The 72,089-nt window shown below is 37.2% G+C and overlaps 1 protein-coding gene, 1 long non-coding RNA gene and 1 other non-coding gene across 3 annotated transcripts; 2 read left to right on the forward strand and 1 right to left on the reverse strand.

The window, feature by feature from the left end:
* Positions 1-13,189: 13,189 nt before the first annotated feature.
* Positions 13,190-19,963, reverse strand: LOC118893515. Its single transcript, XR_005019480.1, has 4 exons — positions 19,916-19,963; positions 18,132-18,504; positions 13,916-13,976; positions 13,190-13,242 (listed from the first exon to the last, which is right to left on the reverse strand). It is a non-coding gene; the product is annotated as an uncharacterized LOC118893515 (long non-coding RNA).
* Positions 19,964-20,090: 127 nt separating this feature from the next.
* On the forward strand, positions 20,091-22,198 carry LOC118893513 (cytochrome c oxidase subunit 7C, mitochondrial). Its single transcript, XM_036849168.1, has 3 exons — positions 20,091-20,287; positions 21,080-21,208; positions 22,056-22,198. Exons 1-2 carry the CDS (start codon positions 20,213-20,215, stop codon positions 21,194-21,196), a joined length of 192 nt encoding a protein of 63 aa, XP_036705063.1. The 5' UTR covers positions 20,091-20,212; the 3' UTR covers positions 21,197-21,208; positions 22,056-22,198.
* Positions 21,889-21,951, forward strand: LOC118893717. Its single transcript, XR_005019566.1, has one exon. It is a non-coding gene; the product is annotated as a small nucleolar RNA Z39 (small nucleolar RNA).
* Positions 22,199-72,089: the final 49,891 nt, after the last annotated feature.

Consider the following 72,089-nt stretch of genomic DNA (forward strand, 5'->3'; position numbering starts at 1 on the left):
GGGACATAGCTTAGGCAAGAAGAATATTGAAACATATGAAAACTGCAACCTGAAAATTTTTGGTAAGCCAATAATTCAGTGTATCTAAAGACCAAATGCACTAGGAACTTAGAAAGATCTTGCAGTCTTTGGTGTTGGTGCCCTGGCCAGATCCCCTCAGCTTTTCTGGTGCTCCACTGTTATGGGTTAAATTGTGCCTCCCAAAAAGATATGTTGAAGTCAGAACACCTGGTACCTGTGAATATGACCTTATTTGGAAATAAGGTCTTTGCAGATATAATCAAGTTAAGATGAGGATATTAGGATGGGCCTAATATGACTGGTTTTCTTTCAAAAAGAAGGAAATTTGGGCACAAGACACACAGAATGCCATGTAACAACTGAGACACAAGCCCACTGCCTGATCCCAAAATCAATGGCAGCACCTCATTCTGTTCCAGCTATATATTGACGCATTAAAAACCACCTCAAACTTAGTGGTGTAAATGACCATTTCATTATGCTGATAGAAGTTAGATATACTCTGGAATAAAGTTTCACTGATGAAATCCATGCAGATTCTGATCTTTAAGAACCACATCCATGTGCACCCCCAAGGTGATAGGGTGCCACTATCAAAGACAGACTACTGTGCTGGGAAGACCAGTGGTTTCACAAGCTTGAAAGTTATTTTTGGCTGTAGCTTGTATGTCTGCATCTATATCTCTTTTATCCTTAGAAAATAGAATTTAATGATCAACAAGAAAAACTGAAATCTACATTGCTAGCAGGTAGAACATGTTCCTACTACAATAATTCTGCTTTTTTACTATGGTTAATTTTCTGCTTAATCTCTTTAAAGTATTTTATAGTTCAAAGTTACACACAGTTGTAATTAAAATCCAATAAAAAATCCATCATTCTTTATGATTTCTGGTCCCATTTACGCATATATAGGCAAGAATATTCACAGACATAGCAAACTGGGCATTTTTTAAATGTGCTGGTAAAGAGAAAGAGAAAGCTAAGGAATATTAGCCACTTTCCTTTTTTCATTTACATTTTTTATTAGTTCTAACATATTCTTTGTACTACACAATATAAAATAAGTATGTGAATTCAATTGGTTGAAAGTATTGACAATCATTAGGAAAACTCGGAATCGAGGTAATTAAATGGTGAACATCTTCCAAAACATTCTCTTCTACCCTCTGGTTGCATAAGAGTAAGCTCAAAAGAAGTTCAGCAATTACCTCTCTGTTCTCACTGTGCTGCCTAAAACGAGTGCTCATTTAATAATATAATGGGATTAACTTTTTAAGGTTATATAATTTGGGAGATTTTTCTTCAGTCCCTTCATATTTTAATTACTTAATCCATTTCTTCCTTTTAAAAAAAGCTACCACATACTTAAGGAAATAAATGTTTGTTTTAAATAAACAAAATATTAGGCTGAATAAGATTAATAAAATTTCATACTCTATTCTTTTTTGTGTCAGTACTGAAGCACTTGTTAGCCCATCTTATTTTTAAAACCACATTACAGTTTTTTACCAATGAAATTTGAAAAGGAGCAAAGAAGTTTAAGCAACATTATCCTTTTTTTCTTATCAACGGAAAATTGATGAACTTAGAAACTGTAGCTTTGGTCTCTTATAGGCCAATTGTTAGTCAAAGAAAATCTACGCACTGTTAAATTTTAGATAACACTGGAAACCGTCTATGTACTTCCATCTTAAAGTTAGCTAGTTATTAATAGACACTTAAAATATTGTATCCTATTGAAGAAAAATTAACTGTTGCTTATTGGTTGATCACTTCTCCTTTCAAAATAAATTTTTAGATTTAATTTTTGTTGTTTTTTAAATTTTTTTATTAAAAATTCATAATATGCTTATTCCTACAAGCACCAAAGTGAAGTGAAATGGAGTATTAAGGCTTGTGCTAAAATCTATTTGTTTTTTTAGTTATCTGCATATTTCACAAGGAAAAGATTTGACCTAAATCCTATGTTCCACTTTGGTTACTTTTTTACTTTTAATATTATTGCATTATTCCCTTAAAATCATTTTGTACACTATAACCAAAACATAATATACTACATATTCTTAAAACTATGAGGTAGCATTTTCTGGGGAAAATGATTATAAATTTTCTGTATTTGTTTTCTCCAGCATATCCAAATTTTCCTTACATTATTTACAATCTTAACTGGCTTATTAATAAAATCACATACCCTTAAACTATCATATCTAACATTATGTACTGCATTCACAAATAGAATCATTAGTACAAAAAAAAAGCTAAAATTATAAAGTTTCAGCATGGATGCCTTAAATTTCTCTTTAAAGTTATACTTGCACAGTAATATGTTTGAAAGAGATAAAAATTATTTAATATTGCCAGAAACAATAATATTTTATTAAAACTTAATTAAAATATATCATGTTTTCTTATATTTTCAAGTTGAACATAGCTTTCTAACCAACATAGAAAAATTGAAACTGTTGGGTTGTTTAAAGATTATTATTGAAGATGGTAACTTCAAATACCTAAATAAAAAACATTATAATCTAAAATATGACATGTAGGACTTCCCTGGTGGTGCAGTGGTTAAGAATCCACCTGCCAATGCAGGGGACACGGGTTCGAGCCCTGGTCCAGGAAGATCCCACATGCCGCAGAGCAACTAAGCCTGTGTGCCACAACTACTGAGCCTGTGCTCTAGAGCCCACGTGCCACAACTACTGAAGCCCGTGTGCCTATAGCCCGTGCTCCGCAATAAGAGAAGCTACCGCAATGAGAAGCCCTCACGCCGCAACAAAGAGTAGCCCCCACTTGCTGCAACTAGAGGAAGCCCACGGGCAGCAACAAAGACCCAACGCAGCCAAAAATAAATAAATAAACAAATTAATTAATTAATTTTAAAAATAAAATAAAATATGACATGTAAATTATATAGTTGAACTCATGCCAAGGAAAGAAACTATCTAAAAACTACCATAACTTTATAATACTCACATGGTACAGAAACCACCTGAATATTTTACATTTTGTCCACAACATTCTCTCCTAATTAAACAAAAACAAAGAATTTTCCTCCTCCTCATGTTGTCTGGAATTATCTGTAGAAGCATTATTCCTTTTACTTATGCTTCAATTCCTATTAACTTGGAAAGTCTTCAGAGAACATTAGTGCTCCAATATAATGTCAATGGTTTACATATTAAAAACTTATTAATTTTAGATCTCATAAAAGTCTATTTTTTTTTTCTCAAAAAGAGGGTGTGTTTTCTGGAATCATGGAGAGGAACATGCAGAAAAGAAGAGCCCACAGAGTGGTAGGAGCGTAGCAGCGTTCAGAAGCTGGAAGACTAACAGCAACGTTTTTCTACCTACGAGTTGTGTTTAGTAGGTACTGTTTTCATAAACAACCAGGTGTGACCTTGAAATCAGAAGCTAGAAAATCAGTGTAAAGCTTCTAACTTAGAGCAACGCTGGAGGAATACTTTCCTATCTTCCTTCTACTTGAACTGAGAGAGAAATAACCAGCTATTATCTGCACTAATATACCCACTTAAAATGGTCATCATTGTAACACTGGGTAACTGTGTGCACAGGTGAGGAAAAGAAGACTCAGTCTTGGGTCTAGATCCTCCTATTTCTACTTATTTATAACATTCTATGATTTTTTTCTTCCTCTATCAATCTGGACGTTCTCTCCACCCTACCCCATTAAGTGGTAAGTCCCTTGAAAAGAGAAAAAGGAGTCAAGGACAATTCTCAGATTCTGGGTCTGGATGACCAGGAAAAGGGAATGACACCCATAAAAAGGAAAATTGGGAAGAAGAGTAGCTTTGTCATATAGGATGGAGGTACACTAACGGAACACATTCACTTTTACAAAGACTGAGTCTATGGTGCCATTAGGACTTCATGGGAGAGCTTATCATTAAAACTCTTCAATGATGGCAGCATTGAGAGAAGTCAGGTTAAGTACAAGAGATGGAGGGCGTTGCTTTTACAAAGAAGATGGCCAATTTGGCACCTAAGAGGGAAAGGTATGAGAATTTTTATCCTATTATTCTTTTTATCCTATTATTTTTATCAAATCACCCTGTCAGACTTCTTTGGTCTTTATGACTCAGACTTTCGAATCTATCATTTTATTTTTCTGATATATTTAAACTTGGCATCCTTAATCTTTAACACCTCTTTCTATAATGATTTTTGTGGAATTCCAACTTATTTAAAGCTGTAAAGTTATTTCGATTCTGTATCTGTGTATTTTCCACCAAATTTTCATAGTTTGTATGAGAGAGAAAGAGAGAGAAAGCAAAAAATCTTGTTCTAAACAAAATTATGCAATTTCTGCAAATATTTTTTTTCATCTTGCATGTTGTTCTAATCCCTTGCTGCTTCTAGATGTCAACCCCTCCCCCCCTTCCCTGGTAATCTTGCCTTCTAGAAAGGCCTTAGATTGTGAATTTAAATAAAACTCTTACTTCTCTTAATATGTATCTAAGCCTTTGTGTCAAATATTAGAAACAAAGATTTTACTTTCCTCTTGAGAATGATAGGAAAAGTATTGGAATTTTTTATGTCCCTGAAGTCAGGGTTGTCTACATCCCCAATACATACCCAAGACTGCTCTCGCAGGTAGATATAACTCAAATCAGTCATTTCACTTCAGGTAGTTAAAAACCTGTGTCCTGGGAAAATCACTTTTAATTCATCACCTGTTTTTATTAACCATAAATTGCCTTTATCCCTACCCTCTACCACCATTTCCTCCCTTCAGGATAGGATTTCTACATCAGGAATGAAAAGAGAATGGGAAAAAAAAAAATCATCTTTTGAGTCTCTGAAAAAACTGGAAAATTCCACGTAACACAATAGGATGAGTAATAGGGATTTTGGATCTCACAACCCCAGATACTGAGTGTCAAAAGTCAAATTTGTGGAAGCTTCTTCCAGGGAGATACAGGCAACTGGAATGGGCCAGAGAGAGAATGCAAAGACAGCGCCCGCTGGCCTCCTCTGTCTCCAAGGAGGATAACAGTCCCTAAAAGTGTGCTAACTTAGAAGCCTGACCTTTTAGGCAGCAGCTCTTAAGCCTCCTAGTGATTTGACTTGCCTCCTAAAAATTAGGACACTCTTAGAAGACAAAGGCTGAGGGAGGGGCAAGATGGCGGAAGAGTAAGACGCGGAGATCACCTACCTTCCCACAGATACAGTAGAAATACATCTACACGTGGAACTGCTCTTACAGAACACCCACTGAACGCTGGCAGAAGACGTCAGACCTCCCAAAAGGGAACGGACGCCCTCAGGCGACGTACATGCAGAGGCGGGTCCAAATCCAAAGCTGAACGCTGGGAGCTGTACGAACAAAGAAGAGAAAGGGAAATCTCCCCCAGCAGCCTCAGAAGCAGCGGATTAAAGCTCCACAAACAACTTGATGTGCCTGCAACTGTTGAATACCTGAATAGACAACGAATCATCCCAAATTCAAAAGGTGGACTTTAGGAGCAGGATATATTAATTTCCCCTTTTCCTTTTTTTGTGAGTGTATATGTGTATGCTTCTGGGTGAGATTTTGTCTGTATAGCTTTGCTTTCACCATCAGTCCTAGGGTTAGGTCTGTCCATTTTTTTTTTTTTTTTTTTTTTTTTACTTAAGAAAAAATTTTTTTTTGCTAATATATGTTTTCTTAATAATTTTTTCCGTATTTTCTATTTTTAGAAATTAAAAATTTTTTAATAAGTTTTTTCATATTTTTTATTTTAAAAAATTAAAAATTTTTTCTTAATAAATTTTTTCTTAAAAATTTTTTTCTTATTTTTTACTATAAAAAATTAATAAATCTATTTTTAAAAATTAAAAAAAATTTTTTTCTGAATACATTTACTCTTAATAATTTTTTTTCTTATTTTTTATTATAATAGCTTTATTTTATTTTATCCTCTTTTTTTCTTTCTATTTTTTTCTCCCTTACATTCTGAGCTGTGTGGATGAAAGGCTCTTGGTGCTCCAGCCAGGCATCAGGGCTGTGCCTCTGAGGTGGGAGAGCCAACTTCAGGACACTAGCCCACAAGAGACCTACCAGCTCCATGTAATACCAAACGGCAAAAATCTCTCAGAGATCTCCATCTCAACATCAAGACCCAGCTTCACTCAATGACCAGCAAGCTACAGGGCTGGACACCCTATGCCAAACAACTAGCAAGACAGGAATACAGCCCCATCCATTAGCAGGGAGGCTGCCTAAAATCATAAGGCCACAGACACCCCAAAACACACCACCAGACGTGGACGTGCCCACCAGAAAGACAAGATTCAACCTCATCCACCAGAACACAGGCAATAGTCCCCTCCACCAGGAAGCCTACACAACCCACTGAACCAACCTTACCCACTGGGGACAGATACCAAAAACAACGGGAACTACGAACCTGCAGCCTGTGAAAAGGAGACCCCAAACACAGTAAGATAAGCAAAATGAGATGACAGAAAAACACACAGCAGATGAAGGAGCAGGGTCAAAACACACCAGACCTAACAAATGAAGAGGAAATAGGCAGTCTACCTGAAAAAGAATTCAGAATAATGATAGTAAGGATGATCCAAAATCTTGGAAATAGAAAAGACAAAATGCAAGAAACATTTAACGAGGACGTAGAAGAACTAAAGAGGAACCAAGCAACGATGAAAAACACAATAAATGAAATTAAAAATACTCTAGATGGGATCAATAGCAGAATAACTGAGGCAGAAGAAAGGATAAGTGACCTGGAAGATAAAATGGTGGAAATAACTACTGCAGAGCAGGATAAAGAAAAAAGAATGAAAAGAACTGAGGACAGTCTCAGAGACCTCTGGGACAACATTAAACGCACCAACATTCGAATTATAGGGGTCCCAGAAGAAGAAGAGAAAAAGAAAGGGACTGAGAAAATATTTGAAGATATTATAGTTGAAAACTTCCCTAATATGGGAAAGGAAATAGTTAATCAAGTCCAGGAAGCACAGAGAGTCCCATACAGGATAAACCCAAGGAGAAACACGCCAAGACACATATTAATCAAACTGTCAAAAATTAAATATAAAGAAAACATATTAAAAGCAGCAAGGGAAAAACAACAAATAACACACAAGGGAATCCCCATAAGGTTAACATCTGATCTTTCAGCAGAAACTCTGCAAGCCAGAAGGGAGTGGCAGGATATACTTAAAGTGATGAAGGAGAAAAACCTACAACCAAGATTACTCTACCCAGCAAGGATCTCATTCAGATGTGATGGAGAAATTAAAACCTTTACAGACAAGCAAAAGCTGAGAGAGTTCAGCACCACCAAACCAGCTTTACAACAAATGCTAAAGGAACTTCTCTAGGCAAGAAACACAAGAGAAGGAAAACACCTACAATAACAAACCCAAAACATTTAAGAAAATGGGAATAGGAACATACATATCGATAATTACCTTGAATGTAAATGGATTAAATGCTCCCACCAAAAGACACAGACTGGCTGAATGGATACAAAAACAAGACCCGTATATATGCTGTCTACAAGAGACCACTTCAGACCTAGAGACACATACAGACTGAAAGTGAGGGGATGGAAGAAGATATTCCATGCAAATGGAAATCAAAAGAAAGCTGGAGTAGCAATTCTCATATCAGACAAAATAGACTTTAAAATAAAGAATATTATAAGAGACAAAGAAGGACACTATATAATGATCAAGGGATCGATCCAAGAGGAAGGTATAACAATTGTAAATATTTATGCACCCAACATAGGAGCACCTCAATACATAAGGCAAATACTAACAGCCATAAAAGGGGAAATTGACAGCAACACAATCATAGTAGGGGACTTTAACACCCCACTTTCACCAATGGACAGATCATCCAAAATGAAAATAAATAAGGAAACACAAGCTTGAAATGATACATTAAACAAGATGGACTTAATTGATATTTATAGGACATTCCACCCCAAAACAACAGAAAACACATTTTTCTCAAGTGCGCATGGAACATTCTTCAGGATAGATCATATCTTGGGTCACAAATCAAGCCTTGGTAAATTTAAGAAAATTGAAATCGTATCAAGTATCTTTTCCGACCACAACGCTATGAGACTAGATATCAATTACAGGAAAAGATGTGTAAAAAATACAAACACATGGAGGCTACACAATACACTACTTAATAACGAAGTGATCGCTGAAGAAATCAAAGGGGAAATCAAAAAATACCTAGAAACAAATGACAATGGAGATACGACGACCCAAAACCTATGGGACGCAGCAAAAGCAGTGCTAAGAGGGAAGTTTATAGCAATACAAGCCTACCTCAAGAAACAGGAAACATCTCGAATAAACAACCTAACCTTGCACCTAAAGCAATTAGAGAAAGAAGAACAAAAAAACCCCAAAGCTAGCAGAAGGAAAGAAATCATAAAGATCAGGTCAGAAATAAATGAAAAAGAAATGAAGGAAACAATAGCAAAAATCAATAAAACTAAAAGCTGGTTCTTTGAGAAGATAAACAAAATTGATAAACCATTAGCCAGACTCATCAAGAGAAAAAGGGAGAAGACTCAAATCAATAGAATTAGAAATGAAAAAGGAGAAGTAACCACTGACACTGCAGAAATACAAAAGATCATGAGAGATTACTACAAGCAACTCTACGCCAATAAAATGGACAACCTGGAAGAAATGGACAGATTCTTAGAAATGCACAAACTGCCGAGACTGAACCAGGAAGAAATAGAAAATATGAACAGACCAATCACAAGCACTGAAATTGAAACTGTGATTAAAAACCTTCCAACAAACAAAAGCCCAGGACCAGATGGCTTCACAGGTGAATTCTATCAAACATTTAGAGAAGAGCTAACACCTATCCTTCTCAAACTCTTCCAAAATATTGCAGAGGGAGGAACACTCCCAAACTCATTCTACGAGGCCACCATCACCCTGATACCAAAACCAGACAAAGATGTCACAAAGAAAGAAAACTACAGGCCAATATCACTGATGAACATAGATGCAAAAATCCTCAACAAAATACTAGCAAACAGAATCCAACAGCACATTAAAAGGATCATACACCATGATCAAGTGGGGTTTATCCCAGGAATGCAAGGATTCTTCAATATACGCAAATCAATCAATGTGATACACCATATTAACAAATTGAAGGAGAAAAACCATATGATCATCTCAATAGATGCAGAGAAAGCTTTTGACAAAATTCAACACCCATTTATGATAAAAGCCCTGCAGAAAGTAGGCATAGAGGGAAATTTCCTCAACATAATAAAGGCCATATATGACAAACCCACAGCCAACATTGTCCTCAATGGTGAAAAACTGAAACCATTTCCACTAAGATCAGGAACAAGACAAGGTTGCCTACTCTCACCACTATTATTCAACATAGTTTTGGAAGTGTTAGCCACAGCAATCAGAGAAGACAAAGAAATAAAAGGAATCCAAATCGGAAAAGAAGAAGTAAAGCTGTCACTGTTTGCAGATGACATGATACTATACATAGAGAATCCTAAAGATGCTACCAGAAAACTCCTAGAGCTAATTAATGAATTTGGTAAAGTAGCAGGCTACAAAATTAATGCACAGAAATCGCTTGCATTTCTATACACTAATGATGAAAAATCTGAAAGTGAAATTAAGAAAACACTCCCGTTTACCATTGCAACAAAAAGAATAAAATATCTAGGAATAAACCTACCTAAGGAGACAAAAGACCTGTATGCAGAAAATTATAAGACACTGATGAAAGAAATTAAAGATGATACAAATAGATGGAAAGATATACCATGTTCCTGGATTGGAAGAATCAACATTGTGAAAATGACTCTACTACCCAAAGCAATCTACAGATTCAATGCAATCCCTATCAAACTACCTCTGGCATTTTTCACAGAACTAGAACAAAAAATTTCACAATTTGTATGGAAACACAAAAGACCCCGAATAGCCAACGCAATCTTGAGAACGAAAAATGGAGCTGGGGGAATCAGGCTCCCTGACTTCAGACTATATTACAAAGCTACAGTAATCAAGACAGTTTGGTACTGGCACAAAAACAGAAATATTGATCAATGGAACAGGATAGAAAGCCCAGAGATAAACCCACGCACATATGGTCACCTTATCTTTGATAAAGGAGGCAAGCATATACAGTGGAGAAAAGACAGCCTCTTCAATAAGTGGTGCTGGGAAAATTGGACAGATACATGTAAAAGTATGAAATTAGCACACTCCCTGACACCATGCACAAAAATAAACTCAAAATGGATTAAAGACCTAAGTGTAAGACCAGACACTATCAAACTCTTAGAGGAAAACATAGGCAGAACACTCTATGACATACATCACAGCAAGATTCTTTTTGACCCAGCTCCCAGAGAAATGGAAATAAGAATACAAATCAACAAATGGGACCTAATGAAACTTAAAAGCTTTTGCACAGCAAAGGAAACCATAAACAAGACCAAAAGACAACCATCAGAATGGGAGAAAATATTTGCAAATGAAGCAACTGACAAAGGATTAATCTCCAAGATTTACAAGCAGCTCATGCAGCTCAATGACAAAAAAACAAACAACCCAATCCAAAAATGGGCAGAAGACCTAAATAGACATTTCTCCAAAGAAGATATACAGATGGCCTACAGACACATGAAAGAATGCTCAACACCATTAATCATTAGAGAAATGCAAATCAAAACTACAATGAGATATCATCTCACACCGGTCAGAATGGCCATCATCAAAAAATCTAGAAACAATAAATGCTGGAGAGGGTGTGGAGGAAAGGGAACTCTCTTGCACTGTTGGTGGGAATGTAAATTGATACAGCCACTATGGAGAACAGTATGGAGGTTCCTTAAAAAACTACAAATAGAACTACCATACGATCCAGCAATCCCACTACTGGGCATATACCCTGAGAAAACCATAGTTCAAAAAGAGTCATGTACCAAAATGTTCATTGCAGCTCTATTTACAATAGCCAGGACATGGAAGCAACCTAAATGTCCATCGACAGATGAATGGATAAAGAAGTTGTGGCACATATATACAATGGAATATTACTCAGCCATAAAAAGAAATGAAATGGAGGTATTTGTAATGAGGTGGATGGAGTTAGAGTCTGTCATACAGAGTGAAGTAAGTCAGAAAGAGAAAAACAAATACAGTATGCTAACACATATATACGGAATCTAAGGAAAAAAAAAAGCCATGAAGAACCTAGTGGCAAGACGGGAATAAAGACACAGACCTACTAGAGAATGGACTTGAGGATATGGGGAGGGGGTGGGGTGAGGTGTGACAGGGTGAGAGAGTGTCATGGACATATATACACTACCAAATGTAAAATAGATAGCTAGTGGGAAGCAGCTGCATAGCACAGGGAGATCAGCTCGGTGCTTTGTGACCACCTAGAGGGGTGGGATGGGGAGGGTGGGAGGGAGGGAGATGCAAGAGGGAAGAGATATGGGAACATATTGTATATGTATAACTGATTAACTTTGTTATAAAGCAGAAGCTAACACACCATTGTAAGGCAATTATACTTCAATAAAGATGTTTAAAAAAAAAAAAAAAAGTCAAATTTGTGGGACTTCCCTGGTGGCACAGTGGTTAAGAATCCCCCTGCCAATGCAGGGGACACAGGTTCAGGCCCTGGTCCCGGAGGATCCCACATGCCACAGAGCAACTAAGCCCATGCACCACAACTACTGAGCCCACGTGCCACAACTACTGAAGCCCGCGTGCCTAGAGCCCATGCTCTGCAACAAGTGAAGCCACCACAAGGAGAAGCCCGTGCACTGCAACAAAGACTAGCCCCCACTCGCCACAACTAGAGAAAGCCCACGTACAGCAACGAAGACCAAATTCAGCCAAAAATAAATAAATAAATTTTAAAAAAACAGCCAAATTTGTGCTGACAGTTATGCTACAAGAACACAGAATCAAGCCTTCTTTGACAACCACTTCCACAAATTTTTCCCAGTTCATAATAATCTACACTTCTGTTAATAATACAGTATATAATAGTAATAACCTACACTTCTTTAATAATCCTCTAACTCGAGGCTTCCTGCATGATCTGGGTTCCCCTCCTCCTATTAAATGAACAATGTTCTGGTTTCCTCATCTGGTGAGTAGAGAGGTGTTCTGTCACACCTTAAGTTTATATTCTTCTTTAAAAAATTATTTTATTTACCTTTAATGAACTGCAGTAGATATTTACAATCAAATGCTGTGTTCACCTTTGTTATTCAAAAAGTGCACAAGGTCTAAGTATGGAGTTTCATAGCTCTTCTAGGGAAGGATAGTGAGAAAATTAGGAAACTAGAAGAGACAGAATGTCTGGTTTTTTTCCTTCAGAGGATGGTCTTCCTTGTGGCTCTAGTCAGGAAAGCCATTCCTTTCCAATCAAATGATGATGGGATTTCCTAAGGAGCTGATTTTTTTCTCTTAATTTTACATCAAAAGCTGAGGAACATGTGATCAGGCCAGGAGGGTAGGCATGCCTTGGTGGCCTGGGTGTCTTGAGAGCTAAGTATCTTTGGGACATGTGAACATAGACTGCATAGTCTTAATACGAAAGCTGAATACAAACAGAGAAAGTGTGGTAAGTATGATGAAAGTAGGAGTGATCTTAGTATAAGGAAACAAGGGGAATATAGCAGCAGCACAGAAAAACAGTGGTAGGGAAGTAATAATAAGAGTTGTTATGTATTGAGCATTACTACTTGCCAGATACAGTGCTAAGCACATGTGTTCATTTAATTAAAAACTAATTGTCTATTTCTAAAGGTAGAACTAAAGATAGGTTCATTACCTTCTAAATGAGTGGGTCTCAGAGAACACAGATTCACAAGGCAAGAATAAAACAAAAGCAAGCTTTAATACCACTTCCCATCTGCCCTGGATTCAGTGTGGAACAGAGGGGAGGATCAACAGAAGCTTATAAATCTTCAACACTACAGGCAGTGGATGGCACACAATGATGGCAGAGAAGGGAGTGGGCAAAGTGCCAGTGGAATGCAGAATCTTAAGGTAGTTGAGCCTTACCTTACTGAAAAGGGTGAAGCGTAACAGTTCTGCCAATGGATCTCAGCAAGTGCAAAAGCATTGGCTCAGATCAAGTGTACGTTCTGTTGACTCACCTTGCCCTGAAGAGATGGCCGTAGAGCAGTGGTTTTCAACCTAGAATGATTTTGCCAGTAGAGGGGACTTTTGATGATGTTTGGAAACAGATTTGGTTGCCATAGCTTGGGAGGGGTAGTGCTACTGGCATCTAGTGGGTAGATGCCAGAAATGTAGCTAAGCATCCTGTATAATGCACAAGACATCACCCTCAACAAATAATAATCTGGTCTGTAATGTAAATACTCTCCTGCTGAGAAAATCTGCATTAAGGCCTACTTTTATAGGACTGAGTGCAGTTTTGGCTTTAATTGAGAATATCTGAGCATCAAGGGTTAGCGTGCTCAGAGGTAATTAACAAATCAATCCTTTTAAAGTATATTGCTACAAGTAAATCATGGGTGATTGTTGCTCTATATCTTAATTGTGATGCTGCTTAATGAGTGTATACAGTTGTCAAACTCATTGAACAGGACACTCAAAACAGACGTTTTATTGCATGTAACATATGCCTCAATAAAGTGGATTTTAAAAACTACACTCACATACACATACACATAATCTACACTCAAAACATAGTATTTGCATTTAAATTCAAACTACTACACTATTCATTAATTGTTTTCAGCATTCATTCATTGAGTGTCTTTATAGAGGATACTTAGGATGATACATAAGTGATCAGAAAAAAACAACAACAAAAAAAACCACTCTCTGCCCTCAGAGAGCTTACCTTATAGTAGTGCATCCGTTTTTTTTTTAATATTTCAGATCTACATATTCCAGTGGCCAAACTGTTGAGAAAAGACAGAAAGTTAATTAAAAAGTGGCACGTGGAGGGGGATCCCCCAAAGGGGGTTGTCACTGGCCCATTTGCTAATAGAACACTCTGAAGCAGCAAATATCTCAATTGACCCTTTGTATGGTCAGGCCACTCAAGATGGCTGTTCTCTTGCTCTCTGTACATCCCCTACTCGACCAGTCCTTGCTTCACTCACATGACTATCCAATCCTCTTATTTGTAGGGCTTAATCAGTAAACTGCCTACATGCTTGTCCCCTGCCCCAGCTGCTGGTTTCCCTGGTAACTGATGAGCCTACCTGAAGTCAGTTCCCCCTATAAATGGTAGCCTCCTTCTCCCCCAGTATTGAGAGTAGTGAGATTGCTGTTGTGTCCTTCCTGCCATATGCCCTCTGAGGTCTGCGTCTGTGGGGTGTCACTCCAGGACATTTTGCTGCAAACTCAGTAAGCTCCCCTATCCACTAAACTGTTGACGTTTCTGTCTCTATCTCTGGGTGCTTACTTTGGTTTGGAGGTTGGGTAGTTACAAGGCTTGCAGGCCTGAGGGGTGCAGCCAAACACCCTTCTAACAACCCTGTAAAGTACGTAAGATTACTGTCCCCATTTGAAAGATGAGGAAAGGTCATGCAACTTGCCCAAAGCTAAACAGTTAAGGTAGATCTTGGATTTGAACCCATGTCATTCTGATTCCAGGTACAGTATATTGCCTGGAGTGTGCAACTCTGGGGAAATGTGCAGGAACAGGAAATTACAGAAGAATTATGAGGATTTGCAGTCACTGTAGCAAAGTGCCAAGATAACATATAACCACTGAATATTGAATTCTTGCAGAAGTATTCCATAAGATTCCAACAAGAAACTAGAAGGTCTCTGTAGAGGACATGCTATGTGTTCAACCAAACCATTTCCAATTTCCTCTCAGACACACAGAAATCTGTGTAGCATGTGATAGATTATAAGCACAAATAGCGCATGCCACCTACTAACCTGACCCTTGTGTGAGCCTCTACCTTCTTCTTAGCATGGTGGCAGGCAGGGTCAATCCAGAGGATTGGGTGGAGGCCCAAGAAGATGACAGCAATAGAACTACCAAGTGGAAGACTGCATGCTGAACATCTGATTCAGATTGAGACATAAGTGAGAAATAAATCTTTATTGTGTTAAGCCATTAAAATTCGGGGATCATTTGTTCCATTAGCTAGTTTTAATTACATTACCTAGCCCAGGCTCCATAAAGCAAAGAGAAAAATCAATAAAGTAACACTACAACAACTTTCTATGTGAGGAGAATTTATAATTTATTAGCTTATTTACATGCTAATATTGTTTCAGAAAACATTTGAGGTATAGAACAAAGACACATACTATATAACAAGATAAAATAAAATTGGGTAGAAAAGTGAAGCAAAGCTAAGTAAAGAAGAGAAGGGCTTCCCTGGTGGCGCAGTGGTTGAGAATCTGCCTGCTAATGCAGGGGACCCGGGTTCGAGGCCTGGTCTGGGAAGATCCCACATGCCGCGGAGCAACTAGGCCCGTGAGCCACAACTACTGAGCCTGCACGTCTGGAGCCTGTGCTCCACAACAAGAGAGGCCGCGATAGTGAGAGGCCCGCGCACCGCGATGAAGAGTGGCCCCCACTTGCCACAACTAGAGAAAGCCCTCGCACAGAACCGAAGACCCAACACAGCCAAAAATAAAAATAAATAAATTAATTAATTAATTAATTTAAAAAAAAAAAAAAAAGAAGAGAAGATGGAGCTAGGAGTAAAGTACACAAAATACATTCACAGTCTCCACTGAAGGTAGGTCACACATTTGGCTCTAAGCTTTCTAGGAATCAGTATAAGGAAGAAATCGCAATAAAGTTTGTTATTCACAGCACTCATAAGGCAAAAGCAAATCAGCTACTCAGGAGAAGCATGTTTATTTTAGACCAGAGAGAAATTTCTCCTATGGATCCTCATAAAAATGACACCATGAAATATATTGAAACACATCCTCAAAGAAAAAAAAAAATCATCCGCATAGTAAACCCAGCAAGAGTTTCGTAAGTCTGTTGCTTATAATATCCCTTAGTTCAAAGTGGTAAGGAGATGCTGAACACAATTCAGGGACAATGACACAGTTTTAAATGCTGTTAGTGAGGGTATAGCTTAATTGAGGGATGTGAAGAGAACTGGAAATTAAACCTAACCCACTTTGTGTAATTTTATAATTAGTTGAAATGTTTAAAAGAACTGTTTGGTGAATTCACTAATAATTTACTCAAAGTGCATAAATGTTATTCTCAAGAAAACCCATTTTTCTTAATTATAAGCCCAAACCGAAAAGCCAAATACAAAAGCTGTTATAGCATAAACAAACATCTTTCTGGACTGTAAAGAGGAACATTGTCTAGAGGAACAAAGTGCCTTTGATCAGATTCCTGCAATCTCACCTGAATCTGGTAGAAATATAGCAGCACTTTATATGCATTGATCAGCAAAAAAAGGGCCTAGTTATAAACCAAGACTTCCAGATAGTCCTTATTTGCACAATTCTTTACAAAACAACATAAGTAATGCAAGAAAGTTGGTTTACTTTCAAGTATCTCCTATGTTTCTCTTACTTCTAACAAAAAAGGATTTCTTTTTAGAATGATGCATTAAATTCATTTTCAGAATCCCCTTCCTCATTTAAATTATGTTTCCTTAAAATAAATGAATGAAACTATTTGATTATTTAGTATTCCAGTTATAGACACAAGCAGGAAATGCCATAGTGAATTTAAAGAAAACTAGTCAAAGCAATACCAAGTATCATTGCAAACTAAGTCAAGAAGGAGATGGAACATAAATATAAATACAATCATTGATTTTCAAATTGAGAAATGTTATTTTCTGTGCTCACCTTGTAAAAATGTACCTACCTATACTTGGCAATACTCAATAACAAATAATTAAACTATAAATTAATCTTTAAAAAGTGAATCATCCTTGAAGCTTCATTGAGATTAAGCAATAAAGTTGGAATAAAAAACATGAAAGGCTTTTAAGGAAAAAATGGTGTTCAAAAGTAATAAAGCAAGATGAAGAGTAAAATATACAGCTTGATCACATAAGCATTTTTTTTTTCTTTTTTGCAGAAATTTTTCTTCCAGTTGGTCATCACTAAATCATTTGGAAGGCTGGCAGCATATTTTCCAACCCTAACTGCCTCAGTGGAATCACATTTTCTCCTTTCCTAAAACCAGGTATTTTTTCCCTCTACAAATGTAAATTTCAAAAAAAAAAAAGTTAACACAGCATTCTGACTTTAATGCTACAGTAGCAGGAAATTCTAAAAACTTGAGACCAAAAGAAACTTTTTAACTTGAGTTTTTCAATGTAGGACAGAAACACATAATTTCTGCAGTAAACAATTTAAGTAAACTCTAACCTAGTTCCTAAAAATCTAATATAGTAGCTGTTGAGACACATGACAAATATTGTACTTTAATTTTTAGATATATTGTTCTATATAATGTAATTTCAGTTTCCAAAGATTCATGTGGGTCCAAAAAGCACATTGCTTACTCTATGATATACATCCTATTCACTATTAAAATAATTGGATTTTATTTTTAAAGTACAACTTGGGAGTAAACCTCATGTCCCTAAAGATCTTTTCTGTTTTGTTCCAATCCATGAAATGTCTCATTTCTCTTAAAATTCATTTTATAGCAGAAAGAGTATCATACTGAATCAAAAGGTTCTCAAGGGTGATTTGCATTTTCCTTGCCAGCCATTATGACTGAATTTAGATTGTTAGGCTATATGTATAAGAAACTGTGCATGATACGTGTTCCAGGTTTCTACCCCTTTATAACAAACTACCCTAAAATTTAGCAGCTTAAAACAATTTATTATTTTCTCTTATAGTTTTGGAGGCTGGTGGGTTCAGCTGAGCGTTCTTATTCCAGTTATTTACTATTGCATAACAAACTACCCCAAACTTAATGGCTTGAAAGAACAACCATTTAATTATGCCTCACAAATCTGTAGATCAGCATTTTGGGCAGGGCTAAACTTGGCAACTCTTCTCTACACAGTATTGACTGGGGTCCCTCAGTGATACTCAGCTGGCACCTGGACTGGACTGGAGAATCCGAGATAGCTTCACTCACATACCTGACACCTGAGCCGATCCCCTACTTTTTTTTGGTGCATTCTTGAGTACTCTTCAGGAGGCCTCTCCAGCAGAGTAGTCAGACTTCTTACATGAAGCTCAGGGTTGCAAGGGCAAATGTTCCAAAAGACAGGAAAGGAAGCTGCCAATATCGTAAGGCCTGGGCAGGATACTGGCACAGCATCACTTACAGCAAATTCTCTTGCTCAAAATAGTCACACAGAGTCCATCCAGATTCAGGGAGAAAAGGCATAGACCCTATCTCTTGATGAAAAGAATTTGCCACGGTCTTTAATTGGTCACAGAGCCCATGAGGAGGCAGACAATTTCAAAGCCATATGCTAGAATCTCTCTTGGAGTTCCCTTTGGAGTTAGCTGAAAGCCAGATACACAGACGAGCATCAAATAATGTGAATTAGAAGTAACAATAAACCAAATATACAGGAGATATTACTTACATTAGACTGAAAAAGAGAATTCAGAAAACATTAACTATTAACTGTGAAAACATTTCTCAATTATAGTTAAATCATAATCCTTTTAATACATAAAGACACTGATGCGGACTTTTAAAAAAACTGAATATCATGCATCCTCTATCAATTAGGAGGAGAACACCAATTATGCATTACATGCATCTCTACTCAATTACAAGTTACTTGTAGAAATAAAACGTCTTCACTTTTGTTCATGTTTTTTGTTTTCTGTCGAGGTGAAACATGGCTTTTCTCTTTCAAAAGCTAAAGAAAGATTAAAGCATACACTTTATAACCAGTTTTCAAAGCAAGACTTAAATCCTACTCGACTTTATTTACTGCTGCTGTATAAATGAGTCATCTGAAGCAATGTACACTCTGCCACAGATGAAAACTTAGGTTAGCAGGGCCTTTCACAATCTAACCTAATACTTTCCCAGCCTCATTTATGACCAGTTTCTTCCAATACCCACTAGTCAAAGACTACCAGGAATACATCTGTAAATGAAGAAGCTGGGTTTATTACTCACTGCAGTAAGGGAGACCGAATACCCAGAGAAACCCTGGGGATCTCAGTAAGGTGTTGGGACTTAACAGGCTTTGGGCTTCTTTCCGGTGACTTTTGCTATCTTACTAAATTCTACGTAGGAGGAAGGAAGACTAGCCTACGGTTAAGGTAATTGATAAAGAAGCAGAAGTCATCGTATTGACTGGGTATGGTGATGTTTGGTCATTTTTGTGACTTGAACAATGTTCATGTTTTGTCTATGTTCATATATAATAGAGTGATCTTATTTCCTTGAGCCATCACTGACAGGAGAAACTTTGATGTGCATGTCCTCTTAAATTGTTTAGGTTCAGCAGGAGAACACCAATTCCTGGTCCAGGCTGGCTCCGGATCAGAGGCTGCTTTCTCTTCCACACTCCCAACATGCCATACTCATACTGGCCTTGAGTTTTCTCTTCCCTCTCTTCCTACTTCTGTTCTACTTAGTTCTCTATATCTCCAGGAATCCTTCCCTTCGCACTTCAACTCAGTTTTCTCTCTGAAATCCTTTGTACTGCATATTATTTGGTTACTCGTGTTTACGGTTCCTTTCCTTCCGGTGAGATCAGAGCACATACATCTCTCGCAGAGCTGGCAGAGTAGTACTGCAAATCACAGACACTTAGCATATAGTCACAAAAAAAGAAAAGGGAGAGGTTTATTTTCCTTTTCCATAAACTAGAACACACATGGTGAAACTGCTTCGCTAACTTCAGTAAAATCGTTCTAGAAACAGGCCCCAAGAACCCGGACAAGAACTCACATTCGGAAGAAACGCTGCTGGTAAGTATGTTCTGATCCTACCAGAACTGGGCGAGACTACATTTCCCACAATCCTTCAGGGCCTACAAGGCGCCACGATGTTCTGAACTACAATTCCCACAATCCTCGGGGGGCGCCGCTTTGTCGCATGCTCCGAGAGCTCTGCCCCATTTCCCATCTTCCCTTTCGGTCCTTGCCCACAGGGGAACAAGGTCGTGGAGAAAGCAGTGCTGAGTGTGCTGCCGCCATTTCTTCCGCCTTAAGTTTCTGCGCCTTTCGCAGGGCTTCCAACAGCGCTATGTTGGGACAAAGCATCCGGAGGTTCACAACCTCTGTGGTCCGTAGGAGCCACTATGAGGAGGGTCCAGGGAAGGTTAGTATGGAAGGGGCCTGGCTCCGTTGGGTAGGGGGCACTTGGCTGCGACTGGCTGAACTCCAAGGCCGCCTATGGGCCGTGGAGAGAGAGGTGGGAAGCTGGGGTTTTTATCTGGGACGTCGACTAGCATTCCAGTTCCTCCAGGGACCAGGGAGAAAGTTCAGGACCCTGGCTGCGCGCCGTAGTCGCGAAAAGGAATGAGTAGGTAAAGCCAGAGGCCTTACCTCACACTAGTGCTCCCCCATTTCCCCCTCGCGCTCCACCCCGCCCTTCAACATATGGAGGGCCCTGAAGCGCCTGGCTGCAGGTATTGCGGCTTAAAGCCCAGCTAGAGGTCACCGGACTCAAAGTCAAAGTCATTGAAACGTTGAGGCTATGAGGGCCTGTGGTGTGGGGCTCGTCTCCAATTAGTTGACGAAATTAGGAGTATTAACCGTCCTTGATTGAAGTTGGTTTGAGCCTCAAGTATAAATAGTTTAAATCGGGTAGTTAGCAGTAACACCCTCCGAGGGTTACCTGAAGCCTAGTATTAATGGGCCGAGAAAGGGTGTAGAGGGGTAGAGTTGATGAGTAAAGCCAGGTATTTTTTTACCTTATAGTGTTTTGTGTGATGGAGGTCATAGGATTTGAAAGAGAGTGTTGAAAAAAGTGTTAATGGTATATGGCATATATATATAACCTGATTATGGAAAAATTAACGTTTCCTGTATACTTATTTTTGATTTATAAAATCAGATGATTCGAAGTTCAGTTTCTGTTCTCTTTTTTTCCTCTTTTTTTTCCCAACAGAATATACCATTTTCAGTGGAAAACAAGTGGCGGTTACTAGCTATGATGACTTTGTACTTTGGGTCTGGATTTGCTGCACCTTTCTATATAGTAAGACACCAACTGCTTAAAAAATAATCCATGAGACAGGTAAATAATTAATGCATTTCTAATCTTCGCAGAGGTTTCCCCTTTTTTCCTTTCTTCCCTTACCACGCCCCCCAAAACCACAAATACACTATTGTGTGTTGTTGTAATTCCTGAAGTTAAGTGTGGGTGTAGCATTGAGGGAGACAGGTTAAACCTATAAACAGATGTATCTTTGCCTGAAAGCCAGTGTTTATTGAGTGCTGCTGTTTGTCAGGCAAACTTTACATTAACAAGCTCAGGTTGGCTACCAGGCAAGACTGAGGTGGATGATGTTAACCTGATCTGAGACCAAAAAAAAAAAAAAATGTTAAGTTGCCCAGTATTCCATAGCTAGTGATGGTGGACCAGGATTTTTACCCAGGCAGTCTCGTTCCAGAGCTCAGGTACTTGACCAGGTAAGTTCTAGTAAACTGATTAATGCTAATCTATCTTGAGGGCAGTGTATGTTAGTATATACCTGAAGGAATCTTGTGTGCAGCAAGATTAGCAGATTCCCTGAGTGAGAAGAAAGGATTTATTTAGTTAAATTACAATCAGAATTTTCAGCAAAAGTAACACTAAAGGAAGCTCTGTGGGATGATTGGAATAAATTCCAAAATATACTTTGGAAAAGAAAGACTTTACTTGTCTTAGTTTAGAAGGGAAATGATTTATCCAAGCCATTACTTGGGAAGACTCTGGTGCGTGTGATGAAGAAAATCAGTATGAATAAAGTCATGATACTGTAAACGCTTTCTGATGTACCAGTCATAAATTGAAGGACAAACAGTATATTAATGAAACTACATATTTCTGTTAAATGAATGGGTTCTTTAATATTGTTAATTTTTTATGTTTTTATCCACAGATACGAAGAGGAACATTTTAAGATGTGCAGTCTCTTTGAAAAAAGGATCAAACTCTTGAACTCAGCATCCTAGATATGTTTGTAAATAAACATAGCATAAATCCTTAATGCCTCTTCTCTGAAATATGGAACATGATAATTGAGCATGTGCTTGTTTTTTTGTTTTTTGTTTTTTTTTTACATGCTCCAATTTGCCTCATCCACCAACCTAATACTGTTTGAATTAAGAGTCTCTTCCATAGCTTTCAACAATGGAGACTTTGCTTTCTCCGACCAAATTATTCATAAGGACCGCTCACAGGTATGCTGGAAAGGGGGCAAGACTCTGCAGACATGGACAGTACAAATTTACTAGTCCATCCAGAAGATGAGGTTGCTTGGCTGTTGAACTTGTCACTACATGACATATTGAGATGGAAGAGAACATATATAGATTCACACTGTTATCTTGGATGAATAGACTGTGTTAGATTAGGATTTTTTTTTTTATTTTAGCTGCATTGGGTCTTTGTTGCTGCACTCTGGCTTTCTCCAGTTGCGGTGAGCAGGGCCTACTCTTTGTTGCAGCACGCGGGCTTTTCATTGCGATGGCTTCTCTTGTTGTGGAGCACGGGCTCTAGGTGCATGGGCTCAGTAGTTGTGGCTCGCAGGCTCTATAGCACAGGCTCAGTAGTTGTGGCGCACGGACTTAGTTGCTCCGTGGCATGTGGCTTGCATTGGCAAGCAACTTCTTAACCACTGCGCCACCAGGGAAGTCCCTGCTTACTTGTTATTTGGGTAATATTGCATCATTAGTTTCTTAATTAAATATGTACATGATTTAGCTTGTTTCTTGGTTTTAAATTCTGAATTTTAATTTTTGATTCCTGGGTCAGGCATTTGTTGGTAATTCATTATAAAAGAAATGCAAACTTTGTCCTGTAATTTTTTTTTTAATTTAAAGGCAGAAAAAAGGTACACTTTTAGTCTTTTTTTACTTTGAAGGAGTAAATTCATTTTTCTCCATGAGTGATAATTAGTTGATCATTAGGAAAACCGGTAGTGTTAGCAGATTTAAGTTCAAGAGCTTCCTTTTTTTTCCTCTAGACCTGTACCCTAAAACTGAAATTTTTGCCATGATAAATGTGCTACTGACCAATGTTAATCTTGTTTAGACTGAATGAAAACTATTTGAGGGACTTCCCTGGTGGCGCAGTGGTTAAGAATCCGCCTGCCAATGCAGGGGGCATGGGTTAGAGCCCTGGTCCAGGAAGATCCCACATGCCAGGGAGCAACTAAGCCATTGTGCCACAAATACTGAAACCCACATGCCTAGAGCCCGAACTCCGCAACAAGAGAAGCCCCCGCTCGCGGCAACTAGAGAAAGCCCGCGCACAGCAACGAAGTCCTAATGCAGCCATAAATAAATTAATAATTAATTTTAAAACAAAAAACTGAAATGGAATGTAATAGCATGTGAGACAATATAGGAAATATTCCCATTTTATTCTGGAGCTTGACTAGTAGAAATGGGTTACGAGATGGCTCTGATTAGTAGCTGTATCAGTGAATCACAATTATGAATAGTGAAATGCTGCTTACCACTTAAAATATGATGACTTAGTTCCAAGGGCTTTATATTAGGGCAGGGGGAAAGTAATAAGCTACTGAATATTTTAATCCCAGTTTGGTCACTAGAATACCTATCTTTAGGCTCTTCAGTAACTGCCTGGCAATTACTTAGATATGGATGCAGTTTAGTCTAAATGACCTTGTCCAGCTATTCTATGTATTTGTGTGTTGTTTTTTGATTATCCATTGATGAGTCAGATGTTCAGTGCTTGGAGAGTTTTTCTGTATAACATTAATGATTTCTACCGTTTGGAACAGTAGAAGCGAGAGTAAGAGTTTAGAGTTCATATAATGATTTTGAATTCTTGGTTCAAATCTTTGCTAAATTACAAATTTAGCCTTCAGGGTTTTCTTGGAGGAAATGGGAATAGAGCCTTCTTCCTATTTTGAAATTCATTGAGCTATATAAAAACATTTTAAGTCCTGGCAAGTCCTAAATGAATAATTTTTTTTTCCCTGATATAAAATATATCAAGAGCCGAAAGTAACTTAGTATTTTACAGCAGGGTCTAGGTAGAAAATGTCATTTATTAAATTTCTTTCTGAATTGAGTTAAAGTATTTGAGTGGTGTACACGAATGAGATAAAAACCTCCCTTTCCTGGGATAAGAATACGGTTTACCCCATCCCCATAAAAGGCCTTCAACAGGCAGGCTCTTAGTGTGTAAGTATATTGAGTGATAAGAGGCTAGACAACTTTTTAGTTTTCGTATTGGGGTTCTCCAGAGAAACAACCAACAGCATGTGTCTACAGAGAGATTTATTTTAAGGAATTGGTTCTTGCAGTTGTGGGGGTCTGTCAGGTCAACAATCTGGGGGGTAAACTGAAGGTTGTAGACCCAGGGAAGAGTTGATATTCCAGTTGGAAGCCATCTGCTAACAATTCCCTCTTTCGGAGAAGTCTGTCTTTTTCTGTTAATGCCTTCAACTAATTGGATGTGGCTCACCCACATTATGGAGAGTAGGTTTTACTGAAACTGTTTAAGTAGTAATCTCGGGAATTCCCTAACAGTCCAGTGGTTAGGATTTGACAATTTCACTGCCATGGCCCAGGTTCAACTCCTGGTTGGGGAACTAAGATCCTGCAAGCCATGCAGTGTGGCCAAAAAAAAAAAAAAAAAATGGTAATCTTATCCCAAAAAATATCTTAACAGAAATATCCAGAGTAATATTTGGCCAAATATCTGGACACCATGGCCCAGTCAACTTGATAATGTAAAATTAACCATCACAATTTCATATAAGCCTGTGACTCCAGTTTAATTTTTTTTTTAAGTGTTGGCTTGAGTTTTTAAAAGCATCACAGAATACTGATTTTTTTTCAATTTTATGTATATATTTTTCCCCTGCACTGGTTTTTAAAAGTTCAAGCCAACACCTAAAACCACAAGATTCCCATAAAAATCGAGATTCTCTTATAAAAGGTTACACTGGGTGAACCCATACACACTTAATGAAACTCTGCTAGGCCAAGTGTACCTCATGCAGAGGCTTCCCTGACTCCAGAATACCTGATTAGGGATTTTGGTTGGGGGCTGAAACCCGGGAATCATTTTAAGGAAACCAGAATTATTACTTACGTAATTAAGCTTTGGCCACCCTAACGGGAAGAATCAGTGTCCTACATTTTGCCAGAGAAGCAGTACAAAAGGGGTTAAGAATATGGACTCAGGACTAAGATTTGACTGGATTCAAAGCCAGGCTTGACCATGTTTCAGCTCAACTAGAGACTATCTCTGCCTCAGTTTCCTTGTGTATCAGAGTATCTATCTTAGGATATTGTGAAAATTAAAATAGAGTGCTTAACTCAAAAACAAGTGAGGTAGAGGAACTAAAATGGACATTGTGTAAATTGTTCAAGTTAATCCCAAGGCCATTTGGCAGTTATAGATTGGTATTTTCAATTACTAAGTCTAGCTACAGTTCTAACCAGTTGTCCAGCAAATAACTTCAACCTTAACCATGTCCAAAAATGCCTGGAATCATGGTAGTTAATGCAAGCTGATCATGTAATAAGCTGTCACCATCAGTAAAATTAAAACTCTTTAACATGGCATTTAGTCATTTCTGTATGGTTTCAGCCTCACCCTGGCCCTGGCCACAGCTCCAGTTTTGTGAACTGCCTCCACATACTAACTTAGCTCAGGTGCCACCTTTTTCTGTAGTTTTCCTTTGCCAATTCCTCCCAAACATAATATACTTGTCTCCAACACCCTGTAAACAGCTTTATAGTTAACCTTGGCAAGTACTGTAATCACTGATTTCCCTTCCTATCTCCCAGACCAGGGCAGCTTTTACTTATTCATTTATACTACATGTATAATTTAAGTGATCAGTGAACATTTATTGAATGAATTACTGAATTGAAACCAAGAATAGCAAAATTACCTAAAAGCAAACCCCAGACTTTCTAGTCTGTACACCAAAATGGTGTATGTGTTAGTGTTTTCTGAAGAAAAATGAATTTTTCCCAGGTAACTTTATTAGTTGAGTTCTCCAACCAAATAATAACAGTTGTTGCAGACTCAATGAGATTAAGATTTTCTGCCAAAGTGTAACTTAACTATGTCACTGACCACACTGTTTAGTCCATCTGATGTTCTTTGTAGATAACCTTCCTTGAAAGAAAATGTGTATTGATTTACATTCTGACAGTAGCTGTTGGTCCTGTTTGAGACCAACATTTTGAGAAGCACTGGCTTAAGGGTTAGGGAATATGTCCTACATAACAAAAGATAGAGCTCAGAGAATTTAAGGGCATTCTATGGAAACTCGGCCTATTGTCTGTAAACTATTTCTTTGTCATGAGATGGCTGCTACAGTTCCAGGCATCCCATGCAGACTTGACAATATCCAGCAAGAAAAAAATCTGTTCCAAGTTATTTTTAAGAATGAAGAAAGATTTCCTAGAAGCCCGCTAGCAAACTCCTTCATCGTTCATTGGACACAAGGGTTATAATATATCCATTTCTAAATACAACACCAGCAAGGGAAATGACAGTCACTGCAGTGATTACATTTGAGCAATTAACATTTTCTTCCAAGTCTTAATGTGAAAAAAGTGGAAACTGGAACAAACCAGCATTCTAATAGAAAGGGAGAAGAAAGTGGCTATGGGGTGTGTAAAAGACAATGCTTGCTGCAACTATTCTGTAAAGTATACTGAGAAGATGGACCCCAATGTCAAAATGTAATAAGCCTTTATTTTAGTATAGCCAATAAATAAAGTCCATAGCATAGGTCTTTAGAGTGTAATTTAAGATTAAGCTGATTTTAGAAAAGAGGAGAAATAGTGTTAATTCTTTTTTTGTCTCTTTTCAATAGAAAATAATTTATAGTAAATAAAGCTTTTACATGATTTATACTCTGTCACATCAAACAATTAAAAAATTTTCATCCATTACGAAATGAAACTTTGTTCTCATAGCTGTTAAAATTTTGTAGACCAGAAGGAAGATAGCCATTTTCTTTGTATTACGTTAATACAGTGAAGATTTTTTTAGTATATAATTATAATTTACAGTTAATTTTGGAGAGACTTCTTGAACTCATATTTGAATATGGGTACAAGCTATCTGGGTCTTTCTCTAACCTGGTATTGTAGTCATTAGGGCTTTTCAAGAATATGCCAGTTCTATTTCTGTATGCATGGCAGGATTGAACTCTGTCTCCTTTGCTTTGACATGAAAATATGAGAATGATATGTTGACACTTCATGGAAGCTTTAGAAGACAGTGTACAATTCACCAAGTTCCCTTACTCCTGCTGCTGGGGTATAGCCTTCATTAGCCTGGGTTCCTGAGGGACTAGTAGTACAGCCCTTTGTCAAATGTATAGAATGAGCAAGAAACTTTCTCATTGTTTTCAGCCCCTGGGGTTTGAGGGTTGTGACTGCAGCAAAGCTTGGCCTACTCTCACTGAAATACTTGGGTACCCCATAAGACCTTGAAAAGGATTACTTCTCTATATCTCTGAATTTTTAATTGCAGACATCTTTGTCAACTCGATCTTCTAAGGACTCTTCAAAATTTAAAATGAATTGTATCTACAGTTACAGATTGGTACCACACAAAAGCATGACTTGGTAGTAAGGAAAGATCTCTTTTCAGCACTCCCATGTGTGGACGAAGGGCCAGATTGATGGAGGTAAATAGCTTTCTACTTTCAAAGTGGTCTTTTAGAGCTGCAGTTTTGAGTAGCTACCTACTGTGCATTTACACCTTGTCTCATTTTGATGGATCCCACTTAACCTGATGGGCAGGTTTGTAAAAATTAGAAAAATGTGGGCCTTCTTCCAGGTGTGCACAGCATGCCAGAGCACACTCACTCCCTTGTCCAGTCACCTTCATTGTGTATTGTACGTTGGAAAACAGTACTACTCAATGTAGCATTCCTGTAGAAAGTCATCTCAAATTTAAGTTTGTCAGCTAAAATTCACCATCCCCTCCCAATTTTCAGAGATCTGACAAAAGGCAGGTACCACAATAATTGATATTGAATAATTATTCAAGATTTTAATGGGCCCTATATCCTTTAGAATAAGCTTTGTCTTTTTTCTTTGCTGGATTCCAAAACTTACTACAATGCCAGGTAAATATTAGGCTTTCAACAGTTATATTTAGATAGATGGAGGTAGGATGACTATCAGTTGGGTTTAATAGCATTTCCTAGTATATGAGAAGCCAGTCTAGGATCTCTTTTGATGCCTAGTAACAGGAGATGATCAGTTAAATATCTATATATTGATAAATTTATCAGACTTACACCTTTAATTTGTTCAAATTAATAATATCAACAAATATTGACTAATATCTTCATCTTTATGTTCTGAGAACTTTGCTCAATGCAGTTGTATCTATAAACTATGTAGTGTGAAATCTCTTCATGCTCACTACCAAAATCAATCACACTTTCCTCAGACGGGGTACATAAGTTGAACCATATGAAACTACCAGTACTATAGATGGCAATTTTTGATGGTTCAATGGTCATAGTTTCCCTTCTCAGCTACTGAACCATGCATAGAGGTCCTTTTCTTCATATACGTACCTATTTGGGAAGCTGTGGATTTTCCCACCATCAGAAATTGATTAAATAACTTGTATACACTCTGTGTAGCAGAGTTGAAACTGTTTTACCTGGGTATCATTATTACTAATTAAAGAAAAAGATAATTTAAAATCCTGAACTTCTGCCTTTTCCATAATAGTCAAAGCTTTGGGGGACACTGCTGTCAATTACAGTACCAACAATACTTTTTGATGCACATAATAGGATGAGTTGACAACAAGATTCTGGCTTGCAGTGTTTACCAGTATGGAAATTAATATGAATTACCTGGGGAAAAAAATTGTTGGAATTTTAGAAAGGAAATTCTAGATATCTCCAAGTTATCACAGAAAAAAAGGGAGCTTCCTGCTGTAGACAATGTTTGTGTCCCCCTCAAAATTCATATGTTGAAACCTGATCCCCAAAGTGACAGTATTTGCAGGTAGGGCATTTGGGATGTGATTAGATCATGATATTGGAGTCCTCATGAATGGAATTGGTGCTCTTAAAAAAGAGACCCCTATAAAAAATTAATAAAATCCAAAATTAAATAGAGTCGAGAGACCAGAAGGAGGAGCTCTCTCACCCTATGATAATAGCTGTGCCCAACTGGAAGAAGAAAGACCTTTTTCTTCCTCCTTCCTCCTGGCAAGGGCTCTTTGTTTACTATAGCCCTCCCAACTTTTTCTTCCTTCCTTCCTCCTGGCAAGGGCTCTTTGTTTACTATAGCCCTCCCAACTTCCTTTTCCTCTCTATAAAAGCACTCTTCTTTCCTTGCCTTGTGGAGACTTGCACGTGGCTCACCATGGTTGTAGACCTTGAATTGCAATTCTTTGCTGATCCTGAATAAACCCATATTTGCTGGAGAAATATCTGGCAGTCTATTTGTTTCAGGTCAGCACCCCTGAGAGTTCCCTAACCCCCTTCTGTCATTTGAGAACACAGCAAGAAGACATATCTATTAGCCAGGAAGCAGGCCCTCACCAGACACCAAATCTGCCAGCACCTTGATCTTGGACTTCCCAGCCTCCAAAACTGTGAGAAATTTTTTGTTGCTTATAAGCCACACAATCTGTGATATTCTGTTAAAGCAACTCAAACTAAGACACGTCCTAAGTCTAAATTTCCCACATGCCCTCCAGAGAAATTTACTGATCAGTAGGAAATGCAAATTCACCCATAACCTATGCCTTTAATGTAACTAAGTGTGATACTGTGATTTATAATTTCTAGTTATAAATATATATATGGTCATTCAAAGGACCAAAATATATTTGTCATGTATCTTTGGTCTTTATCCACAGTTCCTGGCTCACATCTCCCAAAACCTTGGCAATTTCCTGAGCCATAAGAGCAATGGGAGCATTTTTGTTATAAAATTTGCTCTCTTGTCCTCAGTTCCTGAAAATACCTCAGAGCCATGAAGGTCACATGGGTGTCTTGTTATTCATAACAGCCCCTTTCCACCACAGCTGGGTTTATGTTAATGAGTGTGACTTTTGGAAAACACCTAAGGATGATGACTAGTTGCCAGAGGCAACCAACCTTGAATAGGAGGTTGGAACTTTCAGTCCTACTCCCTGATTTCTGGGGAGGGGAGAGGGGGCTAGAGGGTGAGTCAATCACCAACAGTTGATGAGTTAATGAATCATGCCTGTGTAATGAATCCTCCATAAAAACCCCAAAAGGGGCACGGTTCAGAGAGCTTCCAGGCTGAGGAACCAGAACGCTTCCACGTGCCCCAATGCTGGGCTCCAAGATCCAGGAGGACAGAAGCTCCTTTGTTCCGGACTGAACCCTAGGTACCTCTTCATCTGGCTGTTGATTGGTATCCTTTAATATCCTTTGTAATAAATCTGTAATCTAGTGATAAATGGGTTCCCTGAATTCTGTGAGCTGCTCTAGCAAATTAATCAAACCCAAGCAGGGGTTTGTGGGAACCTCTGATTTACAGCCAGTTGGTCAGAAGCACAGGTAACAGCCTGAGGTTGCGATTGGCACCTGAAGGGGAGGATGGTCTAATGGGACTGAGCCCTTTACCTTTGGAATCTGATGCTATCTCTGGGTAGATAATGTCAGAATTGAGTTGAATTCTCAGACACCCTGCTGGTGTTCGAGAAGTGTTTGGGGAAGCCTACACATACACAGACACACACACAGACACACAGACACACACACACACACACACACACACACACACTCAGGAACCCAAAATACTGAGAGACAGATTTTAAGTTACCTGTAAGTAGAAAAATAAGCATTCAGACTAGCAAAATCACATGTAGAGCCCATACCCAAGGGGAGACTTATGCAGAGATATGGGTAGGGTCAACAGAGTATGAATGAGGGTGGAGGTAGGGAGACAGGGGATGTTGGGATACAGATAAAATCACTCTCAAAAACCAATTGCACTCAGAGTGGGAAAATACTGAGAATCTGCAGATTGGAGCACTGGCTACTGTGACAATGAAAGGAAGGGACTTGAAAATGAGCAGAACCCAAGGCAGAAGTTTCAGAATGGCATCACTTCTAGTAAATGAGTGTCAAGGAGATGCACCCTTGGAGGCTGGCTGGTAAATGAAGAAAAGGAAGCAGGAGGGTGAAATTGTTTCCTGTAAAAATGGAGTACAAACTCAGAACACCAAGCCCTCTCCCAACAAAACAAGTGCAAATTTAAAAAAAAAAAACAATATTTCACCACATGAAAGAAAAGAATGCCTTTGAACAAAAAACCTAGTTAGACTCCTTAAACTCTCACTCTGGCTACATATAATTGTATTACTAGTACAGGAAAATCCTACTTCAAAGTGAATAGCCTATGCCAGATAGAATTCATACAGAGTTACTATAAGAAGAAATCAGAAATTTAGATTCATAGCATTTCATTTCAGCTAATGAAAAGTCTGCTGCCAATAAACCATCCTCGAAGCAGAAACAATCTTAACACAATCTAATCTGAATTAAATATTCTTAAACATTTGCAAATAGTGAAGGAAAAAAAGACACCTTGAATTTAAAAATTCAAAAACTTAGAAGTTCTGGCTGGGAGGTATGAAACAATGACTGACCAAACAGGAAAAAAATAAGAAAAAAGACACAATGATCTTTGAAATTATAAGATGTCTAAGGAAGGATAGATTTCCCTGAAATTTAGTAAAGAAACTGAAGGAAAGGCATAAAACAGCTAAGAAATAAACACAAAACAAAGACAAAAGAAGGTAAAATTTACATACAGTGAAATGGGCACAATCTTAATAGCTATTTGGGGAGTTTAGATAAATACATACACCTACATAATGCAAATCTTAACTGTAGAAAGCTCTCTGATACCCCTTCCCAGTCAATCCCTGTTCCTATCTCCCAGAAGCAACAACTCTTTTTACTATTTACCAGATTAGCCTCTTCTAGAACTTCACAGGGTGTATAATTTCTATATATGAAAGTTCCAGAGCATAAAGATGCTATAGATGTATCTATTAAATGCTGTTATTTTAGGGAACACGAATATATTACTATCAGTTCTAGCAGTTTCAAAGCATTTTCCAGAGAAAATCTGACCTAAGAAGTTACAGATGAGGGACTTCCCTGGTGGCACAGCGGTTAAGAATCTGCCTGCCAATGCAGGGGACATGGGTTCGATCCCTGGTCCTGGAAGATCCCACATGCTGCGGAGCAACTAAGCCCACGTGCCACAACTACAGAGCCTGTGCTCTAGAGCCCGCGAGCCACAACTACTGAGCCCACGTGCCACAACTACTGAAGCCCGCCCACCTAGAGCCCGTGCTCCACAACAAGAGAAGCCACTGCAATGAGAAGCCTGCACACCACAACAGAAGAGGAACCCCTGCTCACCACAACTAGAGAAAGCCCGCGCGCAGCAACGAAGACCTAACACAGCCAAAAATAAAATAAATAAATAAATGAATAAATAAATAAATAAGAATTTACAGATGACATAATACAATTGAAGAACTATGGAATATGGAGTCAGAGCCATCAAGATACTGCTCTCCTACTCTCAGTACATCCCCTGCTCAATCTGTGCCTGCTTCAACTTCACCCTCCTCACAAGACTGAACTTCCTACATATTTGCCCCCTGCTCCAGCTGCCGATTGTCCTTATCAAAGGGGTGGTGAGGGGCGTGCTTCTCTGCTGGTTTCCCTGGTAACTAATGAGCCAACCTGATGTCATTCCCCCTATATCTAGCAATCTCCCATTTCCCCCAGGAGCAAAGATGGCCACCATGTCCTGCCTGCTATCTGCCACACACAGTGGGGTGTCACTCCAGGACCTTGCTTCGGACGTGTAAGCTCCCCCACCAATTAAGCCACTGATGTCTCCATCGCTGACTCTGGGCTCTTTCTTCCAACTTAAAGCTCAGCAAGTGCAGGCCTTGTAAGCCTGCGGGGTGCAGCCCAACAGAATATGTATATGAAGTATAAGAATGAGTAGCATCAGGTGAGGTGAATCAGAAAAATTTTTCCTCAGAAGTAGCTTAAGTAGCATGTAAAGACAAGAAAGAATTGGCAAAGATTAAAAGAATGATGTATCCTTAAAAGGCATCGGCTGCATCTTTACATTTTTGTGTTCCTAGTACCTAACGTAGTCTTTGGTAAACCGTAAGTACTCAATTAATGTTTGTGGAAGTGAATCAAACTGAAGAGCATTTCAAGTATACAGAAGAGTGTGAACGTAATTAAGGATTTCAGGAAGTATGAAGAGGGCTTTGGCTTAATTGAGTACTGTAAAATGAGACTAGATAATATGTGTGGCAAAGAGGAAAGGTCTTGGTGGGGTGGGGATGGGGGTTAGGGATGTGGCTGATTTGGCAACTTAAGATCTAGGACTGATGGTGGGTCTCAGCTCTTTACAATTCTAAGCATGTGTGTTACAAGAGTAATATTAATTTGCAACTACCTGCCTGATGGCCTAGTAAGAAGAGACACTGGGAAAGAAGAATAACCAGGAAGAAGTAATCTTAGAATGGGAATATGAGGGTTCAATTAGGGTTAGAACATGAAAAGTGGAGGGGTAGAGTATTCAATATGAGATACTTTATAATAAAATACAGGAACATAATGCTTCCTGTTGTTCCTAATTGTCTTGTTTCCATAATGAACTTATATCTGTGCACTTTATTAAATTTTTTAGCAATTCTATTATACTGTGTACATGTGCAAAACGCAAAAACTGAGTCTTTACATTGTAAATTGGAAAAGAAATGAGAATAGAAAATTCTTCAAAAGGCCAGCCAATGTGAAAAGTATTTTGGCTCCTCTATCTCTATAGTTAATTAATCCTGGTCTTAAAATCTTAAGGTCTCAACATTGTAAGACCTGTGGTAAAGTCTTTTGATGTCTTGAATCAAAAGACATCACTAGCACTTTCTCTGGCATTATAAAATAACTTTATAGTACAGTTAATCAAGTGACAGTAAGGGGCAGTACTCTACAGAGAGCTCATTTTGATGTGAGCTTTGATATGAGCTCTAAGATGAATATTGATCTATAAAGTTGAAGGTAGCTTCATTTGCATATGAACATAGGATGTCAGTATTCCATCAAAGCAGAACTCTAGTGCCCTGCCCAAGGAGTTGCTTGACAAAGACATATATTCATTCACTCAATATCTACTTAAGTCCTATGTTTTAAGGTATAAGTAGTGGTCTTTAAGAAAAGCACTGAGAAGTAAGATGATATTTCCCATCTTTCAGGAAAGATAGATGCTTACACATATGAATACAAATTAGGATACGATAAGTACTGGAAACAGGCTGAAAAAGGGCTGTGAAAGCATAGGGGAGATGGGAACACAGTGTATCTGAGACAGTTTTGTGGAGTTTGGTTGGGCCTTGAAGGATGGGCAGAATTTGAGGTCATAGAGATGTGGAGAAGAGGATGGGTCATACAGATATAGAGCATGTAATATTTACATATATTATAGATAAACACACATACACATATATTTATGTATAGAGAGATATACATATACAAATTACACAGATATGTTTGTTTATAGGAAATTCCTTAAGCATTCCTCTTCAATGCTCAAGGTAAACATTTCATTTATTTTACAAGAGGTTTAAAGCAATGCAGAAAGATATTACTTAGGTATAAAGATTAAATCTGAAAATCTGGAATACTAAGCCACTAAGTTCTGGTTGTTATGACACGTCTTTTGTATAGTTTGTAAGCAGTGATGATAGACTCCAAAAATATCACATTGTTAGAAGGAGTCTTTATTAAGAAAAAACTCTGGACCTCTGCGCCCTGGAGTCAAATAATCCTCAATTTGCAAATGTGAAAAACTTCCCAAACGACAAACTAAAAAACATGTTAAGAGAGTTTTAAAAGGCTAAAATTCAGCTGTTAAAATGTAACCTATGAGAAATGAAAATGGTTGTTAATAAAGAATGGAAGAAAGAGTTGGCAGATTTAGAAACAATTTTTGGCCACATTTTATTTTTTTTTAATATTTATTGAAAGCCTGTTGTGTGTGTGTGTGTGTGTGGTTTTTTTTTAAGAAAGGAAGTCATTTAATTAATTAATTTATTTATTTATGGCTGCGTTGGGTCTTCGTTGCTGCGTGGGCTTTCTTTAGTTGTGTTGAGCGGGAGCTACTCTTCATTGCGGTGCACGGGCTACTCATTGCAGTGGCTTCTCTTGTTGAGGAGCACTGGCTGTAGGCGCACGGGCTTCAGTAATCGTCGCTTGTGGGCTCAGTAGTTGCTCCGCGGCATGTGGGATCTTCCCGGAGCAGGGCTCGAACCCGTGTCCCCTGCATTGGCAGGAGGATTCTTAACCACTGAGCCACTAGGGAAGCCCTGCCACATTTGTTTTTATTTAATGTCATAATGGTCATAGAAATATATATCTTTCAGTTGCTCTCAAGGATAATTTAGGCAGATACTTCAGTCTTTTTAACCTTTTAATCTCTGCGTGTATGTGTGCAAATACACATATATATCTCACAATTATTTCAAAAGAGTGAATAAGAAAATTGATGGGTCTTTGGTCTTATGAGTACATTGAGAATCTCCTAGAGAAGGGAGACTATGGTCTGAAACTTAATGAAAGATTGTAATTACACCTAGGATGTGGTAGAGACAGAGTAGTGGGTCATTTCAGGCTGTGTTTCATGAGGGATCTATAGCAATATGATGACTGCATGGGTCCAGAAACTAGACATTACGTTTAATCATTCAATTTTGTCATTTTACTTGTGTGGGGTAACCAAAATCACAGAAGACTGAGTTATAAAATGAGAAGGACAATTTATTGGTGCAGACGTAATATTCTGCACATACCCTTTCAGGAGGAAAATTTACTGGAGAGATTAAGTTATTATAAAAGTGTGCTTTGCTGGTTAGAGAAAATAAACTTTAAAAACACAGAATAATTTTGCTATCAAATTATAAAGTACAGTATACCTGGTTTTAATATTCAAAATCAACTGATGTTTATTGAGAAATAAGTACTGAATTTTGGGATCTTCACACATTATCTGTTGTATGCTTTACCACAGGGCAAGGAGGAATTAATATTTCTTTCTTTTTTTTTTTCTACTACATATCATGTGGTAAACTAAGCTGTTAATGTTAATTGAGATGCAAACATTATTTAGATCTCAGTATATTTTTTCACCTCTTTATGCTATTGCTGATCCTCGTTCACTCACTTGATCTTAAAACTGGCCATTGTTTCTGATTATGTGTGTGTGTACGTGTGTGTGTGTGTGTGCGTGTACTTAGTGTTTCCACAGAGCCTTAATCTCTTCAGGATGTTCTCTTAGCAGTAGACTGAGCAAAGGATTTACTAAAATGCATCTAATAAGGCTATGAATGTCGGTGGCCCAGGGTTTTATTTCTCAAAGAAAGCAAGCATATTTATGAAGCTAAAAATATAATTCATTGTAATCTTTTATGTGCATAGTGATTTTATGTTTATTTCTTTTATCATTGAGAATGTGGGGAGAACTGATGACATTTTATAAATAGGAAAGTTTAGAAATATCTAGGCAAGAATATAGTAGCAGTATTAAACAGCTGAACTTAATCTTCAAAATAACATTATAGCATAGGTACTTATTCATTCATTCATTCATTTAACAAATATTTATTGAGGACCTACTAGATTCAATGTACCGCTCCAGGAGCTTGATATACATCAGTGAACAAAACAGAGTAAAATCCCTGCCTCTGTTAAGTTTACATATTAAAGGGGTAAAGAGAGATAATAAATATGAAGCCTAATAAGCAAATTACATAGTATCTTAGAAGCTGGAGGGCCATGGAAAAAAATAGAACTGGGGCAAATGGATTGTGGGTACCGTAGGGAGAGGTAAGTTGTAATTTTAAATGGAGTGGTCAATGTAGACCTCATTGAGAAGTTAATATTTAAGCAAAAACTTGAGATATCTGGAATAAGAATATTCCTAAGGCAGGAGTTTGACTTTTGGGTTCAAGGAATAGCAAAGATGTCAGAGGGACCAGAGCATAGCAGCGAGAGAGCCTAGTTAGAGAGACGTCACTGTGGACTAGGGCAGGTAGAGCCTCCTAAGCCTTTATAAGGACCATGTGGCCTTTACTCTGAATGAGAAGGTTTAGAGGAGAGGAGTGACACCATCTGACTTTAATTTTCAAAGGTTCACTGTGGCTGCAGCATTGAGAACAGACAGAAGGGGGCAAGATTGGAAGCAGGAGGCAAAGGAGAAGCATATTGCATTGTTCAGATGAAGGGTAATGATGGGCACTTGGGGAAATATATTTTGAAGGTAGAGCCAACAGGATTTCTTGACAAGGATTTACTAGCAAATTACCTCTTAAGGGGTGAGAGAAAGAAAGAAGGTGCTTTTTACGTATTAAGAAACTGTGGCTCAGAGAGTACCCAAGTGTGTCCAAGGACATGTACCTATTAAATGACATATGGACATTTAAATTCATGTCTCACTCCTGCCACAGCAGCTCTTAGTCACTACATAGGGTAGGCAAGGAGGTGGAGGGATGCTGTAGAATCACTCATTCCCTCACCTCCAATTTCTTTTGTAAATAACTTCTCTTTTTATGCTTCTATACCCAATGACTGTCACTTATTTCTGTTTTTGTCTTCTAAATTAAAGTTTGACTTCTATTCAGTATTCAATGTATCACTTAGCATTTGAATCTTATCAAGGCTAAGATAAATACTCTTATTTTGAGCTAAACCTATCCTGATAACATAATTATGAGAAAAAAAATAAGTTAAGCCATTGAAAGAGGCTCTGTCAAAAGACTTACAAGGAAAATAGCTTCTTATTTACTTTCAATTTTTGATATGGAAATTAGTATGTGCTTATCATCCATAAGCATATTGTTTATATGTCAATTAAATTCACAATACATACAAATACTTTAATTATACACTATGAAGAGCTGGAAAATTATAACTATGCATGCTTCAGTTCCCAAAGGTCAGACTAAATTACAGCTGAGGAAAAAACAAACATCATGTGAAATGCTGTAATGATATGCACAATTGATATAAGAAATACAGTCACTATTTATTTACCTCAGTTTTTTGAGGATATGGATTTTATGGGAGAAAAACGTTATTTTTATTATTTTCATTGGCAAGTCTACTCTCAAAGCAGAATATTAGGGCTTTAAAGACAGACCCCTGTGGCTCTGTGTTGATGAGCCAAATTCAAGAAGGAAAGACTCAAGTTAAGGATATGCTCATGTAGCTTTATGTTGTGTTCTGCTAGCCTTTCTGTTTACAAAAAGAGGAATCTTTGGCACCAAAGATTTACATTCATCAAACCCTGATTCCTCAAGAGGACCTCATATCTCCCTTGAAACCTGGATTAGAATTTACATTTAGAAAGATTTTACAGCTGATATTTAGATCTCTGTTTAATTTCACTTAGTGATGTAATAACACAACCTCAGTTTGAGAGCTTTACTTTAGCCTTTAAACGAAAAAAAAAATTGAACTTTCTCTTGGTCCTTTAGATACCAAGTCCAATTTAGAGTCAGTTTGAATGACAACTGCTGGAGCTCATCACTAGAGAAAAGTATAGTGAAGGTGACAGCAGAAGCCAAGCCTGGGGAGATGTTTGTCCCCTGAAGGCACATTCTAGGCCAGGTCCATGTAGTTAAGTTACTTTAAGTCATCATACTAAGATTGTGTCAGACTTCAAGGAGTCAGAGTCCCCAGCCTCTTCTAGAGACAGTGGCTTTTTCAGAATTTATCCAAGGAAGTTCCTTTTCTTCACTAGAGACTTACTACTGCTTTGAGCCTCCCTCACATTTGAACATATCAGACATTTGTTGGAAATATTTGAATTGATATGTAGACACCTTTGGATAACAAGTCCTCCAAAATCATTGTAATGCTTTTGGATGAATACAGTACCAAACCCTTGGCCTGACATGCTTAGCCCTCAAAAATATATATGCAGGCTATATTTTCAGTCTCATGTTTTCTATTTTCTTTTAAGGACACTTTTCTTTAGCCAGATTAGTCTGACCCTTAACACTTTTATTATTCAGGTGAAGCCAGACCATCATAAATGTGGGGAAGTAAAATTTCCCTGGATTTCTCAATGCTCCTGCTCTACCCTCTTAGGCCACAGAAATTTATATGCTATAAACTTAGAGAACGTTTGTTTTCATTCCTCTTATAATGTAAAAAGCATATTCTCATACCATGAAAATTAGTTCTGTTGTCACTTGCCTACAATTAATTTCTTTGATTTGAAAGGATAGAGCTCTTATCTTTCAAAAAGACCAACAGGTTACAGCCTGGACTATGTCCCTAGGTTAAGTCCCAAGGTACTTGGAAGACTGGAGGGCTATCTCAGTAGGGATTTACATGTCAAAAAGGGATAAAGATCCAGAAGTTGAAGACCTCTCTAGGTAGACGGGGTTTAAAAGCTGAGATCTGGCTCAGCTATCTGGCTCCTGGAGAGATTTTATTTACAAAAGGGAAGGGGGACAGCTGCCTTCTTCCTTTATATAAGCAGAGAAAAATCATTTTTCTTCAACTCTCCTATAAGCATTTGTCCACTCACATAGGACAACTGACATGGCTTCCATTGTTCCACTAAGACTAGGGTGAATGGGGCCCAATACATTTATTATTTACTGTGAGAAATTTACTGAGAAATCTGTCTCTGACCCAGAACACCTTGTGCATGCATTCCGGATACAGTGAATAAAAAGGGACATTGAAAATGTAACAATATGAAATAAAGTAATCCCCAAATCAAATAGTTTAACCAAACAAAAAATTCCTTTCTCAGGATGATTATTCATTAGGCTGGGTGGGAGAGGTCTGCTTCTTGTTCAGTGACCCAGGATGACAAAGCTTCTGCCCTCTCGTGGCACCATCACCACAATAAATTTCTAGGGCTTGCTGTGGCAGGGAACGAGAATGCAGGGGAAGTGGTGTGGAAGACACAAGCTGCTAGGCTTCTACCAAAAGAGTTATAGCACTTCTGCTCAAACATCATTGGCTAGAACTAGTTACATGGCCCTGTTTAACTACAAGGAAGCTGGGAAATGTTGGGGAGGATGTGAAAATTAATGCATTGTAAATATGTACACTGTATCTTGGCTTCTGTTCTGATTGTTCCACAGGCTCTTGGCAAAGAGGAAAATAGAGTATTAATCTAAGCAAAGGCTAATCCAAGAGCTTTAATTCTTCCCTTGATGAAACTTTCCAACTTCTCTACCATCAACACCTTAACATATGACAAACTTTTCATTTCCTGTCAAGTCCTGCTCACCCATTTGGAATACTGACAGTTGCCAAAGTTCTTGCTGAAGGACTGCCATTGAATCCTAATGCTAGAAAAATGTTAGGGACCATGAATTTCAAGCACGGCTTAATTTTTGTTCCTACCATATTTCTCTATCATATTGCTGCCCTTTTTTTTTTTTTGTCAACTGATCAATACATAGCTTTGTTTTATGTGTGTTTCTGTTTAAAGATAATCTTATTTAATATGTATCATTGGTTCATTAACACTGAGCTCAAGAGCAACAGCACTATAACTCATGCTAAACAAAGCTCACCTAACAACACATGTATTTTTTCCTGTGAGGTTCAGCACAGCCTTCCTGTGCTCAGGAACAGATAGTACTCGAGGGCTGTGTTAAGCAAAATCAACGAAAAGCACAGAAATGCCAGATACATGGCACTAAGTAGATCTCCCCAGAGGACAGTTTTTTACAGTGTGATATTTGAAACAAGGAAGAGTGTTACCTTGTTCCTCAGCTGCGAATGTGCCCATCCTGCAATTAAAAGTTTTGACACTTTGTGCATGTCTATAAATGATGTGAAAATGCCAGGAGTATTGATTTTGAGGTTACAAATACATTTTTAAGAGTAAGCAAAATTTAAAGTACAGAATCCAGAAATATTGAGAATTGGCTCTGTTTGCAAAGACACTGAAAATGAAATAAACACCACATTGCTGAGTATAGGCAACCATGCTTTGCCCTTTCTCTGGAGTTATTTAAGCAGAAACTGGACAACCTTGGTAAGACATTTTGTGAAATTATTCAAAACATGGGAGAAGTTTGAGGACTAGTTTAAAGTCTCTATAAACACTGAGATATTAAGGCTTTGTTTTGTGCAGACTACATACCAGAATGTCAAACCTAAAAGATGCCTTTGACCTCAGATTTTTTTTAAGAAACTATTTTTAATAATTAGCTGAGTTTTTAAGTTATCATATAATTATAACTTTTCTTCATGCAATAAATACCATCTTCTGGCAATAGCTTAGAAGTTGTTTTGATCTTCAAGAAGAGTGTTCTACAATAATGGGAAGATTTACACACACACACACACACACACACAACCCTACAGGTTATACACTAAAACACTTAGATTATGTTCAAATTCACATAATCAAATGAATACTTTCTTTCCAATAACTTCCCTGGGAGAACTGAGCTAAGTGTCTTTTGTAGTATTGCTGCCATGGACTAAAAACTTGTTTTCTCTTTAGAACTCCTTTTTTGGATTATTTCAAAAGAGTTTCTAAATCACAAAGAAAGTAAGTCTTCCTACTTTTTTTACCTTCCTTTGACCTCAAATTGTGATATGCACTTTTCTTTTTTATTAGAGTCATATAACACTTAGTTCTTAATGAGTTGGTACTCTAAAGCTTAAATCTGCTACTCATGTTGAAGATCTGTCTCACACACAAGCTATTAAAAAACAATTCTGAGTGTGTACATATACAGTGTGTTCACTGAGGGCAAGCATTATGTCTTTGTGTCTACCACTTCATTCTCACCACCTTATATACCACATACTACAGATCAGTAAGTGTCTGTTGAACAAAAAAATGAGAAAACACAAGAACTCAATGTATAAATGAGATGGAGAGAGGGCAGAGAGCAGAAGTAATAAGAACTAAAATCCTGCAGCCTGTGGAACAAAAACCACATTCACAGAAAGATAGAAAAGATGAAAAGGCAGAGGGCTAGGTACCAGATGAAGGAACAAAATAAAACCCCGGAAAAACAACTAAATGAAGTGGAGATAGGCAACCTTCCAGAAAAAGAATTCAGAATAATGATAGTGAAGATGATTCAGGACCTTGGAAAAAGAATGGAGGCAAAGATGGAGAAGACGCAAGAAATGTTTAACAAAGACCTAGAAGAATTAAAGAACAAAAAAAGAGAGATGAACAATACAATAACTGAAATAAAAAATACACTAGAAGGAATCAATAGCAGAATAACTGAGGCAGAAGAACGGATAAGTGACCTGGAAGACAGAATGGTGGAATTCACTGCTGCAGAACAGAATAAAGAAAAAAGCATGAAAGAAATAAAGACAGCCTAAGAGACCTCTGGGACAACATTAAATGCAACAACATTCACATTATAGGGGTCTCAGAAGGAGAAGAGAGAGAGAAAGGACCAGAAAAAATATTTGAAGAGATTATAGTTGAAAACTTCCCTAACATGGGAAAGGAAATAGCCACCCAAGTCCAGGAAGCGCAGAGAGTCCCAGGCAGGATAAACCCAAGGAGAAACACATCAAGACACATAGTAATCAAACTGACAAAAATTAAAGACAAAGAAAAATTATTGAAAGCAACAAGGGAAAAATGACAAATAATACACAAGGGAACTCCCATAAGGTTAACAGCTGATTTCACAGCAGAAACTCTACAAGCCAGAAGGGAGTGGCATGATATACTTAAAGTGATGAAAGGGAAAAACCTACAACCGAGATTACTCTACCTGGCAAGGATCTCGTTCACATTTGATGGAGAAATCAAAAGCTTTACAGACAAGCCAAAGCTAAGAGAATTCAGCACCACCAAACCAGCTCTGCAACAAATGCTAAAGGAACTTCTCTAAGTGGGAAACACAAGAGAAGAAAAGGACCTACAAAAACAAACCCAAAAACAATTAAGAAAATGCTAATAGGAACATACATATCAATAATTACCTTAAACGTGAATGGAATAAATGCTCCAACCAAAAGACACAGGCTTGCTGAATGGATACAAAAACAAGACCAACATATATGCTGCCTACAAGAGACCCACTTCAGACCTAGTGACACATACAGACTAAAAGTGAAGGGATGAAAAAAGATATTCCATGCAAATGGAAATCAAAAGAAAGCTGGACCGCAGTAAAGACTGGCCCCTGCTTGCCGCAACTAGAGAAAGCCCTCGCACAGAAACGAAGACCCAACACAGCCAAAAATAAATAAATAAATTAATTAATTAAAAAAGAAAGAAAGAAAGAAAGCTGGAGTAGCAATACTCATATTACATAAAATAACTTTAAAATAAAGATTGTTACAAGAGACAAGGAAGGAGACTACATAATGATCAAGGGATCAATCCAAGAAGAAGATATAACAATTATAAATATATATTCACCCAACATAGGACCACCTCAATACATAAGGCAACTGCTAACAGCTCTAAAAGAGGAAATTGACAGTAACAAAATAATAGTGGGGGACTTGAACACCTCACTTACACCAATGGACAGATCATCCAAACAGAAAGTTAATAAGGAAACACAAGCTTTAAATGACACAATAGACCAGATAGATTTAACTGATATTTATAGGACTTACCATCCAAAAACAGCAGATTACACTTTCTTCTCAAGTGTGCATGGAACATTCTCCAGGATAGATCACATTTTCGGTCACAAATCAAGCCTCGGTAAATTTAAGAAAATTGAAATCATATCAAGCATCTTTGCTGACCACAACGCTATGAGATTAGAAATCAATTACAGGGAAAAAAACGTAAAAAACACAAACACATGGAGGCTAAACAATACGTTACTAAATAACCAAGAGATCACTGAAGAAATCAAAGGGGAAATCAAAAAATAACTAGAGACAAATGCCAATGAAAACACGATGATCCAAAGCCTATGGGATGCAGCAAAAGCAGTTCTAAGTTTATAGCTATACAAGCCTACCTCAAGAAACAAGAAAAATCTCAAATAAACAATCGATCCTTACACCTAAAGGAACTAGAGAAAGAAGAACAAACAAAACCCAAAGGTAGCAGAAGGAAAGAAATCATAAAGATCAGAGCAGAAAAAAGTGAAATAGAAACAAAGAAAACAATTGCAAAGATCAATAAAACTAAAAGCTGGTTCTTTGAGAACATAAACAAAATCGATAAACCATTAAACAGACTCATCAAGATAAAAAGGGAGAAGACTCAAATCAATAAAATTAGAAATGAAAAAGGAGAAGTTGCAACAGACACTGCAGAAATACAAAGCATCCTAAGAGACTAATACAAGCAACTCTATGTCAATAAAATGGACAACCTGGACGAAATGGACACATTCTTTGAAAGGTATAACCTTCCAAGACTGAACCAGGAAGAAATAGAAAATATGAACAGACATATCACAAGTAATGAAATTGAAACAGTGATTAAAAATCTTCCAACAAACAAAAGTCCAGGACCAGATGGCTTCACAGGTGAATTCTATCAAACAATTAGAGAAGAGCTAACACCCATCCTTCTCAAACTCCTCCAAAAATTGCAGAAGAAGGAACAGTCCCAAACTCATTCTATGAGGCCACCATCACCCTGATAACTAAACGAGACAGAGATACTACAAAAATAGAAAATTACAGACAAATGTCACTGATGAATATAGATGCAAAAATCCTCAACAAAATACTAGTAAACAGAATCCAACAACACATTAAAAGGATCATGCACCATAATCAAGTGGATTTATCCCAGGAATGCAAGGAGTCTTCAATATTCGCAAATCAATCAATGTGATACACCATATTAACAAATTGAAGAATAAAAACCATATGATCATCTCAATAGACGCAGAAAAAGCTTTTGACAAGATTCAACACCCATTTATGGTCAAAATTCTCCAGAAAGTGGGCATAGAGGGAACCTACCTCAACATAATAAAGGCCATATATGACAAACCCACAGCAAACATCATTCTCATTAGTGAAAAACTGAAAGCATTTCCTCTAAGATCAGGAACAAGACAAGGATGTCCACTCTCACCACTATTATTCAACACAGTTTTGGAAGTCCTAGCCATGGCAATAGAGAAGAAAAAGAAATAAAAGGAATACAAATTGGAAAAGAGGAATTAAATCTGTCACTGTTTGCAGATGACATGGTACTATTTAGAGAATCCTAAAGATGCCACCAGAGAACTACTAAAGCTAATCAATGAATTTGGTAAAGTAGCAGGATGCAAAGTTAATGCACAGAAATCTCTTGCATTCCTATACACTAATGATGAAAAATCTGAAAGAGAAATTAAAGAAACACTCCCATTTACCATTACAACAAAAAGAATAAAATACCTAGGAATAAACCTACCTAGGGAGACAAAAGACCTGTATGCAGAAAACTATAAGACACTGATGAAAGAAATTAAAGATGATGCCAACAGATGGAGAGATATACCATGTTCTTGGATTGGAGGAATCAATATTGTGAAAATGACTATACTACCCAAAGCAATCTACAGATTCAATGCAATCCCTATCAAATTACCAATGGCAGTTTTTACGGAGCTAGAACAAAAAATCTTAAAATTTGTATGGAGACACAAAAGACCCCGAATAGCCAAAGCAGTCTTGAGAGAAAAAAATGGAGCTGGAGGAATCAAACTTCCTGACTTCAGACTATATTACAAAGCTACAATACTCAAGACAATATGATACTGACACAAAAACAGAGGTATAGATCAATGGAACAGGATAGAAAGCCCAGAGATAAACCCACACACCTATGGTCAACTAATCGATGACAAAGGAGGCAAGGATATACAATGGAGAAAAGACAGTCTCTTCAATATGTGGTGCTGGGAAAACTGGACAGCTACATGTAAAAGGATGAAATTAGAACACTCCGTAACACCATACATAAAAGTAAACTCAAAATGGATTAGAGACCTAAATGTAAGACTGGACTCTGTAAAATTCTTAGAGGAAAACATAGGAAGAACACTCTTTGACATAAATCACAGCAAGATCTTTTTTGATCCACCTCCTAGAGTAATGGAAATAAAAACAAAAATAAACAAATGGCACCTAATGAAACTTAACAGCTTTTGCACAGCAAAGGAAACCATAAACAAGACCAAAAGACAACCCTCAGAATGGGAGAAAATATTTGCAAATGAATCGATGGACAAAGGATTAATCTCCAAAATATATAAACAGCACATGCAGCTCAATATTAAAAAAACAAACAACCCAATCCAAAAATGAGCAGAAGACCTAAATAGACATTTCTTCAAAGAAGACATACAGATGGCCAATAAGCACATTAAAAGGTGCTCAACATCACTAATTATTAGAGGAATGCAAATCAAAACTACAATGAAGTATCACCTCACACCAGTTCGAATGGGCAACATCAGAAAACCTACAAACAACAAATGCTGGAGAGGGTGTGGAGAAAAGGGAACTCTCTTGCACTGTTGGTGGGAATGTAAATTGATACAGCCATTATGAAGAACAGTATGGAGGTTCCTTAAAAAACTAAAAATAGAATTACCATACGACCCAGCAATCCCACTACTGGGCATATACCCTGAGAAAACCATAATTCAAAAAGTGTCATGTACCACAATGTTCATTGCAGCTCTATTCACAATAGCCAGGACATTGAAGCAACCTAAGTGTCCATCGACAGGTGAATGGATAAAGAAGATGTGGTACATATATACAATGGAATATTACTCAACCATAAAAAGGAACAAAATTGGGTTATTTGTAGAGAAATGGATGGACCTAGAGACTGTCATACAGAGTGAAGTAAGTCAGAAAGAGAAAAACAAATATCGTATGTTAACACATATATGTGGAACCTAGAAAAATGGTACAGATGATCCGGTTTGCAGGGCAGAAATTGAGACACAGATGTAGAGAACAAACGTATGGACACCAAGGGGGGAAAGCGGTGGGGGGTGGGGGTGGTGGTGGGATGAATTGGGAGATTGGGATTGACATGTATACACTAATATGTATAAAATGGATAACTAATAAGAACCTGCTGTATAAAAAAATAAATAAAATTAAATTAAAAAATTTTTTAAAAGTAAATAAAATAAACAACAACCCAAAACCCTGTAAAGTGAGCACATAAAAAAAAATAATAATAAATTAAATAAATGAGATGGAAACAATTAAATATGGAAAGGTGTCACATAAGGCCTTTTTTCATCAAAGAGAAGAAAATCCTCCAAGGTGGTGGTGATTTCTTGCCATTTTTAAACTATTCTTATTGCTGTCCTAAATATCGTTGTATAGGAAAAAGTGTGGGCCTCAGCCAGACTTTTGTTGGTGTGGCAAATCATATTATCTGAAGTTCTACACACCGATACATAATCCATGCCACATTCTTACAATATAATATTGACCCTCCTCCATCAGATAGTGCCATCTGCATTCCTTTCCCCTTGAACCTGAGCAGAAATTTTTAAACTGACTCCATCAATAAATCTGGTAGAAGACAAGGTCATAAAAGGTGATAAGATTCTGTCTGACTCTCTCTTTCTTGGGGCACACACCTTGGGAGTTCTGGGACAATATGTAAGAAGCCTGCCACCCTGAAGCTGCCATGCTGTAGAGATCGTGTGGATAACCACAGAGAGCTGGAGAAAGATGCCCAAGGCCCCAACTGTTTTAGTGCCCAGCTGTCTGAGTCTTCCCAGATCAAATATATGACATGTGAGTAAAGAAAGCTGAGACAGAACTGCACAGTTGAGCTTCTTCTGAAATCCTGACCCATGAAAATCATGAGATAAATGATTATTGTTATTTTAAGCCACTAAATTTGGGGGTAATTTTGTACACACAGTCATTGTGATTGAAACTGCTTGGAAGGGCAAAAGGAACAACTGCCAAACCTCTAAGAGCTGGGGCACCATATGAGATCCTGTAGATTTTATTGACTGAAAGTTGCAATGCATTACCATTGTTGATTCTCTGAAAATTCAGAGTTTTGCACTCACTTTTCAAGTGGTGTCTCTTAGGCATTATCTTAAAATTTCAGTACCGTGTGTGTGTGTGTGTGTGTGTGTGGTGTGTGTGTGTGTGTTTGTAAACCTGGGACAAATTTCAAATATGTATCTTTCTAAGAGTATAAATTTTAGGGTACAGAAGTGCATGATATCCACAAAAGTTATAATGAAATGTTTTATGCCTTGATTGAAATTAGGGTTGTCTCTTTACTTTCTCAAGTATTTCAAAGAAGTCCATTTTTGCTTCTTTGCAGTAGAATGGACTTTGATGGAAAAATTACCTTTTGATTTAAAAAAAATAGTTCAGATTAATAGTTCTTTCTATTTTGCATCAAACGGATACATTTTGTGTTCTATGCAAGCACTCTCAGCCCACATACTCCATCAACACTCTTTTTTTTTTTAAAGTTGTTTCTCATGTGTTATTATTTGAGAGTGGGTTGGTAGACATTCAATTTAATACAGTTTCTTAACTCCAAAAATAATTTCTTTTCAAACTAAAAGAACGTACTGCTTGTGCTGCTTTTAAGTTTGTTATATCAAGATATGCCTCTTAAATCCATATTTCAAAAGTATATATATATATTTTAACATCTTTATTAGAGTATAATTGCTTTACAATGGTGTGTTAGTTTCTGATTTATATCAAAGTGAATCAGCTATACATATACATATATCTCCATATCTCCTCCCTCTTGCGTCTCCCTCCCACCCTCCCTATCCCACCCCTCTAGGTGGTCACAAAGCACTGAGCTGATCTCCCTGTGCTATACAGCTGCTTCCCACTAGCTATCTATTATACATTTGGTAGTGTAAATATGTCCATGCACTCTCTCACTTTGTCCCAGCTTACCCTTTCCCTCCCCTGTCCTCTCTCCTGTCCTCAAGTCCATTCTCTAAGTCTGTATCTTTATTCCTGTCTTGCCCCTAGGTTTTTCAGAACCATTTTTTTTTTCTTTTTTAGATTCCATATATATGTGTTAGCATACGGTATTTGTTTTTCTCTTTCTGGCTTACTTCACTCTGTATTATCTCCAGCTAATTCTTTCACTAATTTCTTTTTGACCCTGAAAGGAAAAACAAGCAAACAAACATGAAGACTAAGGGACAAAAGATTGAGAGTTTAATGGAACAATCTTTGCCACCAAGCAGGGGATTCAGCTTGGCACTGAGTCTGGGCTCCAATTTGCAGAGGAAGAGTCATAGCTAAGTCTTTTAAAGCCAAACTATCTCTGCCTCATTTTAGGAAAACACTGTCTCCAAGAGCTGCAGACTAGATGCCAATATCTGAATGTGTCAATTAGGTAAATGCTGGGTTGATGGGAAGGTGGCTTCTGCTTCAAAGGTGTAACACCCACCTAAGGACTGTGGTGTCCAACTGCCTCTGCTGCACGTGTGAGGTGACCATTTCAGGATTATGATTCTAGTCAGAGCTGCAACACTGTCAGCAAGTGAGGTGTCAGGTAATGGTTGATCAGCTGTCTTAGATGTTGGTTACTCTGGTGTAGAAGAAGAGCAATACATGGTCCAACATATTTTCCTGTTAGTGTTCACATGAGGGCTATCCTTGGACCTAATTTTAGCAACTATTGGTAAAACCTTTTGTCATTACCACACATCTCTGTCTGCTGACTGATCTGTCTGTCCTAGAGAGTTAAATCCTGTTGGTGAGCCAATAATGAAATATGTTAGTCATCACTTGGGTAAAAGGTTGGAAATAGCTAAAGCTGGATCTGATATTTTGGCATTTAAAGTAGAGCTGCATCAAAGGAGAATTTAACTAAAAAAAAAAACCAAAAAACTTTGGCCTGACTGCCAGGCTCACTCTGATCAATCTTTTCTTTTCTTTTTCAGGAAAAGAAAATAATTTAGTTCTTAGCTTCTGAATTTCCAAAGCCTAGCTTCTGGATATTTAAGAGTAATTTAAGGAATTCTTCAAAGAGATGTTATTATCCTAAGAGTAATTTTCCCGTTACCTGCTAGAGGCAACTGACAGTTTTCACTTCTACCATGCTATTTTGAGAGTACTTTCCTTGGTATGAATTCTCAAAAACTTTTCTATTCCACCTTTCAAGGAAATGTTTCCATATTAATTAATGTTCAATGGTAATATTAATTGGGTTTCCCTTTAGGGAATTACAAGAAAAGCTTAGACATTTTTATATGTAGAGAATTGCAGAAGGGCCTGTAAGAATAAATACAGAAAAAAAAATTCAAAAAGTAGATCAATTAGAAGCTGGGAAAGTAAGAGTTATCAAAAAGAAGATTTAGAAAATGTATCAAAAAAGGTCAAGAGGGGAAGAGAGCTAAGAATTGGTGGTCTCTAATTAGGACCAACAATATTTCCTTACATTTCATCACTTTCTTTCCACTTAGATCTGAAAGGATTCTGCTTTCTGATCGGGATTAAAACCAGAGTTAAATTTGGAGAACAAAGCAGACTCAGAGAAGTAGTTTAGGTGGCTAAGGAAAGGAAATGAAGGACAGTGGTATATAGAATTATGTGGCAGATTTCTAAATATTAGAACTTATTATTCCAAAATGAGAAACATTTGGAAAAATCAGAGTACAGTGTGTATAAATTAGAGCTAAGCATCTTTTTTTATGTGAACTGCCTGATTCTATTATTTGCCTATTTTAACTTGGGATGTGCATTATTATTGATTGATTGATTTATAAGGACTTTTGTCTATTAAGGAATAAGTCGTTTGTCTCTCATACCATTTATGTAAAGCAGACTAAAATATTTATCTTAGAATCCTAATGAGAAGGAGGAAATAAGGGTGAAACACTAGATTCTATTGTAAAAGAGAAAGAACTTACTGTTAACAACAGAAGCTTATGTTTCCAGTTTCTACCATGTTCTGTTTTCTTCAGTTAGGAATAAAATTTCAACCAAGCTTTCCCCTGCAACTCTGTTATCTTTGGAATTAAAACAATTAATTAAATGGATTTAAAATGAAAGAAAACTTTGTTCTTAATTGGAAATCAATTAGCTTTGGATAGATCAGAAACTAAATGGTAATGGGACACAATCAAAGTCAATTTAGGTGATAAAACTTGTGCCTTCCCTTTCAATCTGATAAAGAACAACATTAGGTGAAGATATGCCTGGAAAATACTGCATGGTTATAAAGCACAACAATGAAGCCTTAAATTAAGCTACAACTAAAACCATGTATTTTCAGAGGCACACTTCATAGCTTCTCTCCCCATCTGTATCACTTCATTAAATCAGCACAAAGAACTTTAAAATACCATGGCAAGTAATTTAATAAGAATAACTCAGTGTACCTGATCCAGTTTTTCTGCAGCTAGATAATAAAAAGGTGAACATGAGAGCGTTCAAGATTTTATGCAGTCTCATGATTTTAAGCACCACCTATAAGCTGAGGTCTCCCAAATCTCCATTTCAACCTTGACATCTCCACTGAAATCCAGCCACATATACAACTGAATTGTTGTAAATTAGAGCCAAGCCTATATATTAAGCTATCTCTACAGATAAAACCATGCATTTGATCAGATCAATAACTAGGCAACTTTAGTTATCTTTTTTCCTCACACCCACCTCCAATCCATTGGCAAGTCTTGTTTTTGCTCTCTCCTGAACATATATTTAGGTCTGATTATTTCTCACCATGGTCTCACTGCTGAAGAACTTGTCTGTATCATCATCCTCACCCTTTTGCTTTCCTGCTTCCACTCTTGTTTCTCTGCAGTCTATTCCCCACGTAGCACCACAGGTGGTTGTCTTAAAGCTTAAATCAGAGTATATCATTTTCCAGAATCAAACTGTTCAATGGCTTCCTTTTATCAACAGTCTTAAACTCAAACCCAAACTCCTTACCATCGACTCACCTCCCCACTGTCATATCCTATCATTACCATAGCCCACACAGTGGCCTTTCTCCTGCTTTGGGGCTTTTGCATTTTATGTTCTCTCTGCCTAGCACACTCCCACTTTATCATATGCCTAGTTTCAGCTTAAGTGTCACCTCCTCACTCCTAGTCACTCTTTTGGCTTTATTATCTACATTTATCATTATCTGAAATTATATTACTAATTTACAATTTCATTGTCTGTTTCTCCCTAAGAGAAAGAAATCTGCAAGGGTCCATAATGATCATGCAGTTCAACATCCTTTATTGTGTAAGGAGAAACTGAGACCCACAGAAGCTAGATGTTTTGCCAATATAAATCCGACTAGTTAGGGTGGAATCCAGAAAGAAAAAGGAATTCTCCTAAGACAACAATAGAGCAGAATTCTTCCTGCTCTATTCCCCTATGTAGCATTCCTCAACATTTGTTTAATCCAATTATCCCTCCTTTATCAAGATATCCAGTGGAGGAGAGAGAGCTCCACCTTCTCACCACAGACCTGCGGTTTTACCTACCACAGCTCTATAACAAAGGTATGTCATTCTTAAGCACTTGATAGAGTATTTATATAACTATCCATTTCTAGAGCCATTACGAGAACTGAGATGCTTTATCCAATAACTTTTGTTTATTTGGTCGCACCAGACAACTATAGAGTTTTGTTTTGTTTTGTTTTTTAATTTTCAGTGTTTCCTCCTACTCCAATTCCACCTCATGGAGTAGGAAATGGTGGGAAGCTCTCAATTAGAGCTTGCTATAGTTTTAATTACTTGGTAAGTTATTGTAACTTGAATTCAAAGAGATTGTGATATGTGGTGTCTCCTTAACTCTATTATTCAAAAACACTTTTAGTGTGAACTTCTGCTTTTGAAAATCAAAAATGTATAAAGTACTTATTTGCTTTATGAAACACAGGAGACAGAACACTGATCAGTCTTTGCTGAAGAAGGGTCTGGCAGTGCCCTTGGTCTATCATTATGAACATGAGTCCTCACGTGCAGCAGGACAACATAAGACAAAGAAATAGTAAGCTGAGAAGTGTCAGACCTGTGGCCTTGGGTATATCTCCTTCCTGAAAATTATTTACAGGAATTCAGTTGCTGAAATTAGCTTGTTTTGTTATGACATTGGTGTTTCTCCTTAGAGGGGTGAAAAACAAATCTGGATATTGGAGGACTTTGATTAGCTGATTTCAAAATAGTGAGTCTTTTTTTATTACTGGAGGAATTTTGGGAACAAATATTGTAGTTTATATAAATTATTCATTTGGCAAGAATGTATTAGTCAAGACATGATCAGCATTGTATTAGCTTGTGTGTGATGTGCATAAAGGAAGCAAAAAGCGTGGTTCCTGTCTAAGTTTCATGGTCAACTTTGCCATGCATTTTGACTCTCATGCCCTTATCTAGGCCAGTAACACCTGGGTAACACCAGGCTGATGTCAGCTCAGTAGCCATATTAACATGATTATTCCATTAAACATGGAAGGAATGTAGCTGATTTTTCAGAATTACCACAAAGACCTGTTAAATTTAATTGAACATATACTTATGAAGCTTTACAGTGTGCAAAATACTGTGCCATGTTTTGTGAATGAGGAATAAAAAATATTGACTATATTAAAAAACTTGGCTTCTTTCCTAAAGTGGAGATCCAATAAGTATACAAATAGTCATAATATATATTCACATGTGATCATCGTTCTATAAGAAGTATTGACAAATATTTTAGATGTTCATAAAAGAGAGGCTGCAATATGATGAAGGCATGAGTAAGACAGTCTCTTGAAAAGCTGTGGCATTTGTGCAATGTCTTGAAGGATGGGAGTATTTTTATGGACAAGGATGGAAAAAGGGCTGTGGAAAGGGGACATTCCAGATAGAGAGAAACATAATTAAAAAGACGGAGGCAGGAAGCCCTTGATTTTATTTGGGAAGTGAGACATAATCACTTTGCCTGGAGATTAGGGCATATGTTATGGAAGATTCAGACAAAGGTCATAAATGCCAAACAAAATAGTTTATATTGAATCCTCTGTAATGGGGACCTACTGAGTTTTGTGAGCAGAAATGTGATGTACTTAGAGTTGTGCATTAGGAAGATTGCTCTGTAGCAGGAGACAAAATTAGAGTAGAGAAAGACTGAGGATCAATTAAGAGGTTATTATGATAGTTGAAGTGAGAGGTAATGAGAGAAGAGACCATGGGAATGGAACAGAAGAGACCAATTCAAGAGACTAGAGAAGTCAAACCAATAGAATTTAGTGATGAATTACAGGTGGATGGCAAAACAGATCAAGGAGATAAGGGCGATAACAAGGGTTTTAAGCTTGAGATACTGAGAAAATTGTACATTGGCAGAAATAATAAATTATTTAGGATATAATAAAACTGTTTTGATATTCTATTTGGAACTTGGCTTCAGACATATTTGAGGTATTGTGCAAACTGGAAATGCAGACCCAGACACAGGAAAAGGTCAGATCTGGTGAAATAGTTTGTGTGTGTGTATGTATGCGTGTACGTGTGTGTGTGTGTGTGATATAAATTTAGGTAACACTGTTGACATTGTAAGAGTCAAATAACTCACTAAAGGAGAAACAATGAGCATTAACCCTTGCATGGAAGAGATGAAAAGAAGAGGGGACATTTAAGAAGCGAGGGGGCATTTTCAGAGTAGTCGGAGGAGCATCAGCACACCAGCATCTCTAAATTAAGAGCATTTTTCTTTGTTTAAAAAATATATGTGACATTACAAGATTTTTTTAGATTGTGCTTTAGATTTTCTTTAATTTCAGAAACAATTTTTGAATATATGTATCCCCATACTCGTAATAGTATAATTAATTAAAATAATAAGATAATAACTACAGGTCAGAAATCTTAAAACAGTCCTTTTCTATAGAGAAAAATTGAGTATGTATTTTATCACCAACCTCAGTAAACTAATGAATTGTGCAGTCATCCATTCAACAAGTAGTTTTTAAGCATGGAGAACACAATTTGAAATTGTTTCTGAGTGGAGAAATAGGACTAGAGGCTATTAATGAAAGAAATAAAAATTATGCCTCTAATTCTTTGGCACACAGATGTTTGTGGTTTATTAACAAGAGAAGTAAATAATTTAAAGCCATTAAAATTTACACATGATGGTGCACATACATTCTTAATGTGAGTTCTTAACTCGCAGTGGTGAACTATTGCTACAAATAACCAGACTGGATTTTCCTCCTCATTCTCTTTTTCTTTGATGTAATCACTCTTAATTACTCATTTCTTGAAATTATCTCACTCATTAATTCAATATTGATTCAGTAAATATTTACCAAGAGCCTCTGATGTGGCAAGCATCTGTCTAGGTCTTGATAATCCAGCACTGAACAAAACAGACAAAAAAACCCTATCTTCCTGTGATATTCTAGTAGGAGTTTCCATTAATGAAATTTAATCAAAATTTTAACAGACAAAGTTTTGTTTAAATGTCTATTGCTTTATATCATTATATTCTCATACAATATGCTAATGTTACACATTTATATACTTGTGTCCCAGATGGTTGCTCTTTTTGACAGTATATTTATGTTCCAGGGAACTGAATCAATTTGTTGTTGTTGCTGTTTTCCAGCAAAGGACAACAGAAAATCTGCTTGTCTCTTCCTTGTTTCCTACTTCAAAATCTTTGCCATTACTTTGAATAACAGTTTTTTTTTTTTTCTGACAAGGTAAAAATATCACAAAAGTATTTGGGAAAATAAGTGTTATATATATTGATCATATTAACAGAGATGTATAGAAGAAATCTAACAAATAAGTAAGGAATAATAGAATTAGAAAATCTTCATTTTGCAAGACCTAATATAATAACTGATCTAGATAGCAATCATCAGTGGCTGCTAAAACCATTAGGTAAATGGTGGAAGGCAATTTTATAATGGATGAAGCTAAACCTCTTGATCAATCTAAGTATCACTAAAAGTAGAAAAATCAGATATCATGTGTTTCCTAATGTGAAACAATAAGAAGCACGTAGAACCACTTATGTGTTTTGCAAATTAAATAAAATGAAATGAAACCTGAATCCCTGAATCTAATTAGGATTATAGATACAACAACTATACATAGAAAATAGGTCTGGACAAATATACTAAAACTGATCCACAAAAATATCATTCAGTCAAATGTATAATGGGAGAAATCCTATAGGACAAATGACCTAGTTTAAAAGAAATGACCTTGAGAGGAGGGTAAAAAGTGATAGTGGAAAGGGGGAAAGTGTTATGGAGTAAAAGAAATTTAAGACAAAAATCATTCAATTGTGCTGTGTGAGATATGTTTGGATTCAGATTCAAGTAAATTAGCTATAAAAAGATATTTTTGAGACAACTGGGAAGGTTTGAACATGAACTGGATATTGGCTGATATAAAATAATTATTGCTAATTTTGTTAGGTATGATTATGTACTGTGATTAAATTTTTAAAAAATCTTCTCTGTTAATGAGACATATTATCGAAGAAATGATATGATACCTAGAATTTTATTTAAAATACCCTAGCAATAAAGTGAAAGAAAAATAACCAGGTAAGAAGTAAATGAAAGATTTTCAAAAGTTCAGTAATTGTGAGACTCAGGCTTCATTTTTACACTTTATTTTAAAAACTTTTCATTATAAAAAGAGAGTTGTACATGTATTTTATAATAAAAATGTTATTTTAATTTTTATAATTGTTTTCTCATATTGATGTTATGTAGCCCCCAGTGGTGTGATACTTGGGTACACAAACATCATGTCAAATAGGACTTCAGAAAGCATGTACTTTTCATTCTTAAGACAGGCATCTAAAGAGAAAGGAGACAGACGTCAGAATGCTAAAGGATATGATAAGCTGGATTTGAAAGAAACTGGAGAGATGGAATATTCTAAGCCATGTCCATATTAAATGATATTCAAAGATTTCTGAAAAACTCCCTCCCTCCCTCCCTGATTATCAGTTTTACACTTAACAACCTTGCAGGCACATTACCTGACAGTGAATTTGGTAATGTCTGGACACTCTAGATCATCTTCACAGTGCCAGAACACTATCAGTCAAATGAGGTGATCTTTTCCAGAACAAAATCTTCCTGCGTATGTCTAAGCAAATATTGACAAAAGTATATGAGAGGGAGACCTTCAAGATGGCCAAAGAGTAAGACATGGAGATCAACTTCCTCCCCACAGATACATAAGAAATACAACTACATGTGGAACAACTCCTACAGAACATGTACCGAACGCTGGCAGAAGACCTCAGACCTCCCAAAAGGCAAGAAACACTCCACGTACATCAGTAGGAAAAAGAAAAAAGAAAAAACAGAGACAAAAGAATAGGGACGGGACCTGCACCTCTGGGATGGAGCTGTGAAGGAGGAAAAGTTTCCACACACTAGAAAGCCCCTTCACTGGCAGAGACAGGGGGTGGCAGGGGGAAGCTTCAGTGCCACGCAGGAGAGCACAGCAACAGGGCTGCAGAGGGCAAAGTAGAGAGATTCCCACACAGAGGATCAGTGCCGACCAGCACTCACCAGCCTGAGAGGCTTGTTTGCTCACCCACCAGGGCAGGTGGGGGCTGGGAGCTGAGGCTCAGGCATTGGAGGTCAGATCCCAGGGAGAGGACTGGGGTTGGCTAGGTGAACACAGCCTGAAGGAGGCTAGTGCGCCACAGCTAGCTGGGAGGGAGTCCGGGAAAATGTCTGGAATTGCCTAAGAGGCAAGTGACCATTGTTTCGGGGTGCACGAGGAGAGGGGATTCAGAGCACCACCTAAACAAGTTCCAGAGACGGGCGTGAGCTGCGGCTATCACTGCGGACACCAGAGATGGGCATGAGACGTGAGGGCTGCTGCTGCAGCCACCAAGAAGCCTGTGTGCAAGCACGGGTCACTATCCACACCTCCCCTCCCGGGAGCCTGTGCAGCCCGCCACTGCCAGGGTCCCATGATCCAGGGACAATTTCCCCAGGAGAACACATGGTGCACCTCAGGCTGTTGCAACATCATGCCGGCCTCTACCACTGCAGGCTCGCCCCGCATTCTGTACCCCTCCCTCCCCCCAGCCTGAGTGAGCCAGAGCCCCCTAATCAGCTGCTCCTTTAACACCGTCCTGTCTGAGCAAAGAACAGACACCCTCAGGCACACAGAGGCAGAGGCAAATACAAAGCTGAACCCCAGGAGCTGTGTGAACAAAAAAGAGAAAGGGAAATTTCTCCCAGCAGCCTCAGGAGCAGCAGATTAAATCTCCACAATCAACTTAGTGTACCCTGTATCTGTGGAATACCTGAATAGACAACGAATCATCCCAAAATTGAGGTGGTGGACTTTGGGAGCAATGATATATATATATTTTTCTCCTTTTTCTTTTTGTGAGTGTGTATGTGTATGCTTCTTTGTGTGATTTTGTCTGTATAACTTTGCTTTTACCATTTGTCCTAGGGTTCTGTCTGTCTATTTATTTATTTTTCTTAGTATAGTTTTTATCACTTATCATCAGTGGATTTGTTTTTTTGGTTTGGTTGCTCTCTCTTTCTTTCTTTCTTTCTTTTTTCTTTTTTTATTACATTTTAATTTTTTTATTTTTAATAATTATTTTTTATTTTTATTTAAATAACTTTATTTTATTTTATTATTTTCTTTCTTTCTTTTTTTTCTCCTTTTTCTTCTGAGACTTGTGGCTGACAGGGTCTTGATGCTCCAGCCTGGTGTCAGACCTATACCTCTGAGGTGGGAGAGCCGAGTTCAGGACCTTGGTCCACCAGAGACCTCCCAGCTCCACATAATATCAAATGATGAAAGCTCTCCCAGAGATCTCCATCTCAATGCTAAGACCCAGCTCCACTCAACGACCAGCAAGCTACAGTTCTGGACACCCTTTGCCAAACAACTAGCAAGACAGGAACACAACCCCACCTGTTAGCAGAGAGGCTGCCTAAATTCATAATAAGGTCATAGACACCCCAAAACACACCACTGGACACAGAACTGCCCACCAGAAAAACAAGACCCAGCCTCATCCACCAGAACACAGGCACTAGTACCCTCCACCAGGAAGCCTACACAACCCACTGAACCAACCTTACTCAGTAGGGGCAGACACTAAAAACAACAGGAACTACGAACCTGCAGCCTGTGAAAAGGAGACCACAAACACAGTAAGTTAAGCAAAATGAGAACAGAGAAACAAACAGCAGATGAAGGAGCAAGGTAAAAACCCACTAGACCTAAAAAATGAAGAGGAAATAGGCAGTCTACCTGAAAAAGAATTCACAGTAATGATAGTAAAGATGATCCAAAATCTTCAAAAGAGAATGGAGAAAATACAAGAAACGTTCAACAAGGACCTAGAAGAAGTAAAGAGCAAACAAACAATGATGAACAACACAATGAATGAAATTAAAAATTCTCTAGAAGGAATCAATAGCAGAATAACTTAGGCAGAAGAAAGGATAAGTGACCTAGATGATAAAATAGGGGAAATAACTACTGCAGAGCAGAATAAAGAAAAAAGAATGAAAAGAACTGAGGACAGTCTCAGAGACCTCTTGGACAACATGAAACACACCAACATTCGAATTATAGGGGTCCCAGAAGAAGAAGAGAAAAAGAAAGGGACTGAGAAAATTTTTGAAGAGATTATAGTAGAAAACTTCCCTAATATGGGAAAGGAAATAGTTAATCAAATCCAGGAAGCACACAGAGTCCCATACAGGATAAATCCAAGGAGAAACACACCAAGACACATATTAATCAAACTATCAAAAATTAAATACAAAGAAAAATATTAAAAGTAGCTAAGGAAAAACAACAAATAACATACAAGGGAATCCCCATAAGGTTAACAGGTGATCTTTCAGCAGAAACTCTGCAACCCAGAAGGGAGTAGAAGGACATATTTAAAGTGATGAAAGAGAAAAACCTACAACCAACATTACTCTACCCAGCAAGTATCTCATTCAGATTTGACGGAGAAATTAAAACCTTTACACACAAGCAAAAGCTAAGAGAATTCAGCACCACCAAACCAGCTTTACCACAAATGCTAAAAGAACTTCTCTAGCCTTGAAACAAAAGGGAAGGAAAAGACCTACAAAAACAAACCCTAAACAATTAAGAAAATGGTAATAGGAACATTCATTTCGATAATTACCTTAAATGTTAATGCATTAAATGCTCCAATTAAAAGACATAGACTGGCTGAATGGATACAAAAACAAGACCTGTATATATGTTGTCTACAAGAGACCCACTTCAGACCAAGGGACACATACAGACTGAAAGGGAGGGGATGGAAAAATATATTCCTTGCAAATGGATATCAAAAAAAAGCTGGAGTAGCAATTCTCATGTCAGACAAAATAGAGTTTAAAATAAAGACTATGACAAGAGTCAAAGAAGGACACTAAATAATGATCAAGGGATCAATCCAAGAAGAAGATATAAGAATTGTAAATACTTATACACCCAACATAGGAGCAACATAAGGCAAATGCTAAGAGCCATAAAAAGGGAAATCGACAGTAACACAATCATAGTAGTGGACTTTAACACCCCCATTTCACCAAAAGACAGATCATCCAAAATGAAAATAAATAAGGAAACACAAGCTTTAAATGATACATTAAACACGATGGATTTAATTGATATTTATAGGACATTCCATCCAAAAACAACAGAATACACTTTATTCTCAAGTGCTCTTTGAACATTCTCTGGGATAGATGATATCTTGGATCACAAATCAAGCCTTGGTAAATTTAAGAAAATTGAAATCGTATCAAGTATCTTTTCTGACCACAACACTATGAGACTAGATATCAGTTACAGGAAAAAAATCTGTAAAAAATAGTAACACATGGAAGCTAAACAATACACTAGTAAATAACTAAGAGATCACTGAAGAAATCAAAGAGGAAATCAAAAAATACCAAGAAACAAATGACAATGAAAACACAACGACCAAAACCTATGGCATGCAGCAAAAGGAGTTCTAAGAGGGAAGGTTATAGCAATACAATCCTACCTCAAGAAACAAGAAACATCTCAAATAAACAACCTAACCTTCCACCTAAAGCAATTAGAGAAAGAAGAACAAAAGTCTCCCAGAGTTAGACAAAGGAAAGAAATCATAAAGATCAGATCAGAAATAAATGAAAAAGAAATGAAGGAAACAATAGCAAAGATCAATAAAACTAAAAGCTGGTTCTTTGAAAAGTTAAACAAAATTGAGAAACTGTTAGTCAGACACATCAAGAAAAACATGGAGAAGACCCAAATCAATAAAATTAGAAATGAAAACTGAGAAATAACAACCGACACTGTAGAAATGCAAAGGATCATGAGAGAGTACTACAAGCAACTATATGCTAATAAAATGGGCAACCTGGAAGAAATGGGCAAATTCTTAGAAAAGCACAACCTTCCAAGACTGAACCAGGAAGAAATAGAAAATATAAACAGACAAATCACAAGCACTGACTGTGATTAAAAACCTTCCAACAAACAAAAGCCCAGGACAAGATGGCTTCACAGGCGAATTCTATCAAATATTTAGAGAAGAGCTAACACCTATTCTTCTCAAACTCTTCCAAAATATAGCAGAGGGAGGAACACTCCCAATCTCATTCTACAAGGCCACCATCACCCTGACACCGAAACCAGACAAAGATGTCAAAAAGAAACCCACAGGTCAATATCCCTGATGAACATAGATGCAAAAATCCTCAGCAAAATACTAGCAAACAGAATCCAACAGCACATTAAAAGGATTATACACCATGATCAAGTGGGGTTTATCCCAGGAATGCAAGGATTCTTCAATATACGCAAATGAATAAATGTGATACACCATATTAACATACTGAAGAATAAAAACCATATGATCATCTCAATAGGCAGACAAAGCTTTTGACAAAGTTCAAAATCGATTTATGATAAAAACCCTCCAGAAAGTAGGCATAGAGAGACTTTACCACTATGTAAACATAATACATGCCATATATGACAAACATATAATACATAATACAGGCCATATATGACAAATCCACAGCCAACATTGTTCTCAATGATGAAAAACTGAAACCACTTCCACTAAGATCAGGAACAAGACAAGGTTGCCCACTCTCACTACTATTATTCAACATAGTTTTGGAAGTTTTAGCCAGGGCTATCAGAGAAGAAAAAGAAATAAAAGGAATCCAAATTGGAAAGAAGAAGTAAAGCTGTCACTGTTTGCAGATGACATGATAGTATACATAGAGAATCCTAAAGACACTACCAGAAAACTACTAGAGCTAATCAATGAATTTGGTAAAGTAGCAGGATACAAAATTAATGCAGAGAAATCTCTTGCATTCCTATACACTAATGATGAAAAATCTGAAAGAAGAATTAAGGAAACACTCCCATTTACCACTGCAACAAAAAGTATCAAATACCTGGGAATAAACCTACCTAAGTAGACAAAAGACCTGTATGCAGAAAACTATAAGACACTGAGGAAAGAAATTAAAGATGATACAAATAGATGGAGAGATATACCATGTTCTTGGATTGGAAGAATCAACATTGTGCAAATGACTAGACTACCCAAAGCAATCTACAAATTCAATGCAATCCCTATGAAACTACCAATGGCATTTTCCACAGAAATAGAACAAAAATTTCACAATTTGTATGGAAACACAAAAGACCCTGAATAGCTAAAGCAATCTTGAGAAAGAAAAGCAGAGCTGGAGGAATCAGGCTCTGGGACTTCAGACTATACTACAAAGCTACAGTAATCAAGACAATATGGTACTGGCACAAAAACAGAAATAGAGATCAATGGAAGAGGATAGAAAGTCCAGAGATAAACCCACACACATATGGTCACCTTATTTTTGATAAAGGAGGCAAGAACATACAATGGAGAAAAGACAGCCTCTTCAATAAGCGGTGCAGGGAAAACTGGACAGCTCCATGTAAAAGAATGAAATTAGAACACTCCCTAACACCATACACAAAAATAAACTCAAAATGGATTAAAGACCTAAATGTAAGGCCAGACACTATAAAACTCTTAGAGGAAACATAGGCAGAACACTCTATGACATAAATCACAGCAAGGTCCTTTTTGACCCACCTCCTAGAGAAATGGAAATAAAAACAAAAATCAACAAATGGAACCTAATGAAACTTAACAGCTTTTGCATAGCAAAGGAAACCAGAAACAAGACAAAAAGACAACCCTCAGAATGGGAGAAAATATTTGCAAATGAAACAACTGACAAAGGTTTAATCTCCAAAATTTACAAGTAGCTCATGCAGCTCAATATCAAAAAAACAAACAACCCAATCCACAAATGGGCAGAAGACCTAAATAGACATTTCTCCAAAGAAGACATACAGATTGCCAACAAACACATCAAAGAATGCTCAACATCACTAGTCATTAGAGAAATGCCAGTCAAAACTGCAATGAGGTATCACCTCACACCATTCAGAATGGCCATCATCAAAATATCTACAAACAGTAAATGCTGGAGAGGGTGTGGAGAAAAGGGAACTCTCTTGCACTGTTACTGGGAATGTAAATTGATACAGCCACTATGGAGAACAGTATGGAGGTTCCTTAAAAAACTAAAAATAGAACTAACATATGACCCAGCAATCCCACTACTGGGCATATACCCTGAGAAAACCATAATTCAAAATGTGTCATGTACCACAATGTTCATTGCAGCTCTATTCACAATAGCCAGGACACGGAAGCAACCTAAGTGTCCATCGACAGATGAATGGATAAAGAAGATGTGGCACATATATACAATGGAATATTACTCAGCCATGAAAAGAAACGAAATTGAGTTATTTGTAATGAGGTGGATGGACCTAGAATCTGTCATACAGAGTGAAGTAAGTCAGAAAGAGAAAAACAAATACCGTATGCTAACATATATATATGGAATCTAAAAAAAAAAAAAAACGTCATGAAGAACCTAGTGGCAAGACGGGAATAAAGACACAGACTTACTAGAGAATGGACTTGAGGATATGGGGATGGTGAAAGGTAAGCTGTGACAAAGTGAGAGAGTGGCATGGACATATATACACTACCAAATGTAAAATAGATAGCTAGTGGGAAGCAGCCGCATAGCACAGGGAGATCAGCTCAGTGCTTTGTGACTACTTAGAGGGATGGGATAGTGAGGGTGGGTGGGAGACGCAAGAGGGAGGAGATATGGGGATATATGTACATGTATAGCTGATTCACTTTGTTATACAGTGGAAACTAACTCACCATTGTAAAGCAATTATGCTTCAATAAAGATGTTAAAAAAATTATATGAGAACAAGAGTGATAATATGATTTATCATATTAAGGCACTGGGTAATAAGAATTCTTCTATAAATTAACATCCACAGTTGACATTATTTGTGCATTTGTGGAAATGCCAACACAGTGTGACATCTGTCCTGTCAGACAAAAAAGACACAACTCATTTGATACAGTTCGTGTTCCCTCATTCCTGGAAAGGTCAATTGCTCTTTAACCTGCTCTGCATAATTAGCAAACAGCAGATAATACTAGAAATTAACGCCTACTGTTCAGATTGTACTGGCAAGGAAGACACTGTTTGTCTCATCTCTAAATAAGTTGTTTCAGAATGTGAAAGCCCCAAATGTTTACCACTACTGTGCAACAAATAATATTATCAGTACTCCATACATATACACATAAATCAAGAATTTTACAACGTAAAATTTAATGTTATTTTTCTCTGTTTCCAGAATGTGTTAACTCTCACTTGAAAATATTTCATAACTCTAAATAATCCCCATGAATTTCTTTTTGTAAACCTTTTTTTATTCCCTTCAGGAACAGGATGCTATGTGAATCTGATGGCTCTGATATTTGGATCTTGCAACAGCAGATAAAACACTTTTTGTCTAATTTGTAATAAATTGGATTATCTTTATATCATGCAAAGGTGTATGTATCCTTCTCAGAATAAAAGTGAAGAACAGTATATTCTTCCTTCTATCCAACCTGCCAACTTAAGTTTGTCCTCCAGCAAACAAAACTGTGATGGTAGCTCTACAGACAGAAATGAGATTTGAAACCGCATATTCATCAAATCTTGATCATTTTCTCTGTGCAAGCCTTTAGGCTAAGCAATCTCAAGATGCAAAGATCTATCAGACCCAAATCCTTCCCTTAGTTCATAATTTAGCTAAAGAGCCCAGATAAACATATTAAGTAACTTCGATGCAAGATAGAACGTGATTTTTTACAAAGCCTTAATGTTATCAAAAAATAAGTTATTACATTGATCAATGAAACAGAATATTTAGTCCAGAAATAGAACCACATGTATATGGTCAATTGACTTTCAATCAAGTTGCAAAGACATTTCAATGAAGAAAGTTCAGTCTTTCCAACCAAAGGAAACTTGACTTGTACACAAAACGAACTCAAAATGTATTGGACCACAATGTAAAATAAAACTCCTAGAAGAAAACAATGGAGAAAATATTTATGGCCTAGGGTTCAGCAAAGATTTCTTAGATATGATACCAAAAGCACAGTCCATTAAAAAAAATGAATAAATTGAACTTCACAGAAATTGAAAAACTTCTGTTCTTTGAAAGAAACTGTTGACAAAAGGAAAATACAAACCACAGACTTGGAAAAATATTTGTAAGACCTGTATCTAATAAAGGACATGTATCCAAGATATTTAAGGTACTCTCAAAACTCCATAACAAGAAAATAAACCACTTAATAAAAATATATGTATACACAAAGGTTTAAACAAACACTAGACCAAAGAAGATATATGGATGACAAATAGGCACATGAAAATATATTCAGCATCATTGGTCATTAAGGAAATGCAAATTAAAACCACAATGAGATACAAATACATAACTATCAGAAAGAGGTACGGCAATTGGACCTCTCAAACACTGCTAGTAAGAATGCACAATGGTTTGAAAAAATACTCTGGCCGTTTTTTGTAAAGTTAAAATGTACAGTTACCATGCAACTCATAAATTCCACTCCTAGATATTTACTCAAGAGAAATAAAAAACTTATTCTTACACAAAAACCTATATCCCATATGCAAATGTTTATAGTGGCTATATGCATAATATCTAAAAAGTGGAAACAATCCAAATGCCCTTCAACTGGTGAATGTATTAAGGAAGTGTACACTCACAAAATGAAATAATATTCAGTAAGCAAAAGTAATAAATAAGTGATTTACAATATAATATGAATGAATATCAAATATATTGTATTAAGTGTATGAAGCCAGACTCAGGAGACTATATGTTGTATGATTCCACTTATATGACAATCGGAATAGGCAAAACTATAGGGATGGGAAACTAATGAGCCAGAGTCAGGGGCTGGGGAGGAGGCACTTCCTACAAAGGGGTCTAAGGGAATTTCTGAAGGATGAAACTTCTATTTCTTGATTGCAGTGGCTGTATGACTCTATGCAATTGTCAAAAGTCATAGAACTAACACTAAAAAGGGTGCTGTGAGTTCAGAGGAAGGAGAACATCTCAGCTGATCAAGAAAAATTAGGCAATGAAAGTAATGGCAACTCATGGTTGGAAAAGCCCTAAGGGAGAAAACTGCAGAATATGCACAGGAATCAATGTGAAAAATAGTTGTAAGGAACTAACTGGGGAATACTGGCTAGGGAAAAACTTGAAAGCTTTGAGTTATATGCCAGAAAAGTTAGCCTGTCTATGAGATCATTGTAAATATTGGAGAATTTTAGGATGGAAATGACATATATTTGTATTCAAGAAGAGGAAATAATTTATAGTTTCTCAAAATGTGCATGAGAGATTGTATTTCTGATTCAGTAAATAGGAGTAATGGCTCAGAAATATGCATTTTTAACAGAAAGTCCAACACCAACCCCAGGTATTTCTGATGCAGTTTATTCATGAAATTTGGAAGAAAATTACTGGGACATTCTGTCAACCAGTAAACTGGTTTCATCCATTGTTTGACAAAAGTCCTAACAGCTCTCTCTACTCTACATGTCCTTACAGGTGAGAGGTCCAGAATGTCATCTGCAGCTTCATCCCTTGAATGTTACTGGCCCTATGTGTAGATGGAGCCACTGGGCACTTGCATGTTGTGAGTTATAAATACACAGATTACACCTACTTTTTTTTTTTAATTAATTTATTTTATTTTATTTTATTTTTTATTTATTTTTGGTTAAGTTGGATCTTCATTGCTGTGCACGGGCTTTCTTTAATTGTGGAGTGCAGGAGCTACTCTTTGTTGCAGTGCTCGAGCTTCTCATTACAGTGGCTTCTCTTGTTGCAGAGCACAGGCTCTAGGCGGGTGGGCTCAGTAGTTGTGGCGCACGGGCTTAGCTGCTCTGCGGCATGTGGGATCTTCCCAGACCAGGGCTCAAACCCATGTCCCCTGCATTGGCAGGCGGATTCTTAATCACTTCACCACCAGGGAAGCCCTACATCTACTTTTTGAGGTGTCAGTTGTTGAATAAAGAATGCTGAATCAAAAGTCACCAGACCTCTGTCGATATCTTAATACTTACTGTGTGGCTCTGAGGCAGCTACTAAACTTCTCAAGTTATCAACAGTGTACATGTAAATTAAAATGCCTACTCTCTCTGCCTCAGGGTGACTTAGAGGTTCATAAGAAATCTTGTTTGTGAAAAGCTCCTTGAAATAATCTACCAAGTGCTATACAAATGTGAGACATTTTAACACCTTTGGGTTAAATCATTAAATCTCCAGACAATTCTATTTAGATGCAAATATGTTGTATATAAAGGTATAACATTAGCACATATATTAGAATTTCAGCTATGCATTAAGGTACATGGTATTTTCACAAACATCTGACACTGAAGAAATGGGTAGTAAGACCATTACATTTTGATGGGAGAGAGGAAGAAACTGTAGAGGAGGGCAAATTTTACCTCTCCTCTCTTAGGGTCTCCAGCTGGGCCAGAGAATGAAGTTGACATAAGACAGATTAACAGGAGAAAAACATAGAGATTTTATTTAACATACGTTTTATATAGTGTGGAAGTCCACATGAGGAAATGAAGATCTAAAGAAGGGGCAAAAACCTAAAGGATTTTGTACTAGGTTGAACAAACACAAGCAATTGAGGAAAAGTAACTAAAATATTGGGAGAGGCTAAAGGAATTTAAGAATTATTTTAACAAGCTGTTGTTTTTGTACAGAATTCTCTTCAGCCTTGAGTCTCCTTATCTGGTGTTAAGACTGTTTCTTTCCTTCAGGTATAGGGAGGACATCTTTCACATGGAAGTTTTATCTCCTGCTTTTAGGACGAAAAGGGGAGGTCAGAAGACTCTTCTTATTTAGCTCAAAATAATTTTTATGCCAAAGTGGCATATTTGGGGATGGCATACACTGGTACCCTTCAGAAGCATAAAGAAAGGAAGAGGACGAGAGTTGGGAAAAATTCAGTGCGTGGATCTGAAGATCAGGCTTAGGAAAGTTACATTGCTTGAGGTCCAGAAATAGACATGAAAGGGTCTGAAAGCCAACAGGCTTACTTTAAGCTATTCCCGAGGCCAGGTCCTGATGCTCAGAAAGAAAATCTGTCAAAAGACATAACCTTTTCTTTTCCTAGAGGCAAACAATGAAGGGAATAGAAGATATAGCTGAGCAACATGTTGTAACCTCTTTGTGTGTGTGTGTGTGTGTGTGTGTTTGTGTGTGTGTGTGTATATATATAGATATATAAACATATGTCCATATGTTTGGCCCAAGGATGCTCTGTGGATGTACTATACTGTGTGGAACACAAAGCAGTATCCCTATTGTGTTGAAGGGACCATTGTATGTATGAATGCCCTACTGCTCTACCTTGTCCAGGGTTTTAAATTTAGATGTCCAATATATTGAGGGGAGAATTGGGATCTGCTGTTATTCAGTTTCCGTTTTAGACCCTCCCAATATTAGACCCTCCCAATAAAGTGAACTGGGCTATGGCATCACCAGAAAGAACCTGTAGGGACCAGCTTTCACAGATACTCAAAGGCAATAAGCCTCCAGAAAACAGGGAAATGACAAAAATCAAACCAGGCCCTGTAGCTTATTTGCACATATTCAGTTTCATCCTCTCCTTTTGTGCAACTCAAGTTGAAGGCTTTTATGTGACGTTAGTATCAATAAAATCAGAGTCCTGGAGACCCCACATATAAACAGAGAGGGCAATGCCACAGTCTAAGGAAGAAGGCTCCTCTGATGAAGATGCATTTGAATCACTTAGATGGCTTGGTAGTTGCTTGGGTTAAAGGCAGACAAGTGTGTTGACCCTTGGGGTTTACATGTGCTTCTCAATTACAAAGACACAGTTTTTCACCTTTGGAATTAGCCTTGAAAACTGCTGCAGGCTCTCAAATCTCCCGTGCAGAATAACTTGCCCCAACAGAGCCAACTTTAGCTGGGGTGCATTAGAACTTCCCCTGGGCATTCCACCTGCCATCTAAAAAGGCTGCTAAACAAACAAGAGCTGTGAAAGGAATACAAGAAAATCATAGGAAAAAGAACGTTTCAAGAACAAGTACCTATCTGGACACTTATTCAATCACTTTTTCTCAAAGGAAAAATGAGTTCCAAATGTAGAATTAATTTTGCACAAAGCCTTTGTACTTGTCTTCATATTCATATTTGGCAGTAAGACACAAATTCAGCTCCTTAGAATTCATTTTTTTACTTTTAAATATTTATTAATTAATGAAGGGTTTCTGAAAAACAGAGCATTCCCATGACAGCAAATGCAAAATGTGCAAAAGGATACAGAAAGGGAAAAGAGTCTTCTCTTTCATCTTTGCCCCCAACCACCTATTCCTTTTCTAGAAGCTACCACTGTCACCAATTTCAGAGGTAGTCTCCATATATTAATATAGATGTGTATGTGTGCGTGTGTGTATTTCCTTTCTTCTTTACCCAAATAGTTGTATATTATAGCAAGGAAGCAAGATGCAAAAGAGTATCTCTGTCTATCTGTCTATTTATCTATCTATTTCTATATGATAACCATGTTTGTCTTCCTTGTGAGTTAGACATAAATTTCCCTTGTAATTTTTAATAGTGGCATCGTGTTTCTTTGTGTGGATACAGCATAATTTATTTAACTCATCCCTGCCCATAGCCACTTAAATTACGAACCTCATATTATAACACTGAATATTTGTGACAGTATCATTTCACACAAGTGCAAGAATACACTAGATAAATGCCTAGAAGTGAAATTTCTAGGAAAAAGAACATGTGTTTTCAACTTTGTTATATGTTACAGAATTTCTCTACCTAAAGATTTGTATCAACTCACAAACAAATAACATCTAAGATTTCCTATTTCCTTATGTTATTGAACTTTTTGATCTTTGACAATTAGATAAGTAAACCTTAGAATTTAAATGTAGCTTGAAATTTTGCCTTCCTCCCAAAATAAGTGAGATTAAACACCTTTTTATATACTTAAAAACTCTTTTATTTCTATTCTGTGAACTGTTCCTGTTTCTGTTTTTCTGCTGGGTTTTTGGTTTTGTTGATTTGTAGGAATTCCTTGTATATCAACTGTTAAATGTGTTATAAGTATTTTTCCCCAAGATTTTGTCTTTTGTTCTTTTGTTTTTTAATTGTGTTTGTTGCTGTCTTTTGCCAAATAGGTTTCTTCTTAAATTTTATTTTATTGCCATATTAAATTTTTATGAATTGTAGTTTTTGTGTTATATTTGAAAGTACTTCCCAATGCCAAATTTATTTTTTAAATTATCTCATGTTATCCTTACTGCTTTTATGGTTTTATGTTCTTTACTTATAAGCTTCATCTGGAATTTATTATTTTTTTATAAGAAATTCGGGAGGTATCTACAAAAACTTTTACCGTAGAGGTATATCCTGTGGTCAACAACAAATATTAACACTATTTGTTGAATAATCTATTTTTCCATGATATGAAAAGCCTCTTCCATCATGATCATATTCTTATATATTTGGCTTTATTGTTAGACTAAAATAATCTGCTCCATTATTCATCTGTTTTTTTGTCCAGTAGCATTCTGTTTCGAGTATTTTAACTTTATAATAAGCATTAGTATTTGGTACATCAAATTCCCTCTTTTTTCTCCCCTCTCTTTCTCTTTCTCTTCTCTCTCTCATGTGTACTCATACCTTTGCCAAAATATCCTTTGTAATCTTGCATGTTTTGTTTTCCAAATGAACTTTAGAAAACATTCTATTGGCATATACAAAACATTCTATTGACATTTTACTGGTACAATATTAAATTCTTATATACAAAACATTCTCATATACAAAACATTCTATTGGCATTTTACTGGTACAATATTAAATTCTAGATAATAACTCATTTTCTCTGGATTTTCAACAGCTCAAAGAATAGTCTGGAGTATTAAGATATGTACCTACCACAATGCACACATGACAAAGATTCACACAGACATTTGTAGAATTCTCTCTAGATTTCTCTGTTCCCTAATTTCCTGAATGGACACAGAGTTCATGTGTCCTTGTAATGTTCTGGAGAAATGTAGAGAGGAGTGCATTTTCTCTATGAGGTGTAGAGAGAAATACATGTCCTTTGAGAGGCTCCATGGCACTTCCAATATAAGAACCACTGGGAGAAACAGAACTAATGAGCCATCTTTAGAAAAGACTCAGCAGTATTCCTGCATATAGAAGCCAGACCATTTGTATGTATTGAGATGTGTCCATTCAGGTTCTTTGCCCATTTTCAATTGGGTTAATTGTTTTCTTGCTACTGAGTTGTTTGAGTTTCTTATATCTTTTAGATATTAACCCCTTACTAGATAAATGGTTTGCAAGTATTTTCTCCTATCCCATAGGTTATCTCTTAACTCTGTTGATTGCTTCCTTTGCTGTGCAGAAGATTTTTACTTTGATG

The sequence above is a fragment of the Balaenoptera musculus genome, chromosome 3 (assembly GCF_009873245.2).
Source record: "Balaenoptera musculus isolate JJ_BM4_2016_0621 chromosome 3, mBalMus1.pri.v3, whole genome shotgun sequence".
Lineage (NCBI taxonomy): Eukaryota > Metazoa > Chordata > Mammalia > Artiodactyla > Balaenopteridae > Balaenoptera > Balaenoptera musculus.

What these genes read in the sequence shown, in the direction of transcription:
- LOC118893513 (XM_036849168.1), top strand. Translation starts at nt 20,213, where the DNA reads ATGTTGGGACAAAGCATCCGGAGGTTCACAACCTCTGTGGTCCGTAGG. An exon ending in ATGAGGAGGGTCCAGGGAAG is followed by an intron (nt 20,288 to 21,079) that starts GTTAGTATGGAA and finishes TTTTCCCAACAG; the next exon opens with AATATACCATTTTCAGTGGA.